The sequence below is a fragment of the Tachyglossus aculeatus genome, chromosome 11 (assembly GCF_015852505.1).
Source record: "Tachyglossus aculeatus isolate mTacAcu1 chromosome 11, mTacAcu1.pri, whole genome shotgun sequence".
NCBI classification, from domain to species: Eukaryota; Metazoa; Chordata; class Mammalia; order Monotremata; family Tachyglossidae; genus Tachyglossus; species Tachyglossus aculeatus.
This window is the reverse complement of record NC_052076.1, coordinates 49,003,120-49,074,673: the sequence shown is the minus strand read 5'-3', so window position 1 is coordinate 49,074,673 and position 71,554 is coordinate 49,003,120. Positions and strand designations below refer to the sequence as shown.

General features: G+C 47.0%; 1 protein-coding gene across 1 annotated transcript; it reads right to left on the bottom strand.

The window, feature by feature from the left end:
* Positions 1–12,430: 12,430 nt before the first annotated feature.
* Positions 12,431–63,535, bottom strand: CDH3 (cadherin 3). The gene is made up of 16 exons (XM_038753606.1): positions 63,473–63,535; positions 59,806–59,917; positions 34,610–34,821; positions 32,233–32,382; positions 31,012–31,167; positions 30,722–30,866; positions 28,477–28,652; positions 27,504–27,632; positions 26,591–26,776; positions 25,513–25,757; positions 21,231–21,376; positions 18,539–18,763; positions 15,074–15,280; positions 14,714–14,844; positions 14,127–14,273; positions 12,431–12,645 (listed from the first exon to the last, which is right to left on the bottom strand). The coding sequence occupies exons 1-16, from the start codon at positions 63,521–63,523 to the stop codon at positions 12,436–12,438; spliced, it is 2,628 nt and encodes an 875-aa protein (XP_038609534.1). The 5' UTR covers positions 63,524–63,535; the 3' UTR covers positions 12,431–12,435.
* Positions 63,536–71,554: the final 8,019 nt, after the last annotated feature.

Sequence of the window (71,554 nt, the reverse complement as noted above, 5' to 3'; positions counted from 1 at the left end):
CAGAACCAAACATACCAACAAAATAAAATAAGTAGGATAGAAATGTACGGCGCAGAAAGGCGGGGGGAACACCACCAGCTGCCACAGACAGGCCCCTCTTCCGGAATGGAAGTAGGTGAGCCCACTGTTGGGTAGGGAATGTCTCCAACCTGTACTTCCCAAGCGCTTAGTCCAGTGCTCTGCACACAGTAACTGCTCAATAAATACAATTGGTTGATTGATTGTATCCCCCCAGCACTTAGAACAGTGCTCTGCACACAGTAAGCGCTCAATAAATACGATTGATTGATTGATTGTATCCCCCCAGCACTTAGAACAGTGCTCTGCACACAGTAAGTGCTCAATAAATACGATCGATTGATTGATTGTATCCCCCCAGCACTTAGAACAGTGCTTTGCACATGATAAGCACCTACAGTGCTCTGCACACAGTAAGCACTCAATAAATACGATTGATTGATTGATTGTATCCCCCCAGCACTTAGAGCAGTGCTTTGCACATGGTAAGCGCCTACAGTGCTCTGCACACAGTAAGTGCTCAATAAATACGATTGATTGATTGTATCCCCCCAGCACTTAGAACAGTGCTCTGCACACAGTAAGCGCTCAATAAATACGATTGATTGATTGTATCCCCCCAGCACTTAGAACAGTGCTCTGCACACAGTAAGCGCTCAATAAATACGATTGATTGATTGATTGTATCCCCCCGGCACTTGGAACAGTGCTTTGCACATAGTAAGCGCCTACAGTGCTCTGCACACAGTAAGCGCTCAATAAATGCGATTGATTGATTGATTGTATCCCCCCAGCACTTAGAGCAGTGCTTTGCACATAGTAAGCGCCTACAGTGCTCTGCACACAGTAAGAGCTCAATAAATACGATTGATTGATTGATTGTATCCCCCCAGCACTTAGAACAGTGCTTTGCATATAGTAAGCGCCTACAGTGCTCTGCACACAGTAAGCGCTCAATAAATGCGATTGATTGATTGATTGTATCCCCCCAGCACTTAGAACAGTGCTTTGCACATAGTAAGCGCCTACAGTGCTCTGCACACAGTAAGCGCTAAATAAATATGATTGACTGATTGATTGTATCCCCCCAGCACTTAGAACAGTGCTCTGCACACAGTAAGCGCTCAATAAATACGATTGATTGATTGATTGTATCCCCCCAGCACTTAGAACAGTGCTTTGCACATAGTAAGCGCCTACAGTGCTCTGCACACAGTAAGCGCTCAATAAATACGATTGATTGATTGTATCCCCCCAGCACTTAGAACAGTGCTCTGCACACAGTAAGCGCTCAATAAATATGATTGATTGATTGATTGTATCCCCCCGGCACTTGGAACAGTGCTTTGCACATAGTAAGCGCCTACAGTGCTCTGTACACAGTAAGCGCTCCATAAATATGATTGATTGATTGTATCCCCCAGCACTTAGAACAGTGCTTTGCACATAGTAAGCACCTACAGTGCTCTGCACACAGTAAGCGCTCAATAAATATTGACTGATTGTATCCCCCCAGCACTTAGAACAGTGCTTTGCACATAGTAAGCGCCTACAGTGCCCTGCACACAGTAAGCGCTCAATAAATACGATTGATTGATTGATTGATTGACTTGAGTGAACTATGTGCTCCGAGGTGCTGAGAGTGGGTGGGAAAGGCTTTCCTGCTTTAGTTTGGTGGTCTTTCAGACTGTGAGCCCACTCTTTTAGACTGTGAGCCCACTGGTGGGTAGGGACCGTCTCTATATGTTGCCAACTTGTCCTTCCCAAGCGCTTAGTCCAGTGCTCTGCACACAGTAAGCGCTCAATAAATACGATTGATGATGATGTTGGGTAGGGACTGTCTCTATATGTTGCCAACTTGTCCTTCCCAAGTGCTTAGTACAGTGCTCTGCACACAGTAAGTGCTCAATAAATACGATTGATTGATTGATTGATTGATTGGTGGGAAAAGGTCCAGGTTTCAGGCACCTGGGGCCAAGCTGAAACCTTTCATTGTTCTCTCTCCCTCTTCCACCATTTTGTTCTGCTTCTTCCTCCTGGTTGGGAGATGGCATGTGTTAGGCGCTTACTATGTGCAAAGCACTGTTCTAAGTGCTGGGGGGATACAATCAATCAATCAATCGTATTTATTGAGCGCTTACTGTGTGCAGAGCACTGTAGGCGCTTACTATGTGCAAAGCACTGTTCTAAGTGCTGGGGGGATACAATCAATCAATTGCATTTATTGAGCGCTTACTGTGTGCAGAGCACTGTTCTAAGTGCTGGGGGGATACAATCAATCAATCGTATTTATTGAGCGCTTACTGTGTGCAGAGCACTGTAGGCGCTTACTATGTGCAAAGCACTGTTCTAAGTGCTGAGGGAATGCAATCAATCGCATTTATTGAGCGCTTACTATGTGCAAAGCACTGTTCTAAGTTCTGGGGGGATACAATCAATCAATCAATCATATTTATTGAGCGCTTACTGTGTGCAGAGCACTGTAGGTGCTTACTATGTGCAAAGCACTCTTCTAAGTGCTGGGGGAATGCAATCAATCGCATTTATTGAGCGCTTACTATGTGCAAAGCACTGTTCTAAGTTCTGGGGGGATACAATCAATCAATCAATCATATTTATTGAGCGCTTGCTGTGTGCAGAGCACTGTTCTAAGTGCTGGGGGGATACAATCAATCAATCAATCGTATTTATTGAGCTCTTACTGTGTGCAGAGCACTGTAGGCGCTTACTATGTGCAAAGCACTGTTCTAAGTGCTGGGGGGATACAATCAATCAATCGTATTTATTGAGTGCTTACTGTGTGCAGAGCACTGTAGGCGCTTACTATGCGCAAAGCACTGTTCTAAGTGCTGGGGGGATACAATCAATCGTATTTATTGAGCGCTTACTGTGTGCAGAGCACTGTAGGCGCTTACTATGCACAAAGCACTGTTCTAAGTGCTGGGGGGATACAATCAATCAATCAATCGTATTTATTGAGCGCTTACTGTGTGCAGAGCACTGTAGGCGCTTACTATGTGCAAAGCACTGTTCTAAGTGCTGGGGGGATACAATCAATCAATCAGTCGTATTTATTGAGCGCTTACTGTGTGCAGAGCACTGTAGGCGCTTACTATGTGCAAAGCACTGTTCTAAGTGCTGGGGGGATACAATCAATCAATCGTATTTATTGAGCACTTACTATGTGCAGAGCACTGCAGGCGCTTACTATGCGCAAAGCACTGTTCTAAGTGCCGGGGGGATACAATCAATCAATCAATCGTATTTATTGAGCGCTTACTGTGTGCAGAGCACTGGACTAAGCGCTTGGGAAGTACAAGTTGGCAACATATAGAGACGGCCCCTACCCAACAAGGTGATCAGGTTGTCCCATGTGGGGGTCACAGTCTTAACCCTCATTTTACAGATGAGGTCACTGAGGCTCAGAGAAGTGAAGTGACTTGCCCAAGGACACACAGCAGACAGGTGGCGGAGGCGGGATTCGAACCCATGACCTCTGACTCCAAAGCCCGGGCTCTTTCCACTTCATGAGGAGATGTAACGCTTCACTGCCCTCTTCTGGACAGGAGGAGAAGGAGGGGCGCTTAGTACTGAGAAAAATCAATCCTATTTACTGAGCGCCGCGGGCACAGCACTTTTCTAAGCGCTTGGGAAAGCACAACATAACAGAGCCCATGGGCAAAAATCCCTGCCCTCAACGAGTTTACAGTCTAGAGGACTGTGAGTGAAAAGGGGTGGGTTGAGTGAAAAGGGGTGAGTTGTCAGGTTTAGGAAAACTGGGTTGCCAACTTGTACTTCCCAAGCGCTTAGTGCAGTGCCCTGCACTGCACTAAGCGCTCAATAAATCATCATCATCAATCGTATTTATTGAGCGCTTACTATGTGCAGAGCACTGTACTAAGCGCTTGGGAAGTACAAATTGGCAACATATGGATATAAATACGATTGAATGAATGAATGAACGGGTGGGACTGCTCATTGCTTCTGCACAAACAGCATGGCAATCGTGGGTACAGCACGGGCTTGGGAGTCAGAAGGTCATGGGTTCTAATCCCAGCTCCGCCACTTAATAATAATAGTATTTGTTAAGCGCTTACTATGTGCAAAGCACTGTTCTAAGCGCTGGGGAGGTTACAAGGTGATCAGGTTGTCCCACGGGGGGCTCACAGTTTTAATCCCCATTTTCCAGATGAGATAACTGAAGCCCAGAGAAGTGAAGTGTACAGGGTGATCAGGTTGTCCCACGGGGGGCTCACAGTCTTAATCCCCATTTTACAGATGAGATAACTGAGGCCCAGAGAAGTGAAGTGTACAGGGTGATCAGGTTGTCCCACGGGGGGCTCACAGTTTTAATCCCCATTTTCCAGATGAGATAACTGAGGCCCAGAGAAGTTAAGTGTACAAGGTGATCAGGTTGTCCCACGGGGGGCTCACAGTTTTAATCCCCATTTTCCAGATGAGATAACTGAGGCCCAGAGAAGTTAAGTGTACAAGGTGATCAGGTTGTCCCACGGCGGGGGCTCACAGTTTTAATCCCCATTTTCCAGATGAGATAACTGAGGCCCAGAGAAGTGAAGTGACTTTGCCCAAAGTCACCCAGCTGACAATTGGCGGAGCCGGGATTTGAACCCCGACCTCTGACTCCAAAGCCCGGGCTTTTTCCACTGAGCCACGCTGCTTCCCCTTGTCTGCTGTGTGACCTTGGGCAAGTCATACCACTTCTCTGGGCCTCAGTTACCTCATCTGTAAGAGGGGGATTGAGATTAGGAGCCCCACATGGCACAGGGATTGGGTCCAACTCGATTTGCTTGTGGCAACCCCAGTGCTTAGTAGTGTCTGGCACATAGTAAGCACATAATAATAATGGTATTTGTTAAGCACTTACTGTGCTTACTTATAGTAAGTGCTTAACAAATACCATCATTATTATCATTATTATTATGATGTGCCAAACACTGCTCTGAGCTCTGGGGTAGATACAAGGTAATCAGGCTGTCCCACACGGGGCTCACAGTCTTAATCCCCATTTTACAGACGCGGTAACTGAGGCACAGAGAATTTAAGCGGTTTGCCCAAGGTCCCACAGCACACAAGTAGGGGAGCTGGGATCAGAAATAACTTAAACACACTTAAATGCCCATCATCATCATTCTGCAAACAAGGAAGCCTGGATACTTTCAGCACAGCCACGGGCTGAGACTTTCCTCATGGGGGTGGAAAGGGGGACAGGGAGTAACAAGGAAGAGGACTTTTGGACCCAGTTAGGAAGCAGGACTTCCTTGTTATAGGGTGTACAGTGGATAGGGAAAAGCAGTAGAAAAAATAACTGAGAATCTAGACAAAGGGGCTTTCCGTAGGTTGTAGGGGTTGAGCAAAAATTTTTGGGGGGCGGAGAAATTATATGACATGTAAGGTGAAAAAAAAGTGGAAAAAAAACGAAAAAAAAAATTTTTTTTGAAAAAAAAATCGAGAAAATTTGAAAAAAAAAAAAGCCGAAAAAAGTGAAAAATTCTTATGTAAACCGCCTTTTTGTGGGAGGGGAGGGACAAAAGGAGAAAACGAGGCCACTCCTCCTCCCACTGCTTTCCAGGAAGGGAACACCCCTGCCCCAGGACTGGAATGGCCTCCCTCTGCCCCTCCACCAAGCTAGCTCTCTTCCTCCCTTCAAGGCCCTGCTGAGGGCTCACCTCCTCCAGGAGGCCTTCCCAGACTGAGCCCCTTCCTTCCTCTCCCCCTCGTCCCCCTCTCCATCCCCCCCATCTTACCTCCTTCCCTTCCCCACAGCACCTGTACATATGTATATATGGTTGTACATATTTATTACTCTATTTATTTATTTATTTTACTTGTACATTTCTATCCTATTTATTTTATTTTGTTGGTATGTTTGGTTTTGTTCTCTGTCTCCCCCTTTTAGACTGTGAGCCCACTGTTGGGTAGGGACTGTCTCTATGTGTTGCCAATTTGTACTTCCCAAGCGCTTAGTACAGTGCTCTGCACATAGTAAGCGCTCAATAAATACGATTGATTGATTGATTGATTGACTGACAGGTGTTCTTGCCAAAAGGAGTGGGAAGGATTTGCTCAAAGTCATCCCACCTTTCAAAACCCCCACCCTCCTGCCTAAGAGGGCAGGGAGGGGCTGTGTGTCTGGTCATATTCTTACTTAGTAAACAGTGTCAGACTGGGCCCATCCTCATTATCAATCGTATTTATTGAGCGCTTACTGTGTGCAGGCCCATCGCAACTGCCCCATCGCAGGTGGGGCAGGGAAGACGCGCTGCTTCCAGTCACCTTCATTGGCCTTCCCTCTAACACCCCCAAAGCTTAGGTTTGATCTGCCCCTATAGAAGGGAGGCTGAACTGGGGCAGGGAAGAGCAATGTAGAGTCCAAACTGGGAAAGGGAAGGGTGGGGAGTGGGTCCTGAGGGAGAAGTGGGCCAGGGGTGGCCTGGGTTTAGCTCCGGAATTAAACAGGACTGCTAAAAGCAGCTCGCTTCCCCATGGCCAACTCCCCCAGTGGGACAGCAGTGGGCAGGGTCCTACTCCAGGTAAGGAGAGAGCATGGCTTTGAGGGTGGACTCGCCTTTTCCACTCACTTTTGTTCAGGTTCAGGCATTTAGTCATCAACGGGACCTGGGTTCTAATCCTGACGCTGCCGCTTGTCTGCTGCGCGTCCTTGAGCAAGTCTTTTAACTTCTCGTTACCTCATCTGTAAAATAGGGATTAAGCTCCTGAGCCCAGATTGGGTCCAACCTGATTAGCTTTGTATCTACCCCAGTGCTTAGTCCAGTCTTCAGAGGCACTGAACCAAGTAGCCTGAGCTGTCGTGGGGGACTTGGAGAGGAACAAGTGTCCCTCCCCAACAAGTTAATTCCTTTCTAGGCGGCCCCCCGGAACACACACAATGGCCTACTGCGTTTCAGCCCCTCTTCTCAGAGCCTTGGCAAACTTCCCACAAAACCCCTGTAGACTAAAGCTAACCTGAGGAAGTGAAGAGCGATGTAGAGTCCAAACTGGGAAAGGGAAGGGTCGGGAGTGGGTCCTGAGGGAGAAGTGGGCCAGGGGTGGCCTGGGTTTAGCTCCGGAACTAAACAGGACCACTAAAAGCAGCTCGCTTCCCCATGGCCAACTCCCCCGGTGGGACAGCAGTGGGCAGGGTCCTACTCCAGGTAAGGAGAGAGAATGGCTTTGAGGGTGGACTCGCCTTTTCCACTCACTTTTGTTCAGGTTCAGGCATTTAGTCATCAACGGGACCTGGGTTCTAATCCTCACGCTGCCACTTGTCTGCTGCGCGTCCTTGAGCAAGTCTTTTAACTTCTCCTTACCTCATCTGTAAAATAGGGATTAAGCTTCTGAGCCCCAAATGGTACACAGATTGGGTCCAACCTGATTAGCTTTGTATCTACCCCAGTGCTTAGTCCAGTCTTCAGAGGCACTGAACCAAGTAGCCTGAGCTGTCGTGGGGGACTTGGAGAGGAACAAGTGTCCCTCCAGGTGAGAAGAGAGAATGGCTTTGAGGGTGGACTCGCCTTTTCCACTCACTTTTGTTCAGGTTCAGGCATTTAGTCATCAACGGGAACTTTGTTCATTCACTTCTCTTCCAGAAACAGAGGTCCTTGAAGCGCTCTAAACCTCAGGGGTGAGAAAGAGAAGCAGTCCAGTCTTCAGAGGCACTGAACCAAGTAGCCTGAGCTGTCGTGGGGGACTTGGAGAGGAACAAGTGTCCCTCCAGGTGAGAAGAGAGAATGGCTTTGAGGGTGGACTCGCCTTTTCCACTCACTTTTGTTCAGGTTCAGGCATTTAGTCATCAACGGGAACTTTGTTCATTCACTTCTCTTCCAGAAACAGAGGTCCTTGAAGCGCTCTAAACCTCAGGGGTGAGAAAGAGAAGCAGTCCAGTCTTCAGAGGCACTGAACCAAGTAGCCTGAGCTGTCGTGGGGGACTTGGAGAGGAACAAGTGTCCCTCCCCAACAAGTTAATTCCTTTCTAGGCGGCCCCCAGGAACACACACAATGGCCTACTGCGTTTCAGCCCCTCTTCTCAGAGCCTTGGAAAACTTCCCACAAAACCCCTGTAGACTAAAGCTAACCTGAGGAAAGAAGGAATAAATTTAGTCCCGAAAGTCACTTTCCCTCCCCCCTGTCCCCATGTGGGAGCTGCCTTGTTGTGGGAGAACCAGTTGAAACAGCTTGCCTTGGCCTATCCATTTCAGCGTCGGGAACTCCAGTTACATTGCTGTGGGATTTGCCTTGGGAAGATAGGGCTCCTATCTCTATTTCGGTTTATTGGGGGTGGGAAAGAACTCCTGATAAGGAGCTGCAGGTGTCAGAGGCTGTGAAAAATGGAAATCCCCAGCAATCCCCAGGGAAGAGAGTTAATCCCCTCCTAATCTTATCAATCTCAGGAGGGAGCTTGTAGTTGAAAGGCAGGATCAGAGCAAGTGTAGAGTGGGGGCAGTTGCTACCAGGGCAGGGCTGAACTTCCTCTCCATCCCCCCCATCTTACCTCCTTCCCTTCCCCACAGCACCTGTATATATGTTTGTACATATTTATTACTCTATTTATTTATTTTACTGGTACATATCTATTCTATTTATTTTATTTTGTTAGTATGTTTGGTTCTGTTCTCTGTCTCCCCCTTTTAGACTGTGAGCCCACTGTTAGGTAGGGACTGTCTCCATATGTTGCCAACTTGTACTTCCCAAGCACTTACTACAGTGCTCTGCACATAGCAAGCGCTCAATAAATACGATTGATTGAAAGCTTGAGAGGGTTTAACAGAGTTATTATTATATATTATATAATATTATATATTATTATTATTATTACCATGCCAGTGGAGTCACTGCTCCCACTCTTTTTCTGTCCTCCTCCCCTGAAATTTGAAATAAACATATATGGAGTTCCTTTTCCCTCTAGGGCCAGTCCAGAGGAACTGCCTGACTCCTGATTCATAGGGGAATTTGAGCCTGTTCAGGGGACAGGCCAGAACCAGCATGACCTAGTGGATAGAGGATAGTGGATAGAAATGAATGAATTTATTGATTTTACTTGTACATATTTATTCTATTTATTTTATTTTGTTAATATGTTTTGTTTTGTCATCTGTCTCCCCCTTCTAGACTGTGAGCCCGCTGTTGGGTAGGGACCGTCTCTAGATGTTGCCAACTTGGACTTCCCAAGCGCTTAGTCCAGTGCTCTGCACACAGTAAGCGCTCAATAAATACGAATGAATGAATGAATGAATGAATAGAGCATGGGCTTGGGAGTCAGAAGGACGTGAGTTTTAATCCCAGCGCTGCCACTTGTCTGCTGCGTGACCGTGCGCAAGTCATTTAACTTCTCTGTGCTTCCATTACCTCACCTGCAAAATGGGGATTAAGACGGAGATACCCACGTGGGACATGGCCTGGGTCCAACTTGATTTGCTTGTATCTACCCCAGCGTTGGGTACACGCCTGCACAAAGTAACAACAACAACAACAAAATCAAAACACAGTCCCCTCCAGGGAAACTCAAGCATTCCGGTGACCAGAGAAGTAGCGTGTTCTAGAGGAAAGAGCACGGACATAGGAGTCAGAGGACGTGGGCTCAATTCCGGCTCTGGCATCCACCCCACCCCCACCCCTTCAAGGCCCTACTGAGAGCTCACCTCCTCCAGGAGGCCTTCCCAGACTGAGCCCCTTCCTTCCTCTCCTCCTCGTCCCCCTCTCCATCCCCCCGATCTTACCTCCTTCCCTTCCCCACAGCACCTGTATATATGTTTGTACGTATTTATTACTCTATTTATTTTACTTGTACATATCTATTCTATTTTATTTTGTTAGTATGTTTGGTTTTGTTCTCTGTCTCCCCCTTCTAGACTGTGAGCCCACTGTTGGGTAGGGACTGTGTCTATATGTTGCCAACTTGTACTTCCCAAGCGCTTAGTACAGTGCTCTGCACACAGTAAGCGCTCAATAAATACGATTGATTGATACGTCTGCCGAATGACCTTGGGCAAGTCACTTCACTTCTCTGAGCCTCAGTTACCCCATCTGTAAAATGGGGATTAAGACTGTGAGCCCCATGGGGCAACCTGATCACCTTGTATCCCCCCCAGCGCTTAGTACAGTGCTCTGCACACAGTAAGCGCTCAATAAATACGATTGATTGATTGATACGTCTGCCGAATGACCTTGGGCAAGTCACTTCACTTCTCTGAGCCTCAGTTACCCCACCTGTAAAATGGGGATTAAGACTGTGAGCCCCACATGGGGCAACCTGATAACCTTGTATCCCCCCCAGCGCTTAGAACAGTGCTTTGCACATAGTAAGCGCTTAACAAATGGCATCATCATCATTATTATTATTCTCTGTGCCTCAGTTCCCTCCTGCAAAATTTTGATGAAGAACGTGAGCTCCCATGCAAGATATGGTCTGTGTCCAACCTGATTACCATGTATCTTCCCCAGTACCTAGAACAGCAGCGTGGCTCAGTGGAAAGAGCCCGGGCTTTGGAGTCCGAGGTCATGGGTTCAAATCCCGGCTCAGCTGTGTGACTTTGGGCAAGTCACTTCACTTCTCTGGGCCTCAGTTCCCTCCTCTGGAAAATGGGGATGAAGACTGTGAGCCCCACGTGGGACAACCTGATCACCTTGTGTCCCCCCAGTGCTTAGAACAGTGCTTTGCACGTAGTAAGCGTTTAACAAATACCATTAAAAAAGAAAAAAAAAAACAGCGCTTGGCACATATTAAGCACCTAATCAATCAATCAATCGTATTTATTGAGCGCTTACTATGTGCAGAGCACTGTACTAAGCACTTGGGAAGTACAAATTGGCAACATATAGAGCCAGTCCCTACCCAACAGTGGGCTATCGTTGGCCTGGTCCCAAGTCCACCATGGCCTTTCTGTGCAACCAAGAGACAGTCACAATCTCAGTTTCAGTCACCTAAGTACCTCAGTTATTATTAGATGTTGAGGTGGGCCACTGCAGAAACAAGTGGACACCCCCTCTTTTTGTTTTCATCCACAGGAAGAAGCGGGAAGAGGGGCTCCCTCAAAGCTCCGCTCTGTGGTAGGGCAGGCCTCCTTGAGAAGGCGAACCTCAATGTAGTGAGTCAGCCCCTCCCGCCCAGTTCCGGCCCCTCTTTCTGGCTTCTCATCCTCCGCAGTCCAGGGAGGCAGGAACCCGATCCAAACCACAGCTAGGGAAAAAGAAACTGAATTAAAGTAGTGGGGTATGAAGGGGAATTACTCCGCCCTCCACTCCTCTTTCGGTTTTCGGTAAGGGTGCCTTTAATAAAAAGTTCCGGTTACGCTCACACGATTGTCATCCTTTAGCTTCGTACATACAAAACGATAAAAAAAAAGCAAACTATAGATAATTTGATATAAAAATGCAGTCATTGGACAAGTTGAAACGGAAACCTTCCTGGGATGAGAGAGACAGTGGCGACGCCAAGGCAGGCAGTGGAGTGACTCTAGCCTGCGTCTACCAAGGGACAGGGGCTGAGTCTCCTTGCCCTCACTACTATGGCAAAACAAGCTGTGGAGCAGGAGAGGACCAGCCTCCATCCTAGGATTCTTTGGATAGGACAGGGCCGACCCGGAGTTCTTCCCCTGGGACGAAAAGTGGCCAAGCCAATGCTCCATCAGACCGTCCAAGGTCTAAGCTATATAGCCGGTTGGTAACACTAGACATTGATCATCGGTCTAAGCATCCTTCAGGTAGATTTGGATCCACCGAAGACTCCATCCCAGCCCTCAGGGGCACACAAGTAAAACAGGCCTGCCCCTTAGTCAGAAACGACAAGAGTCGTAAAGCGAAATCATATTCGCAATCCGGTCCAAGTCTCTTCAAGAGCCGCAAGGTCACTCCCGTCCTCGGAAGCTTTGGGAGAGGAGGAAAGGTCTCTTCAAGAGCCGCAAGGTCACTCCCATCCTCGGAAGCTTTGGGAGAAGAGGGAAGGTCTCTTCAAGAGCCGCAAGGTCACTCCCATCCTCGGAAGCTTTGGGAGAGGAGGAAAGGTCTCTTCAAGAGCCGCAAGGTCACTCCCGTCCTCGGAAGCTTTGGGAGAGGAGAGCAGGTCTCTTCAAGAGCCGCAAGGTCACTCCCATCCTCGGAAGCTTTGGGAGAGGAGGGAAGACTAAGTCCATGGGTCTGGGCCTCCGGAAGATTGTGCTCCGAAGTGCTCCGATAGATTGGTCCGTGGGTCTGCAAGCCAGTTTTCCCAGGCCAAACGACACGAGGTATCTTGGTGGGACCGAGTCGGATTCATCTCGGGGGTACAGCTCCGAGCCTCTTGTTGGCTCCTCCAAGCCGGAGGGAGTGTGAAGGTCAACAGGGACGATACCCGTCCCCGGCAACATGGGAGGCGGCGGTGGGGTGGGGTGGGCGGGGGGGGGACGTCAGACGAGGGGGCCCCGCCTAGTCATCCTCCCCACCGCCGAACATGTCTGCCAGCTTCTGGAAGCGATTGCCCCACTCATTCAGATAGTCGTAGTCCTGGTCTCGGTCCACATCGGAGGTGGTCAGGGAGCTCAGGGACCCCGGGTCCGAGCCGCTGCCCTCGTAGTCAAACACCAGCAGGGAGTCATAGGGTGGGGCGGTGGGGTCGCCGTTGGCAGCCTTCAGGTTCTGCAGAGGGGGACACATTCGTTCGTTCAATCAATCGCATTTACTGAGCGCTTACTGTGCGCAAAGCACTGTACTAAGCGCTTGGAAGAGTACAACCATAACAATAATAATTATGGTACTTGTTAAACACTACGTGCCAAGCACTTTTCTAAGCACTGGTGAAGATACAAATTAATCAGGTTGGACAAAGTCCCCGTCCCACATGGGGCTCACACTCTTCATCTCCATTTTACAGATGAGGTAACAGAGGCCCAGAGAAGTTAAGTGACTTGCCCAAGGGCACACAGCAGACACGTGGCAGAGCCGGGATGAGAACTCCAGTCTTTCTGAATCCCAGGCCCATGCTCTATCCACTAAGCCGTGCCTGTTTCTGAAAACAGACACATTCCCTGCCCACAACGAGCTTCCAGTCTAGTTCACACGTAGAACCTTATTACCAACTTGGGCCGAAGGCTTTGGTCTCGGTGAACTAGGAGAAACTTCTGCTCCTCTGCCCCGCCCCGCCTCCGTGCTTTTGTTTCTGGATCTGCTGCCTTTTCCAGCTGTAGGATTAGGGATGCAGATACACTTGACTTGTGGGGAGAGGGGTAGCACATTAACACAAGTCGTACCGAAACTGTCTCGGGCAAGAAGCCATTAAGGCCTCTTTAACCCGCTGGCAAAAATATTTTCATAAAGGTATGTTTTCCTTGCTAGATTAACTGGGCTGTGCTCACTTCAGAGACCATACGATCATTAGGAACCAAACCGGTTCTACTTCAAAGAGTTGAGGCTAAACCACCGAAAGAAACGTTTTCTTTCAGGAGTAAACAGTGTGTGAAAGTGCTCTGGTAAGAGTCCTAAAATCGCAACCCAAACAAAAGCCCCATTGTCTCAGGAAAGAGCTTAAAATCCTTTACAGGTATTTTCTCATCTTCCTCCTGCAATGCCGGAGACAGGTAAGGGCCAGGGCTTATTCACTATGTTTAGCATAAGAGTAACCTTGCTGAAGCGGGGAACAGGTCTACCAACTCTTATATTGTGTTCTCCCAAATGTTGGGTACAGTGCTCTGCACACGGTAAGTGCTCAATAAATACCACTGATTGATCGACTGATTGGAGACAACCTTGGTTGGACAGCCCTTTGTGATAAAATGGGTGGCTAGTTCAGCCAACAGGCCTCTGGACAAGAACAAGGAAGAGTTCATTTCAAAAGCAAGAGAAATCTGGCATTCTGACCGATTCCTTCATCCACCACGCAGGTTTGAATAGACTCAGATTTTCTTCCCATAGACCCCTTGAGGGCTCCTAAAACCACTTATCTTCTGCTTATTATCCACATTACCTCTTTTACCAAAGTGAAAGAGCCACACTTCATCACTGCCATCCTTCCCTCCCCGTTATTTGTTCAACACCCTCAAACGTTTTCTTCACCCCCAACAAGGGCCCTGCCCCAAGCCCGACAGACACCATAATCCCTGGGGTGGAATCCCCCTCCTCACCTCAATGATGAAATTGCCGATCTCGTCGGGATTGGCTGGACGTGGCCGGTATAGGGGAGGAGGTGTGAAAGTGGGTACCACATCATTCCGGAAGATCACCTCCGGCCGGGAGTCCAGGCCTCGGTGCAACTGAGTGATGTCGTAATCCTGAAAAGGGAATTGTGATGAAGAAAGTATATGAGAAGTCCAAACAAATTTGGAAATCGGGCAGACGGGATGAATAGCTTGGTAGCTTAGCCATGGCTTTTATGCCTGGGTCTGAGTTAGAGTAGAATCTGAATTACAGTAGAACAAGAGACTGAAATGACTGAGTCAAGAGGCTGTGGGAGGGGAAACTGGCTTTCAGTGGAATGAACCTCTTGTTTGGAAGCGACCAGAGGTGTGGTGTTCAAACAGTCAACCTCCCACCTACATCCCCAGCTGCTCCAACTTCAGGCCGCCACATTCAAACCACTTGGGAACTGGGGTTCAGTTCCCCTGCTTTTCAGCAAATGGCTTCATTTATTTTCCCCTCCCCTCCAAGCAGACTCCCCACCTGGTTCTTTTCACCTCATCACCTCCTCCCAACCAAGTGTCAGACTCCTTACCTGGTCCTCTTCGCCGCCTCCCTCCTCTCCATAGTAAAACACGTTGTCCCTGGTGTCATCTTCCGGAAGCAGAAGGGGCTCCTTGACACTCCTCTTCCTTCGCACCAGCAAGAGGAGGGCAAGCAGGAAGACTGGAAGGGAGAGGCAAAGCAAAAAAAAGTTAACGAAGCTCAGCTAGCAAGGGGGCTTCTCCCATGCCTAAAGGGGAAAGTAAGAAAGAGGTCTAGACAGCAAACTAGTGAAACAGACTTATTTTCCAAGCTGCCCCAGAACTGCAGGGCAGGGATTTGGTCATGGTTACTTCACCAGGTCTGACTTCTAACCCTGTCGCCCTCCCCGAATTAGTACTCAACTACATACTTAGCAGGGCCAGGACGACTCCTAAGATGGGCAGGAGAAAGCCGGCCTTCCAGGGCTCCGGACACTCTTCGACGTGGCCCTCGCAGTCACACACGGTTGCCTTGATCACAGTCAGCTGGTCCTTGTCTTGGTTGTCGTGCAGAGTCAGGTAGACATTGTAGGTGTCCTTAGTCAAGGCCTTCTTCAGGGACAAGGCCACCGCATCACCTGGAGGGACGGATTACTGTGTAAACTAACAGCATGGAATCAGTGGGCCAACACCCCAGGGACTGAGTTTCCAGACTTGGATTTTTCTGACTGACTGACTGACAGGCAAGCTGTCCGCTCCTCCGCCACTAATCTCCTCACCGTACCTCGTTCTCGCCTGTCCCGCCATCGACCCCCGGCCCACGTCATCCCCCGGGCCTGGAATGTCCTCCCTCTGCCCATCCGCCAAGCTAGCTCTCTTCCTCCCTTCAAGGCCCTACTGAGAGCTCACCTCCTCCAGTAGGCCTTCCCAGACTGAGCCCTTTCCTTCCTCTCCCCCTCGTCCCCCTCTCCATCCCCCCCATCTTACCTCCTTCCCTTCCCCACAGCACCTGCATATATGTATATATGTTTGTACATATTTGTTACTCTATTTATTTATTTATTTTACTTGTACATATCTAGTCTATTTTATTTTGTTAGTATGTTTGGTTTTGTTCTCTGTCTCCCCCTTTTAGACTGTGAGCCCACTGTTGGGTAGGGACTGTCTCTAGATGTTGCCAACTTGTACTTCCCAAGCGCTTAGTACAGTACTCTGCACACAGTAAGCGCTCAATAAATACGATTGATGATGATGATGATGTCCCCTCCTCAGTTTCTTTGCCTGTAAAGTGCATCACTAGATGTGAGAATGAGAAATATCCAAAGAGCTTTGAGCTCCTGTGAATCAGTCAAGTGCATTTATTGAGCACTTACTGTGTGCAGAATACTGAACTAAGTGCATGGGTGTGTACAACACAACAGAATTGACAGACATTCCCTGCCTACAACGAGCTTACAGTCTAGAGGGGGAAAACAAGAAAATTAATAGAAATAAATGCAATAATAATAATGATGATGACATTTATTAAGCACTTACTATGTGCAAAACACTGGTCTAAGCGCTGGGGAGGTTACAAAGTGATCAGGTTGTCCCACGGGGGGCTCACAGTCTTAATCCCCATTTTACAGGTGAGGTAACTGAGGCACAGAGAAGTTAAGTGACTTGCCCAAAGTCACACAGCTGACAGCTGTACATAGTTCCATGAAGCTGAGGGATGAATAAAGGGTGCAAGTCCAAGTGAAAGGGTGATGCACTGTCCAGACGGCAGAGTTGCTTGAAAAGAAATTATTTTCCATCAGATTGAAAGGTCTCTGTAATCAGAGACAGGGGTTTTGCTTCGGTTGTACTCTCCCAAGTGCTTATAGTACAGTGCTTTGCCCACAGTAAGTGCTCAATAAATACAACTGAATGAGTACTATTATTACTAATTCTTTTCACTAGGTTTTACAATTATTGGTCAATCTATTGATCATGTTAGTTTGATTATAAAGTAACAGTGGTATTTATTATTGAGCACTTTTTCTCTGGGCAGAACACTGGACTTAATACTTTTGAGAGTACAACAGAATTAGTAGACATCACCCCTGCCCTCCGGGAGTTTACAATCTAGCAGGGGTTACAAATACTAAAAGAAATTACTTGAGTTTTCCTTCCCAAATGCCTAAATTCCATCATCGCTGGCTTGACATGGACTACTTTCCATGTGATAGAAGGACAGGGAAGCTTGACAGGCTTTCTAGAGTGAGGCCCCTTCTGCTGTCCACATCTGGTATCCTGCTTCCACCAGGCAGAGAGAGCCCGGGCTTGGGAGCCAGAGGGCATGGGTTCTAATCCCAGCTCCGCCACATGTCTGCTGTGTGACCTTGGGCAAGTCACTTAACTTCTCTGAGCCTCAGTTACCTCAGTTGTAAAATGGGGACTGAGACTGTGAGCCCCACGTGGGGCAACCTGATCACCTTGTATCCCCCCCAGCGCTTAGAATGGTGCTTTGCACATAGTAAGCGCTTAACAAATAGTATTATTATTATAATATGCAGAGAGATATAGTAACAATTCCTGCCTGCCAGGAGGTGCTGTGAATGAAGTTAATTTTCCCTAATGCAGATTACTACCACCACCCTAAGCCAGGCAGATACATAAAAGGACACTTCAACACCCCAATTTTGTGTTGGGTAGGGGAGAGGAAGAAGGCTGGGGCATGACAGGACCCGCCAAAAGTGAGGGCCATTTCCAATTTCACCTACTTCATTCCCCGTGTAGCCCATCCCGGGACAAGGCTGGGCAGATTTCTGGTTTCAATTCAGACATTCCCATTTTTCACCCTAGCAAAGCAGAGAGGGGGGCTTGCAGTGTCAGCAACCTGAAACTCAATGAGCTCCTACCCTACCCTGCAGAAGCCCTCCCCCATTCAGATTTGGGTTTCACCGGGATTTTGTTGGATCATGTTCTTAGTCTATGGATCTTCTGTTCCTTTTCTCACTCATCACATGATAAATTACATTTTTATGTGCGCTGAAGATATTTCAAAGAAAACAATTGAAAACGTGGGGAAATCCAGGGTGGAAGAGATGCCAAATAACTCAGTTCCACTTCCACTTCTAAGCCTAAATCACTTTGGGTTTAATCCTCCCTCTTTCGCTTTCCTCCCGCCCCCGCTCTTCCACCCACCGCCAAAAACAGTCACCATTTGGACTCTCATCATGTAAACAGGACTAAAGCATTACCTTGTTATCATCATCATCATCATCAATCGTATTTATTGAGCGCTTACTATGTGCAGAGCACTGTACTAAGCGCTTGGGAAGTACAAATTGGCAACAAATTGTTATGTATTACCTGAATGTTTTCTCTGAAATATTCTATCTGAAAAACCTCGTTCCTACAAAATTCACCTCACCATTTCTCCAGAGCCCGGTTGCTTTTTATCCGAAATAGCTTGCTATTCTCTGCCTTGGCTTCCCTGCTCCGTCTCAGTAAAGTGGCCGCCCCTTCAATCAATCAATGGTATTTACTGAGGGCTTACAGGGTAGACCATTGTACTAAGTGCTCAATACAGGGTTGATAGACACAGTTTCCTTTTCCTAACCTTTGATGACCAAGAGCATGAACTGCTGGGCAGAGACAGCAGAGATGGGAAGAGGGGTAAGACCGGCCACGTCCAACAAAGCCCATACGGCGTTACAAGGATGGACTGTCCTAACGGTCTTTCTGGCCCTTCTGTTAATCCTGCAGGGCTGACATTCTGACCCTGCCTGGAAAGAAGGTTCTGGCTCTGGTTTCTTCACAGGAAGACGGAAGAGTCCTGATGCTGTGGCCGTGTGATCCCCCATGAGCTCAGTCCTGACTTAGCTTCTCCTTCCCGACTCGACACCAGGTGAGCCTATCGAGTCGGTTACCTCTCTCGTTGATCTCGGCGGTCCAGTGGATATCGGAGTCGTGTGTAAGCCGAGCCCTGAAGGGAGTGGTATTCGGGGGCTGGTCCTGGTCTGTGATGTTGAGCACCTGGGGTACGGCGTTGTGATTGCAGATGGTGATCTGTTGTGGTTGTGGGACGGGGCCATGGTCATTCACATCCAGGAGGGTCACGAGGAAAGTCCCTGTGCCGGTGGCGGGAGGGCTTCCTGTTGGGGATTAAACACAAGACACATCTCTTTTAGGCTCTGATCTCCCATTCTCTCTGATCTCCCATCCTCGTGTCTCTCTCCACTTCAATCCATACTTCATGCTGCTGCCCGGATTATCTTTGTCCAGAAACGCTCTGGGCATATTACTCCCCTCCTCAGAAATCACCAATGGCTACCAATCAATCTGCACATCAGGCAGAAACTCCTCACCCTGGGCTTCAAGGCTGTCCATCCCCTCGCCCCCTCCTACCTCACCTCCCTTCTCTCCTTCTACTGCCCAGCCCGCACCCTCCGCTCCTCCACCGCTAATCTCCTCACCGTACCTCGCTCTCGCCTGTCCCGCCATCGACCCCCGGCCCACGTCATCCCCCGGGCCCGGAATGCCCTCCCTCTGCCCATCCGCCAAGCTAGCTCTCTTCCTCCCTTCAAGGCCCTGCTGAGAGCTCACCTCCTCCAGGAGGCCTTCCCAGACTGAGCCCCTTCCTTCCTCTCCCCCTCGTCCCCCTCTCCATCCCCCCCATCTTACCTCCTTCCCTTCCCCACAGCACCTGTATATATGTTTGTACATATTTATTACCCTATTTATTTATTTATTTTACTTGTACATATCTATTTATTTTATTTTGTTAGTATGTTTGGTTTTATTCTCTGTCTACCCCTTTTAGACTGTGAGCCCACTGTTGGGTAGGGACTGTCTCTAGATGTTGCCAATTTGTACTTCCCAAGCGCTTAGTACAGTGCTCTGCACATAGTAAGCGCTCAATAAATACAATTGATGATGATTATGATCTCTTTTAGGCCGTGTTGCTTTTGGGCTCCCTTCCACCCCACAGAACCTTTGGATTTATTTCTGGTTTGGGCCCAGAGGTGAGAATTTCCAAAACTCAGATTTTGAGTACGTATCACGTCCGCATTCCAGCTGTAGTGCTTCCGGAAAGTGGCCAAAAAAAAAAAAAACCAACCCAGGAGTCTCCCTCAGCGATGGGGTTTCAGGCATATGTGAACTGCAGCACCTGGTCGCCTTCCTCAATCAATCACTGGTATTTATTGAGCATTTACTGTGTGCAGAGCACCATACGAAGTGCTTGGTAGACTACAACATTCTAGAAGCAGTGTGGCCTAGGGGAAAGAGTCGGGACTTGGGTTCTAATCCCAGTTCTGCCAAATAATAATAGTAATGAGGGTATTTGTTAAGCACTTACTATGTGCCAAGCACCATTCTAAGCTCTGGAGGAGATACAAGGTAATCAGGTTGTCCCGTGTGGGGTTCACAGTCTTCATCCCCATTTTACAGATGAGGTAACTAAGGCACAGAGAAATTAAGTGACTTGCCCAAAGTCACACAGCTGAGAAGTGGAATAGCAGGGATTAGAACCCACAACCTCTGATTCCCAAGCCAGTGCTCTTTCCACTGAGCCAAGCTGCTTCTGGGGCACCTTGGGCAAGTCACAGACATCTCCGTGGCTCGGTTTCCTCAACTGTAAAATAGGGATTAAAAATACCTGTTCTCCCTCCTGCTTAGATTGCGAGCCCCCCATGGGAGAGGGCCTGTGTCCCACCTAATTAACTTCATCATCATCATCAATCGTATTTATTGAGCACTTACTGTGTGCAGAGCACTGTACTAAGTGCTTGGGAAGTGCAAATTGGCAACATATACAGTCCCTACCCAACAGTGGGCTCACAGTCTAAAAGGGGGAGACAAAACCAAACATACTAACAAAATAAATAGAATAGATACATACAAGTAAAATAAATAGAGTAATAAATATGTACAAACATATATACATATATACTTCTACCTACCCTAGCGTTTACAACAGTGTTTGACAAATAGTAAGCACTTAAATACCATTAGAGAAACAAAATAAAACAAATAAAGGATTGGAAGACATGATCCCTGCTCAGGAGAAGCTTTTAGCCTCATTACAAATTGGGGAAATAAATGGCAGGGTATAAGGATGTGTACATAAGTGCTGTGGAACTGAGGGAGGGGTGGATATCAACTGCTTAGAGGGTTCAGACTGCAGACTGTAAGCGTCTTGAGAGAAGAGATCGGTTCTACCGCCTCTACTGCGTTATACTTTCCTCCGTGGGCAGCACACAGCACGAAGAGCACGGAAAACAAAGCCAAAAAGCATGACCTGGTTTGCTCATCACTGTTAGTTATTTGCTAACTAGGAAGGCATTTTTCCAGACTCGCTACGAGACCGTCGCTTCCGTTAATCCCGCGGAGCGGATGTTCTGCAGGATTGATGCTCCCCCTTTTAGACTGTGAGCCCACTGTGGGGTAGGGACTGTCTCTATATGTTGCCAACTTGCACTTCCCAAGCGCTTAGTACAGTGCTCTGCACACAGTAAGCGCTCAATAAATACGATTGATGATGATGATGGTGATGATGCTTGACACCAAACGGGAAGAGAGAAGCAGCGCCATGCCCGCCTGCCAGGACGGTGCTCTCACCATCATCGACGGCCACAACGATGGCCTTGTAGGCGTTGTTTCTGACAAACTGGATGTCTTCTCTGTCCAAGAGGGCCCTCGTGGTGATGTCACCGCTCTCCGGGTGGATTGCCAGCCACCCCGCAGGGTCGCTCACAAGATGATAGCTGGAGGACAGAGAGTAGAGTTTTATTGGGTGCAAAGTATATAATAATAATAATAATAATGATGGCATTTATTAAGCGCTTACTATGTGCAAAGCACTGTTCTAAGCGCTGAGCGCTGTTCTAAGTATTTTATTAAGAGTGCAGTATACAACGTAATAATAGTAGAGAAGCAGTTATAGTTGAAAGGCAATTATTATTGCTTCTCAATAATAACTGAGAAGCAGCGTGGCTCAGTGGAAAGAGCACGGGCTTTGGTGTCAGAGGTCACGGGTTCAAATCCCAGCTCCCCACTTGTCAGCTGTGTGACTTTGGGCAAGTCACTTCACTTCTCTGGGCCTCAGTGACTTCATCTGGAAAATGGGGATTAAGACTGTGAGCCCCCCGTGGGACAACCTGATCACCTTGTAACCTCCCCAGCGCTTAGAACAGCGCTTTGCACAATAGTAAGTGCTTAATAAATGCCATCATTATTAGTAGTAGTAGTAGTATTTGTTAAGCACTTGTCAGCTGTGTGACTTTGGGCAAGTCACTTCACTTCTCTGTGCCTCAGTTACCTCATCTGTAAAATGGGGATTAAGACTGTGAGCCCCCTGTGGGACAACCTGATCACCTTGGAACCTCCCCAGTGCTTAGAACAGTGCTTTGCACAATAGTAAGCGCTTAATAAATGCCATCATTATTATTATTAGTAATTTGTTAAGCATTTGTCAGCTGTGTACCTTTGGGCAAGTCACTTCACTTCTCTGTGCCTCAGTTACCTCATCTGTAAAATGGTGATTAAGACTGTGAGCCCCACGTAGGACAACCTGTTCACCTTGTATCCTCCCCAGCGCTTAGAACAGTGCCTTGCACATAGTAAGCGCTTAACAAATGCCATTATTATTATTATGTGCCAGGCACTGTACTAAGTGCCGGGATGGATCAAGCAAATCAGGTTGGGCACAGTCCCTGTCCCATGTGGGGCTCACAGTCTCAATCCCCATTTTGCAGATGAGGTAACTGAGGCATAGAGAAGTGACGTGCCTTGCCCAAGGCCACTCAGCGGACAAGTGGCTGAGCCGGGAATAGAATCCACGACCTTCTGATTCCCGGCTCAGGCTCCGTCCACTAAGTCATACTGCTTCCCCATAACAATAAGCAGACACAGTCCCTGCTTAAAATGAGCTTACAGTCTAGAGGGGGAGATGGACACTAATAAAAATAAATTACAGATATGTACACAACTGGTGTGGGTCTGGGAGGGGGGAAAATGAATAAAGTGAATAAGTCAAGGTGACTTATAAGTCAGTAAGAGAAGCAGCGTGGCTCGGTGGAAACAGCACGGGCTTTGGAGTCAGTGGTCATGGGTTCAAATCCCGGCTCCCCCACTTGTCAGCTGTGTGACTTTGGGCAAGTCACTTAATTTCTTTGCACCTCAATTACCTCATCTATAAAATGGGGATTGACTGTGAGCCCCCTGTGGGACAACCTGATCACCTTGTAACCTCCCCAGTGCTTAGAACAGTACTTTGCACACAGTAAGCGCTTAATAAATGCCATCATCATTATTATTAAGGTGCCGCAGATGGGTCGGAGAAGAGGAAAAGAGGGTTTAGTCGGGGAAGGCCTCTTGGAAGAGATGTGCCTTCAGTAAGGCTTTGAAGGTGGGAGCGAGTAATTATCTGTCGGATGTGAGGAGAGAGGGGCGTTCCAGGACAGAGGCAGGAAGTGAGACAGAGATCATCATCATCATCAATCGTATTTATTGAGCGCTTACTGTGTGCAGAGCACTGTACTCAGCGCTTGGGAAGTACAAGTTGGCAACATATAGAGACAGTCCCTACCCAATAGTGGGCTCACAGTCTAAAAGGGGGAGACAGAGAACAAAACCAAACATACCAAGAAAATAAAATAAATAGAATAGATATGTACAAGTAAAATAAATAAATAAATAGAGAAATAAATATGTACAAACATATATACATATATACAGGTGCTGTGGGGAAGGGAAGGAGGTAAGATGGGGGGGATGGAGAGGGGAACGAGGGGGAGAGGAAGGAAGGGGCTCAGTCTGGGAAGGCCTCCTGGAGGAGGTGAGCTCTCAGTAGGGCCTTGAAGCTAGCTTGGCGGATGGGCAGAGGGAGGGCATTCCAGGCCCGAGGGATGACGTGGGCCGGGGGTCGATGGTGGGACAGGTGAGAACGAGGTACACTGAGGAGATTAGAGATCATGCCTGGGAATCAGAAACGCTCTAACGCTCAGGGCCCACGGCCCCAGTGCAATCCAGTAGCGTTGCTGGGCCTCACTCCTTCTCCCCTTCTGTCGATCGGCTAGGCTGAGGTGGGCAGATGAAGGGATGGGTCTCAACTGACCCCTGCCTGATTTCCACTTTGCCAAACCTAATGAGGAGCCCCGGGGGGGGGGGGGGAAATCACTCCAGGTCACCATGAAATGCCTTCGTTTTCTACAGAGTTCAAAAGGGGGTGTTAATCTGTTTCTGGATGGCCCATCCCTTCCTTTCCGATGGCCTTTTTGGCCAGACTACTGGCCCAACTCTCAGACCCAAGCTGAAGCACGTGACCACCAAACAGGTCCCACCACCACATATCTTTCTGAAGCCTGACAGGATCATTAAATTAGTGGTTAATGATCAAAAGCGCACTCAGATTCTCCCAAAACATGTGCTTTCCCTGTAAGAGAAACAGGGTGGACTAGTGGATGGGCCACTTAATGATGGTATTTTGTTAAGCGCTTATTATGTGCCAAGCGCTGCTCTAAGCACAGGGTAATCAGGTTGTCCCACGTGGGGCTCACAGTCTTCATCCCCACTTTACATTTACCTCCTTCCCTTCCCCACAGCACCTGTATATATGTATATGTTTGTACAACCCACTGTTGGGTAGGGACTGTCTCTATGTTCTCAACTTGTACTTCCCAAGCGCTTAGTCCAGTGCTCTGCACACAGTAAGCGCTCAATAAATACGATTGAATGAATGAATGAATCAATCAATCAATCGTATTTATTGAGCGCTTACTGTGTGCAGAGCACTGGACTAAGCGCTTGGGAAGTACAAGTTGGCAACATATAGAGACAGTCCCTACCCAACAGTGGGCTCACAGTCTAAAAGAGTGCGCTCACTGTACATATTTATTACTCTATTTATTTATTTATTTTACTTGTACCTATCTATTCTATTTATTTTATTTTGTTAGTATGTTTGGTTTTGTTCTCTGTCTCCCCCTTCTAGACTGTGAGCCCACTGTTGGGTAGGGACTGTCTCTATATGTTGCCAGCTTGGACTTCCCAAGCACTTAGTACAGTGCTCTTCACACAGTAAGCGCTCAATAAATTGAGCGCTTGATTGATTGATTGATTTACAGATGAGGTGACTGAGGCAGAGAGAAGGGAAGTGGCTTACCCAAAGCCACACAGCTGAGAAGTGGCATAGCGGGGATTAGAACCCACAACCTCCGACTCCCAAGCCAGTGCTCTTGCCACTGAGCCAAGCTGCTCCTTGGGCAAGTCACTTCATTTCCCTGTGCCTCATTTCCCTCATCTGTAAAACAGGGTTTAAGACGGTGAGTCTCACGTGGGGTCGGGACTGTGTCCGGCCCAATTACCACGTATCTACCCCAGCTCTTAGTACAGTGCCTTGCCCATAAAAAGCGCTTAACAAATACCACAATTACTACTACTACTACTACTAATAATAATGATGAGGATTAAAAAAAGTCACAGGGGGTAACCTGAAGGCAGGCCAGACGGTCATAGCTCTCCCCCTGTGTGGGAGCACAGACGTCGGGGCTGGCCCCCGGGGGAATAGTTGGGGTGAAGGGACTGCCTGGCATTGGGGTGCTTCGCTCTGTAAGCTGATTTGTTGTGGGCACAGAACGTGTCTACCAGCTCTGTTATACTGTACTCCCCCAAACACTAAGCACAGTGCTTCGCGCACAGTTAGGGCTCCATAAATACCACTGATTTTTAGACTGTGAGCCCACTGTTGGGTAGGGACTGTCTCTATATGTTGCCAATTTGTACTTCCCAAGTGCTTAGTACAGTGCTCTGCACACAATAGGCGCTCAATAAATACGATTGATGATGATGATTGATTGAGGCCACGGCCATGGCTGCCCAGTCCTAGGGAGCCTTGCTTTACCTGAGCTTCTGATTCTTCTGCCTGTCTGGGTCCTGAGCAGGGTAGGAGCCGATTCTGGTTCCCACGGGCACATCCTCTGGGATGGCCGCGGCCATGGTGGCTGGGAGGAAGACAGGAGGCTCATTCACATCCTGCACCACGACGGTCACGGTGGCGGTGGAGGTCGGGAGCTTCACCACGAAGGGAATCTCGTTGGTCGCTTCGATGTGGAGCGTGAACTGGTTCTTGGTTTCAAAGTCTAAAGCCTGGTGGGAAGAGTAGAAGGAACCCTGAATTGGGTGAGGTGTTCCAGGCCCATGAGAGGCTCCGATTGCCCTGGCTTCTTCCTGGTTCTGATGAGGGGCTGGTGAGCAGCCAGAGTTCTAACTGTGGTTGGGCTCACTATGTGTCAAGCACTGTACTAAGCACTGGGGCAGATATAAAATCATCAAGTCCCACATGGGGTTTGCAGTCTAAGCAGGAGGGAGAAGGCAGCGTGCCCTAGTAGATGAACCACGGGCCTAGGAATCAGAAGGACCTGGATTCTAACCCCAGCTTTGCGGTTTGTTTGCTGTGTGACCTTGGACCGGTCACTCTGCTTCTCTGTGCTTCAGTTATCTCACCTGTAAAATGGGGATTAAGACCGTGAGCCCCATGAGGGACAGACTGTGTCCAACCTGATTAGCTTGTATGTACCCCAGCGTTTAGTATAGCGCCTGGCACATAGTAAGCACTTAATACCATTAAAAAAAAATCCCCAATTTGGACACGAGGGGATTGAGACCCAGAGAAGTGACTTGCACAAGGTCACACAAAAGATAAGGGGCAGAGTCAGAATTAGAACCCAAGTCCTCCTTCCACTAAACCACTTTACAACTGTGTCTGGATTCTGTTTGAGGGGTTCAACTGACCCATCCGCTCCCACCGCCCTCTTCTGCTATTAGCGGGGGGAAGGAGGGGAGAAGAACGTCTCTCGCCCAAACTTGGAGTGCACCCCAGCAGCACCACAACACACAATGGGGTTCACAAATTGTAGCAGGTGCGACTCTTTTGAGATCACCAACGTTATCGCACGCAAACCTACCCAGCGCACACCTACCTTCTTAGTTGTTACGATGCCATCGTTGCTTTTCGGATCAGTAGTTACAGTAAAGCGGCCTCCTTCGTCCCCTCCCACGATCCGATATACGGCGCTCCAAGCCGGGGTGCCAGGGGCGTCGGCATCTGTCACGCTGAGTCGCTCAACTTCATACCCCGCTTGGTTCTCCGGCACCTCTGTGCTGTACTGCAGTGGCAGACCAAGAAAAGTGCATTTTCAGGCCCCAAGACTGACCCTTTCAGGGGCCCGCGGGCTCCGATTCCAGGGAAGCCACTTCGGGGGACAGCCGGCCGATCCGGCATCCCACCAAGCTCCGAGCTGGAGGGAAAGGTGAGCGTGGGACAGGGGCACCGGGCCTAATGGGGATAGGGAGCTTGGGAGGGGCAGCAACCCAAGGGGTAGCTACGGGAGCTGAGTTAGATTAAGTTGCTTTGCTGGGGTTCAGAGAGGGCTTTAGGCTCCTTCGAAGCACTTGCCAACTGGGAGGGGCCAGTGGGAGACAACCACCCCAAGTCTCCAGGCGGCTGCATGACAACGGTAGCTCCCAATAACATCTCTCTACCAGGGCTACAAAAGATCATTCTAAATCATTCGTATTTACGGAGCACTTACTGTGTGTACGGCACTGTACTAAGCGCTCAGGAGAGTACAGTATAAGAGTCAGCAAATGCATTCCTAACCCACAAGGAGCTTACAAGACCCTAAACTGATCCCGATTTACCTTTAAATCCCATTACGGAGATGAGGAGATGATCTCCAGGCAAATGTCACCCTCTAACGCATTCCCCCACTTGCACCTCGCCCAAACCAAAGGCCGCAGCCTTTTCAGCGCTTAGGACAGTGCTTGGCACATAGTAAGCACTTAAATGCCATCATTATCATTACCAGTCACTGAAGGTGAAAAAGCTATTACCGTTTGAGGGTCAAAATTGGGAGCGTTGTCATTGGCATCGGTGATTTCTATCATGGCCGATGCCGTGGTGCTTAACCCTGTTCCATTCATGTCGGCAGCCTGGATGGTCAGGTTATACACTGCTACTTTCTGATGGGGGAGAGAAAGGGAGGAAGGTCTCAACAGCTGATGAGGTCTAGGGCTATGGCAACACAATGGGATAAAATAAAGGAGGCTCAGAGATTGAGCTGTAGGAATGCTGTGTAACTTGCTTTTCCTACCTCTTAGATTGTGAGCCTCAAATGGGCAGGGGCTGTATCTAATCTGAAGCAGCGTAGCCCAGTGAATAGAGCCCAGGCCCGCGAGTCAGGAGGACCTGGGTTCTAATCCCGGCTCCACCATTTATCTACTGTGTGACCTTAGGCAAGTCACTTCGCTGGGCTTCAGTTACCTCATCTGTAAAATGGGGACTACAACCTCGTTCATTCAATCAAAGTTATCGGGCACTTACTATGTGCAGAGTGCTTTGAAAAGTACAGTACAACAATTGACAGACACAACGAGCTTACAGTCTAGAGGCAGGGAGACAGACATTAATATAAATAAGTAAATTACAGATACTACATAAGTGCTGTGGGGCTGGGAGGGGGGAAGAATAAAGGGAACAAGTCAGGGTGACGCAGAGGGGAGTGGGAGAAGAGGGAAGGGGTGGGTTTAGTCAGGGAAGGCCTCTTGGAGGAGATGTGTCTTCAACGAGACTTTGAAGCAGGGGAGAGTAGTTGTCTGTCAGATTTGAGGGAGGGCATTCCAGGCCAGAGGCAGGTTGTGGGTGAGGGGTAGGCGGCGGGATAGATGACATCGAGGCACAGTGAGAAGGTTAGCACTAGAAGAGTGAACTGTGTGGGCTGGGTCGTAGTAGGAGACTAGTGAGGTGAGGTAGGAGGGGGCAAAGTGCCCCTGACATAGAGGCTTAGCAGGAAATTGCGTCCCTCACCTCTCTGTCCAGCCCGCTCACAATCAAACGGATGGTTCCAGTCCCTGGGTCCACAGTAAACATGTTGTCGTGGGGCTCCTTGGGTTCCTGGTTAAGGATGGAGTAAGCAATCACCCCGTTGTACGTGCTGATCTCATCGTCTGCGTCGGTGGCGGACACTCGCATCACGGAGGTGCCTGGTGGAGAAATGCAACGTTAAGAAGCGCTTACCAAAACCACCATCGCTTAGCGAGGGAATGACTTCCCAGCTTGACCATTATTCCTTCAGATGCAATTGCTTCTGTCGACTTCCCAGATCGGAGTCGACTCACCTGGTGTCGGTGGGGAGTGAGGGTGGGTCCTGAGCTGCCTTTTAATCCCCTCTAGATGGTAAGCTCATTGTCGGCAGGGAACCTGTCTACCAACTCTGTTATACTGTACTCTCCCAAGTACTTAGTTCAATGAACTGCACACAACAAGCGTACAATATAATTGGTTGATTTAAATTAGTGGGGACCCAACAAGAGAGAGAAATCAAAAGGGCTCATCCATCGCCAAAAAGAAGTTTAAGAATAGGGGTAGGGCAGGGGAAGCCAGGCCCAATGTTTTATCTTTCAAATGAGTTAAAGGAATCTGGAACTCTAAGGAATCGAAGTTAACATTAACTGATCAACAAAACAAAGTTAACATCATATAAACAAAATTAATCATACAAAAGTTAATATTATCATAGAAACACAACAGTGATTATCAAACAAAACAAAGTTACTGTCGTACAAAACAAAGTTAATATTATCATATAAACAACGCTAAAGGACAAGCGATAAAAAAGAACCCAAATTAAGTTAGCGGGCAGTGCCTGCTTAGTAGAAGAGTTCAGGGGAAGGGACAGTGTCTTTGGCATATTCTAGACTGTGAGCCCACTGTTGGGTAGGGCCCGTCTCTATATGTTGCCAGCTTGTACTTCCCAAGCCCTTAGTACAGTGTTCTGCACATAGTAAGCGCTCAATAAATACGATTGAATGAATGAATGAATATTCTGTTGTACAATACTCAGAACGTTGTGGACGTGCAACGAATATTAGTGGATGAGGATAGTGAGACCGATTGCCTTACTGTACCTATGACAGGCCTCCGCTAGACTCTTGGGTCTCAAAGGCAGGCATGAGGACAGCATGCTGCTCACTTTTTACTGGCAAGTAAGAAATGAGCCCCGGTAAGTAAGAAACAGACTCGGGCATCTACTGGCTCCGTCGGTGGGGCTTCCTGCTTGTAATTCTGCTCCTGTGGCCCTCATTGGCTCATTCCCACCCCCATCATCATCATCAATCGTATTTATTGAGCGCTTACTATGTGCAGAGCACCGTACTAAGCGCTTGGGAAGTACAAATTGGCAACATATAGAGCCAGTCCCTACCCCACAGTGGGCTCACAGTCTTTAGGCAGATGTAGGAGGAGGCTAACTCCAGCCTCATAGCTTCCTCTCCTTGGCTTCATTTTTCATTTTTTCATTTAATCGTACTTATTGAGCGCTTACTGTGTACAGAGCACCGTACTAAGCCCTCGGGAAGTACAATTTGGCAACATATAGAGACGGTCCCTACCCAACAGTGGGCTCACAGTCTAGAAGGGGGAGAAGAGAACAAAACATATTAACAAAATAAAATAAATAGACTATGTACGAGTAAAATAAATAAATAAATAGAGTAATAAATACGTACAAACATATACAGGTGCTGTGGGGAGGGGAATCAATCAATCAATCAATCGCATTTACTGAGTGCTTACTATGTGCAGAGCACTGTACTAAGCGCTTGGGAAGTACAAATTGGCAACATATAGAGACAGTCCCTACCCAACAGTGGGCTCACAGTCTAAAAGGGGAAGGAGGTAAGGCAGGGGGGGATGGGGAGTCTTTCATTCATTCGTATTTATTGAGCGCTTACTGTGTGCAGAGCACTGTACTAAGCGCTTGGGAAGTACAAGTAGAGAAGCAGCGTGGCTCAGTGGAAAGAGCACGGGCTTTGAAGTCAGAGGTCATGGGTTCAAATCCTGCCTCTGCCAACTGTCAGCTGGGTGACTTCGGGCAAGTCACTTCTCCGGGCCTCAGCTACCTCATCTGTAAAATGGCCCTTGCCCAACATTCCTCTCGCCGTGGCTCCCTGTGACCACTTGAGAACTTATGGAAATCAATTCAGGAGGAGACGGCCTTTCCAGTTTGCCCTCAAGAGGTTAGCCCAACTGAGCTGCTGGGCCACCCGCTCACCTGGCAACGATCCCTCGATGACTGCCCCTCTGAAAAGGTCCTGAGTGAACTGGGGCCTGTTGTCGTTCTGGTCAGTCACGGTGACAAATATATCCATCGGTGCCTCTACGGCCTTGCCATTCTCAGACACGGCGTGCCCGTAGAACTGCACGAGAAGAAAGTGCCACGGCTTTAACCACTTGCTTCCCAGCAGCTATTCGAGGCCTTTCTCTGGTGGTTGAACTCCGGGGAACTGGGTTAAAGCAGCTGCTCCCAAACCAGGATCCGCGCAGATCCATAAAGCAACTTACGTGATAACGGTCTCTCTCCTCTCTGTCCAACGGCTGCATCACCATCAACCAACCAGTTTCCTTCATGATGGTAAAGATCCCCTCGGGGGGCCTGTCTGCACCTGGCCCTGTGATGCTGTAGAAGATCTTGGAGGACTTGTCCATGTTGGATTTGAGCTGGAAACAGTTGCGGTGATAAAAAAAATCACAATCTTTCTGAAAAAATTCAATAAGTGACTTGTCTGAAGCAGCTTTATGGCTGTCTCCCCCTTCTAGACTGTGAGCCCGTTGCTGGGTAGGGACCGCCTCTGTATGTTGCCAACTTGTACTTCCCAAGCGCTTAGTCCAGTGCTCTGCACGCAGTCAGCGCTCAATAAATACGATTGAATGAATGAAATTGATTTAGAAGATTTGGTCACTTAAACCAGTTTTTATTTTGAGTACAGGATCTATTTCCCTTCCCAATCTTCTGGAGAGTTGAGTTTTCGTAGTCTTATTTACCTCAACTTTAAAATGGGGATTAAGAGTGTGAGCCCCATGTGGGACCAGGGACTGAGTCCAACCTGCTTCACTTGTATCCGCCCCAGCTCTCAGAACAGTGCTTGGCACATAGTAAGCGCTTAACAAGTACTGTTGTTATTATAATATGTATTATTATTAAAATCGACACTTAGGTTTCCCATCTGTTGTCAAGGGCATGACCGCTGTTGCTCCGGGTCTGAGTCTATCACTACTGGGAAGCTGTTTAGCAAGGTCTGGGGGCCGTTTCAAAATAGGATTGGGGAGATACTTGAATATGTGAGGCTAAAAGCCAAGGGCTGGGTGACTGCTTCAAGTTCTGTTTGATCGCATATTAGTAACTCAGTCTTTGAGGTTACCATTTAGAGAAATTTAAGCATTTCTGACTGATATACATATTATTTCATAAAGCAGTGTGAGAGAAAGAGGAAAAAGAGCTTCCAGACTGTGAGCCCACTCTTCTAGACTGTGAGCCCATTGCTGGGTAGGGACCGTGTCTCTATATGTTGCCAACTTGTACTTCCCAAGCGCTTAGTCCAGTGCTCTGCACACAGTAAGTGCTCAATAAGTACGATTGAATGAATGAATGAATGGAAGCAGCAGCCTGTGTTCGGCCTGGTGGGGCCTGAGAACAAATCGGCTTTGGCTCCAGGAAGCCACCTGGCCCTTCCCAGAGCCACACTGCAGCCCCTGACATCTCCCAAGCAGGAGATGGTGCCCTACCTGAGTCAGCTTCAAGGGATAGGGTCCCTTTCCATTTTCAGGAATCGACAATGGAGGTACAACCCATTCCCTCTTCTGCCTCTTCAAACCGTGCCTGGGTGGGGAGAATCTCAGCAATTTGGGGCCCCAGCTTCTTGGGGTCCAGTTGTCCTGCAGGAAGAGGAGAAGCCCCATTAATAAAGACATGGAAACAGACAGTCACTGCCTCTGGCAGAACACCACAATCAATCACTGACATTTACTGAGCACTTACTGAATTAAGTTAAATGCTTGGAAGAGTACTTAGAAGCAGCATGGCATAGTGGATACAGCATAGGCCTGGGCGTCAGGAGGTCATGGGTTCTAATCCCAGCTCCGCCACTTGTCCGCTGTGTGACCTTGGGCAAGTCCCTTCACCTCTGTGTGCCTCAGTTACCTCACTTGTAAAATGGGGATTGAGACTGTAAGCCCCATGTGGGACAGGAACTGTGACCAACCCGATTTGCTTGTATCCACCCCAGTACTTAGTATAGTGTCTGGCACACAGTAAGCAGTTGATACCAAGATTATTATTATTCATCTATTCAATCATATTTATCGAGCGCTTACTGTGCAGAACACTGTACTAAGCACTTGGGAAAGTACTATACACGAATAGAGAGACAATCCTTGCCCACAGTGAGCTCACAGTCTAGAGTAATAATAATAATAATTATTATTATAATACAGTAGAGTTGGTAGACACGGTCTCTGCCCTCAAGAAGGGACACCAGACCAGGCCCAGCCATGACATAACCCCTCACACGTTTGGAGTTGACCAGGCTCTCTGATTTGGAGTGGGCAAGTAACAGTGGGGGAATGCAGCATTGCCCACTGGTCCTCTTGTGCTGCAGAGACTCACAGTGTGCAATAAGGTCATAGGCCTCACTGCAGTACAAGCAGAGTAGAGTTTGGGCCACGCTGGGTGTTTCTTTTGACCTTTTGTGGGCACAGGTTCAGGTGTGTCCATGCCACAAGTCACATCACGAGGGTGGGTTCTCTAGCCAAGGAAAAGCTTTGCAAAGGTGCTTGGGCCCCGAAAGGAAGAGTCAGTTTGTCTGTTTCCACTACCCCACTAGCTCCTTGTGACTCTTCTTAATAATAACAATAATGGCATTTGTTAAGCACTTACTATGTGTCAAACACTATTCTAAGCGCTGGGGTAGACACAAGGTAATCAGGTTGCCCCACGTGGGGCTCACGGTCTTAATCCCCATTTTACGGATGAGGTAGCTGAGGCACAGAGAAGATGAGTGGCAGAGCCGGGATTAGGACCCACGACCTCTGAGTCCCAAGCCTGTGCCCTTTCCACTAAGCCACGCTGCTTCTTGGCCTCATAAATGTGGTTTGGGGTTGGAGTCAAGGGAAAGGAGTTCAGGCAGATTCTCTTCCTTTAGCTTAGAGAAATGGCTCAATGGAAAGAGCACGGGCTCTGGAGTCAGAGGTCATGAGTTCAAATCCCAGCTCTGCCAATTGTCAGCTGTGTGATTTTGGGCAAGTCACTTAACTTGTCTGTGCCTCAGTTCCCCCATCTGTAAAATGGGGATTAAGACTGTGAGCCCCCCGTGGGACAACCTGATCACCTTGTAACCTCCCCAGTGCTTAGAACAGTGCTTTGCACATAGTAAGTGCTTAATAAATGCCATTATTTAGCGCTTAGAACAGTGCCTTGCACATAGTAAGCGCTTAATAAATGCTATTATTATTATTATTAGAGTAGGCCTCAACTTGGCAGGCACATAAAATGGCCGATGTAAGCGACAGTTCATAGAGGGATCATTAGCCTGACCAGGGCCATTTATTTATCATCATCATCATCATCAATCATATTTATTGAGTGCTTACTGTGTGCAGAGCACTGTACTAAGCGCTTGGGAAGTACAAGTTGGCAACATATAGAGACAGTCCCTACCCAATAGTGGGCTCACAGTCTAAAAGGGGGAGACAGAGAGCGAAACCAAACATACCAAGAAAATAAAATAAATAGAATAGATATGTACAAGTAAAATAAATAAATATAGAAATAAATATGTACAAACATATAAACATATATACAGGTGCTGTGGGGAAGGGAAGGAGGTAAGATGTGGGGGGATGGAGAGGGGGGCGAGGGGGAGAGGAAGGAAGGGGCTCAGTCTGGGAAGGCCTCCTGGAGGAGGTGAGCTCTCAGTAGGGCCTTGAAGGGAGGAAGAGAGCTAGCTTGGCGTCATTCATTCAATTGTATTTATTAAGCGTTTACTGTGTGCAGAGTACCGTACAGCCAAAGAACTCGCTATTCTGCAAGAATCTAATCAGAAGTCAGGCAGAGCTTCCCATAGATCACTGAGATTTGTGTAGCAAATTTTCCAAGGGTCAGTACCTTCTCCAATGAGGCCTCCTGGCTCTTTAGAGTGACCACAGTTGAGGATTCCTGGCCGGCAGCATCCCGAGCATACACCGAGAAAGTCCTCTCATGGCCTCCCATGTCCACCCGGTGTCTCACGAGGACCGTCCCGCTGCTGGTCACGATGAAGTGATTGTCATCTGTGCTCATGTGCACTGCCGCTTGTCCTGGACAACTGACCGGAACCACTGGGAAGATTAAGAGAGGAGAGGATTTGAAAGTCCAAGGATTTGGGGCTGAAAGGACCAGAGGAAAAGCAACACATGACCATTCATTCATTCAATCGTATTTATTGAGCGCTTACTGCGTGCAGAACACTGTACTAAGCGCTTAACACATTCAAGAGCCACTCCCAGAATCAACGAATGAGCTAAGCAATGGCCACTGCCTAGTCATGTGACTTAATTTTGTTAGTATGTTTGGTTTTGTTCTCGGTCTCCCCCTTTTAGACTGTGAGCCCACTGTGGGGTAGGGACTGTCTCTATGTTGCCAATTTGTACTTCCCAAGCACTTAGTACAGTGCTCTGCACATAGTAAGCGCTCAATAAATACGATTGATGATGACTGTGAGCCCACTGTCGGGTAGGGACTGTCTCTATATGTTGCCAATTTGTACTTCCCAAGCACTTAGTACAGTGTTCTGCACATAGTAAGCGCTCAATAAATACGATTGATGATGATGATGATGATAAATGCCAATAACTTCCAGTTCCAACCACTAAATCCTCCCAGGTTTGCTCTTCCTTTCTACTATTCTGGGATACTATAATGCGCCAAACCAGGCTCAAGGTCATGGGCTCTAAACCTGACACCGCTACTTGTCTGCTGTGTGACCTTGGGCAAGTCACTTAACGTGCCTCAGTTAACATCTATAAAATGGGAAATGAGACTGTGAGCCCCACCCAACCCGATTTGCTTGTATCCACTCCAGCTCTGAGTACAGTACCTGGCACAAAGTAAGTGCTTAACACCGTAATTACTATAATTTAAAGCAAGAGCAAAGCAAAAGCAACTGCTCTAAGATTTTCCCCATGCAGGAGCCGGGAAAGATAGGATGGTCACACAAATATACGTATGAAATTTGTAAATGACCACAAATATGATGCATATGTTAAAATATTAGCTTCCACAAAGGTGCTGTAGGTTGCTGTGAGAGAAGCAGCATGGCGAGTGGAAAGAACACAGGATGGGGAAAGGTGGAGGGATAAAGAGAACTGGGTTCTAATCCTGATCTGCCTCTTGCCTGCTGTGTGATACTGGGCAAGTCACTGAGACAGGGACTCCGATCTGATTTATTGTACCTACTCCAGCACTTAGCACACAATAAGTGCCTAATAAATATCACTTATTATTCTTGAGTTTTCTGCAGAGTTCGTGAAAGTCAGAAATAACTGGAACAAGGGATCTAGTAATTTCTTTTTTGGGAGGTAGGGCAGAATGAACATTTGGTGTAAATTTTTGGAAGCCCAGAGTTTTTCTCCACTGTGACTGCTCCATACTTTACAATGAGGGAAGGTGGGGGAATAGATGGGAATGCCAAGTGCAGACGTACAATGTGATCAAGGAGGCTCTTTAAAAAGCCTCTCCCTTCCTTTATCTATCTCTACTCTGGTGTCTGCCCTCCAGCAGCAGGGACCATTGATGTTTACTGAGCACCTGCTAAGTAGGTTTCTCCTCCCCCCCAGTATAGCTGTCTCATCTTCCGGAGGTGAGAAGGTGAGTTTTGGCAGGGCGTGAGCATTGATAGGAGAGATGGCTGGGCTGAGCTGGGGAAGGTGTGGGTAATACTTTCTGAAGAGGGCAGGCAGGATGCCTGTTTGAGGCAAAGAGCTGGCCAGAATTAGTTTAAAATGGTGAGATAAGTGATGGACTCAGGGCAGCAATTGTAGCTACATTCCTTTTGACCCTCCAAAGATGGCTAAAGTGAGCTTCAAAATGGCACCAATAATAATAATAATAATAATAATGGCATTTATTAAGTGCTTACTATGTGCAAAGCACTGTGCTAAGCGCTGGGAAGGTTACAAGGTGATCAAGTTGTCCCACTTGGGCTATACCACAGACCCTCATCAAGATGGTCACCAATGCCCTCCCTCTTACCATACAAGCAAAAGCCATTTTTAGTTTTTTACGGGGGCTCCTCTCCTTCCCCATTTTCCCCCTAACAATGCTCCCATCACACCCCAAAAGTAATCAACTAAATAGGTTGGTTGGATTTAAGTGCTGAGGAGCCATGGGAAGTAGAGTAAGGGAGAGAAATGGGGTGATAATTTGGGGGAGGGCCCAGAATGTTTCCATCTTTGATGAGGCCTTCCCAGACTGAGCGCCTTCCTTCCTCTCCCCCTCGTCCCCCTCTCCATCCCCCCACATCTTACCTCCTTCCCTTCCCCACAGCACCTGTATATATGTATATATGTTTGTACAGATTTATTACTCTATTTATTTTACTTGTACACATCTATTCTATTTATTTTATTTTGTTAGTATGTTTGGTTTTGTCTCCCCCTTTTAGACTGTGAGCCCACTGTTGGGTAGGGATTGTCTCTATATGTTGCCAATTTGTATTTCCCAAGCGCTTAGTACAGTGCTCTGCACACAGTAAGCGCTCAATAAATACAATTGATGAAGATGATGATGATGAGAAGTGTTCTCCAGCTTTCATGAGCCCCGAGACTGGGACAGAGGCAGATCCAGGAATGATAGGGTCAGCCTCTCTGGAGAAAAACTCTGGGTTCAGACAGGCTACCATTCAACACCATACACCACACCGGGTATCCCCAATACAGCGTGCCTTAATGACATCACACTGAACAGAAGTGGCACGGGGGAGGGCGAATGACCCATCCTTCTCTGTCTTGCTGAACTCCCTGCCTCTCCCCACCCCAGTCCTTACTTCACTCTGCTGTCTGGATCATTTTTCTATAAAAAAAATTCAGTTCATGTTTCCCCACTCCTCAAGAATCTCCGGTGGCTGTCCATCCACTTCCACAAACAGAAGCTCCTTATCACTGGCTTAGGGACTGTCTCTATATGTTGCCAATTTGTACTTCCCAAGCGCTTAGTACAGTGCTCTGCACATAGTAAGCGCTCAATAAATGCGATTGATTGACTGATTTAAAGCAGTCAATCACCTTGCCCCCTCCGACCTCACCTTGCTGCTCTCCTACTACAACCCAGATCGCACACTTTACTCCTCTTCTGCCAACCTACTCATTGTACTTCAATCTCATCTCTCTTGCCGCCAACCTCTTGCCCCAGCCTGGCACCCTCCCTCTTCATCTATAATAGTAATAATAATAATAATGGCATTTATTAAGCGCTTATTATGTGCAAAGCACTTTTCTAAGAGCTGGGGAGGTTACAAGGAGATCAGGCTGTCCCATGGGGGGCTCACAGTCTTAACCCCCATTTTACAGATGAGGGAACTGAGGCACAGAGAAGTTAAGTGACTGTGAGCCCACTGTTGGGTAGGGACTGTCTCTATATGTTGCCAACTTGTACTTCCCAAGCGCTTAGTACAGTGCTCTGCACACAGTAAGCGCTCAATAAATACGATCGATTGATTGATTAAGTGACTTACCCAAAGTCAGACAGCTGACAAGTGGCAGAGGAGGGAAGCAGCGTGGCTCAGTGGAAAGAGCCCGGGCTTTGGAGTCGGAGGTCATGGGTTCAAATCCCGCCTCTGCCAATTGTCAGCTGTGTGACCCCGGGCAAGTCACTTTAGCTTCTCTGTGCCTCAGTGACCTCATCTGTAAAATGGGGATTAAGACTGTGAGCCCCACACGGAACAATCTGATCACCTTGTATCCTCCCCAGCGCTTAGAACAGTGCTTTGCACATAGTGAGCGCTTAACAAATGCCATCATCATCATTATTATTATTATTATGTCCCACAGACAATTATTCTCCCCAGCTTCAAAGCCTTATTGAAGGCACTTCCCACTCCCTTCTGCATTGCCCGGATTTGCTCCCTTTATTCACCCCTCTCTCAGCCCCACGGCACTTATATACATATCCGTTTTTTATTTATATTAAAGTCTGTCTCCTCCTCTAGACTATAAGCTTGCTGGGGACACGGAGTGTGCCTACCAAGTCTATTACATGTTATATTGTAGTCTCTCAAGCGTTTAGTACAAGTGCTCTGCAGACAGAAAGCATTCAATACGATCGATGGGTCTCTGTCTCAGCACAGTCAAGTATCAGAAGCTGGCCCTGGCCTAATAATTTTTCCACCACCAAACTATATATTGAAATAGCCACCACAGCTAAGGCCCAAGGTTGGGGTGTGTGTGCGAGATAAGGTGAACCCCCAAATTGGAGAGGTAAAGAGGCCCCTCCCTTTCAAGGGAGCTTCTGTTCTCTGCCAGCAAGCGGAAGGCTGGGGAGGGGCTGGGACTCCTAGCCTCTGTCTCCAGCTCCTGCCTCATTTATCAATCAATCAATGGTATTTATTGAGCGCTTACTAGGTGCAAAGCACTGTACTAAGTACTTGGGAGAGTATTCATTCATTCAATCATATTTATTGAGCACTTACTGTGTGCAGAGCCCTGTACCAAGTACTTGGGGGAGTATTCATTCATTCAATCGTATTTATTGAGCACTTACTGCATGCAGAGCACTGTACTAAGTACTTGGGAGAGTATTCATTCATTCAATCGTATTTATTGAGCAGTTACTGTGTGCAGAGCACTGTACTAAAGGCTTGCAAAGTACAATCTGGCAACAGGTAGAGACAATCCGTACCCAACAATACAGCAGTATTAGCAGACACAAACAGCGTGGCTCAGTGGAAAGAGCCCGGGCTTTGGAGTCAGAGGTCGTGGGTTCAAATCCCAGCTCCGCCACTTGTCAGCTGTGTGACTTTGGGCAAGTCACTTCACTTCTCTGCGCCTCAGTTACCTCATCTGTAAAATGGGGATTAAGACTGTGAGCCCCACTTGGGACAACCTGATTACCTTGTATCCTCCCCAGCGCTTAGAACAGTGCTTTGCATATAGTAAGCGCTTAACAAATACCATCATTATAATTATTATTATTATAATGAGCTTACAGTCTAGTAGGGGAGGCAGACATGAGTATAGTTGAGTGCTCACCCCCACTGCCCCTTTCCTAATATTAATTTTGCTCCTGGGACAATCCAGCCCAACCTGGGACATCACTAAATTACGTTGTGTTATATTATGAGAAGCTGCATGGCCTAGTAGCAACAGCACAGGCTTGGGAGTCAAAGGATGTGGGTTCTAATCCCAGCTCCGCCATTTGTCTGCTGTGCAACCTTGGGCAAATCACTTTAACTTCTCTGTGCCTCAGTTCCCTCATCTGTAAAATGGGGATTAAGACTGTGAGCCCCACGTGGGACAGGGACTGTGCCCAACCTGATTACCCTGTATCTACCCCAGCTCTTAGAACAGTGCTTAGCACATAGGGAGCACTTAAATACAATTATGATTATTATTATTGTCAGGTTATAAACCTGGTGTAATCAATCAATGGTATTTGAGTGCTTACCAGGCGGAGCACTATCCTAAGCACTTGGGAGAGTAGAATAAGATGTGATGTCATAAGTCTACAGGTAAGAAGTTTTTTGTTTTGTTTTTAAGTTTTATTCTTTCTCATCCACCCACTATAACTGATCCAAATTCCCTAGATTCGAAACAAGCGGAAACCGATCACTTAATACTTCAGTCATCTTTGAAAGGAGAGCTAGAAGCAAGCCAGCAGCAACTTGAAGTCTATAAAGTAAGGTTTTCGCGGGGGGGCTGAAGAGATACATACCTTGTACTTCCCAAGCGCTTAGTACAGTGCTCTGCACACAGTAAGCGCTCAATAAATACGATTGATTGATTGATATATGTATATATGTTTGTATGTATTTATTACTCTATTTCATTTGTACATATTTATTCTATTTATTTTATTTTGTTAATATGTTTTGTTTTGTTGTCTGTCTCCCCCTTCTAGCCTGTGAGCCCACTGTTGGGTAGGGACTGTCTCTATATGTTGCCAACTTGTACTTCCCAAGCACTAAGTACAGTGCTCTGCACATAGTAAGCGCTCAATAAATACGATTGATTGATTGATTGATATATGTATAGATGTTTGTATGTATTTATTACTCTATTTTATTTGTACATATTTATTCTATTTACTTTATTTTGTTAATATGTTTTGTTCTCTGTCTCCCCCTTCTAGACTGTGAGCCTACTGTTGGGTAGGGACCGTCTCTATATGTTGCCAACTTGTACTTCCCAAGCGCTTAGTACAGTGCTCTGCACACAGTAAGCGCTCAATAAATACGATTGATTGATTGATAGAGCAAAGAGGATTAGAAGTATGACAACAAGGAGTGGTAGGGGGATAGCCAAGGCCACCAGAAATTCCTGCAGAGTCAATGCTGGATGCTGGCTCAGTTTGGAAAGCCCCAGGTAGGGACACAGACCTGTGTGAAGGGGAAAGTTCGAATGTGCCTTTCATTCATTCATTCATTCATTCAATTGTATTTATTGAGCGCTTCCTATGTACAGAGCACTGTACTAAGCACTTGGGAAGCACAGGTTGACAACACACAGAGACGGTCCCTACCCAACAACAGGCTCACAGTCTGGAAGGGGGAGACAGACAACAAAACAAAACATGGAGACAGGTGTCAAAGTCGTCAGAACAATTAGAATTAAAGTTATATGCACATCATTAACAAAATAAATAGAATAGTAAATATGTACAAGTAAAATAAGTAGAGTAATAAATCTGTACAAATATATATACAAGTGCTGTGGGGAGTGGAAGGAGGTAGGGTGGGGGGATGGGGAGGAGGAGAGGACAAAAGGGGGCTCAGCTTGGGAAGGCCTCTTGGAGGAGGTGAGCTCTCAGTAGGGCTTTGAAGAGAGGAAGAGAGCTAGTTTGGCGGATGTGTGGAGGGAGGGCATTCCAGGTCAAGGGAAGGATGTGGGCAGGGGGTCGACAGCGGGACAGGTGAGAGCGAGGCCCAGTGAGGAGGTTAGTGGAGGCAGAGGAGCGGAGGGTGCGGGCTGGGCTGGAGAAGGAGAGAAGAGAGTTGAGGAGGGGGCGAGGTGATGGAGAGCATGCTGTGGTGATGCAGCCTAAGGGAGGGGAAAGCCTAGAGAGTGGACGGCTAATCAGGGCTCCGCCACTTGTCAGCTGTGTGACTTTGGGCAAATCACTTAACTTCTCTGTGCCAGTTACCACATCTTTAAAACGGGGATTAAGACTGTGAGCCCCATGTGGGACAACCTGATTACCTTGTAGTAATAATAATAATAATGGTATTTGTTGAGCGCTTACTATGTGCCAAGGACTGATCTAAGCGCTGGGGTAGATACAAAGTAATCAGGTTGTCCCAAGTGGGGCTCACAGTATTAAACCCCATTTTGCACATGAGATAACTGAGGCACAGAGAAGCTAAGTGACTTGCCCGAAGTCATACAGCTGACAAGCTGGCAAATTATGTTGCCAATTTGTACTTCCCAAGCGCTTAGTACAGTGCTCTGCACATAGTAAGCGCTCAATAAATACGATTGATGATGATGATGACAAGCGGCGGAGCCGGGACTAGAACCCACAACCTCTGACTCCCAAGCCTGTGATCTTTCTGCTGAGCCACGCTGCTTCTCATGTATATACCCCAGCGCTTAGAACAGTGCTAGGAGCATAGTAAGAGCTTAACAAATACCATTATTATTACTAAATGGAAATCTAGTTCAAATAATTATCATCTTTGAGCACTTGAGTGTGGTGTTTTGAGTACTTGGGAGAGTAGTATAATCCAGCAGAGTTGGTAGACATGTTCCCTGTCACAAGGAGCTTACAGCACTACCCAAACATCCTTATTTTAGGGTAGAGGGAGGAAGAGAGGATGCCCCCCTTCCACATGGAAGTTTCATTGTACTTTGCCAGGCAGGGCTCCAGGCCAAGAGTCCTTAGATTTAAAAAAGTACCCACACCTCCCTGCCCTACAATACAATCTCTGTTCCTCCCTACACACATAAAACTAACATTTGGAGAATAACAATAATAACAATGATGGTATTTGTTAAGCGCCTACTATGTGCCAAGCACTGTTCTAAGCACTGGGATAGATACAAAGTTATCAGGTTGTCCCACAGGGACTGTGTCCAACTCAATTACACTGTATCTACCCCAGCACTTACAACAGTGCCTGGCACAGAGTAAGCGCTAACAAATACCATTTAAAAAAAGACCAAAAAATGTGTAAAGAGGAAGTAATCCAGAAAGCAGAAATGAAGACTAGGAAATTTAGGAGTTACCACAACAGAATGCTGGTAGAGACCTCACTCCACACCCTATCCTCTGGTGAACCTACCTCCCTGTTCCAGCCGATTGATTAGCCCTTGGTGAATTTACCCAACTTTAAAACATCTTAGAGAAAGGGTCCTACCCAAAAGTGGACAGACCCTATTTCTTCAGAATTCTTAGAGACAGATATGATCATTTTTAGATCACCTTTAGCTCACCTTTAAGACTGTGCGCCCACTGTTGGGTAGGGACTGTCTCTATATGTTGCCAACTTGTACTTCCCAAGAGCTTAGTACAGTGCTCTGCACACTGGAAGCGCTCAATAAATACGACTGATTGATTGATTGATTGATCATTGAATCTCTGCTGCAGAACCTTATCGGTCCAAATGCTTGCACCGTGTGAGAAGGGGGTCACTAAAACAAACAGTAGTCAGGAAGTTACATTTTATCATAGTCTATTGCAACAGTTATCTAGCAGAGATGATCATAAACAGTTCCAGGAATCCACATCAGTGAAGCAGTCGTCACTGTGTTCCACTAGTTAGGAGCGATCTCACCCTCTCCTGAGCAGGGCCAGCATTCCAAATCCACCAAGTTTGAACCTCGGACATCCTTCCAGTCATTTCCAGGTTCTACATTCTGCTGAATAATGCCTTCTATAATATATTCCAGACATTTCAAGGGCTTAACACTGACACACACACACCCCACTTCCCAGGAGATAGAGAATACTCCTCTTTTCCAGACACAAGGCCTGAGAAAGGGACTGACTGCCTTTAGGATGACTGGTGTGGGAAGCAGATGTAGGAATTTTGAACGTTTGCTCTTGGTGGTGTTTTTAATTCCTCCGTGAAGTCGGCTGCAGAGGAGAGGGATCAATCAGTGGTGTTTAGTGAGAGCATACTGTGTGCAGAGCACTGTACTAAGTGCTTAGGAAACTACAGTTCAACAGAGCTACCTGCCCACAATGAGCTTGGCAAGGAGGGAAGTGGAGGAGGAAGAAAAGGAGAATATAGAGGACTGTTTGGTGCAGTTAGAACTTTCCCATCATCAAAAATAAATACTACTACTAATAATAATAATATTGATGGTATTTATTAAGCACTGGAGTAGATAATAATAATGGCATTTATTAAGCGCTTATTATGTGCAAAGCACTGTTCTAAGCACTGGAGAGGTTACAAGGTGATCAGGTTGTCCCACGTGGGGCTCACAGTCTTAATCCCCATTTTACAGATGAGGTAACTGAGGCCCAGAGAAGTGACTTGCCAAAGTCACACAGCTGACAAGTGGTGGAGCCGGGATTTGAACCCATGACCTCTGACTCCCAAGCCCTTGCTCTTTTCCACTGTAGGATCCTGAGGGAAATAATACACAAAAAAGACAAATCCCTGCCCCTGAAGAATGTAAAAATCAAACAAATTTATAATTAGATCAAAGCGCAAGATCACTTCAGGACCCTACATATAAATGCTAAAGTAACTGGAGAGGATTCTATCACCAGGGCAATGGGGAAGGGGAGGAGAGAATGAAAAAGAATCAGAAAAAGCCTCCTGAAGGAGGTGACTTTTCTACAGAGCTTGGGAAGTGGGGGAAGAATGTCACCCGGTGAATGACATGAGCACTGGAGGCAAGAGAGCAAATGAAGGGGATTGTGTGAAGGTTTGTTTGAGTGAAGAAAAAAGTTCAGGCTGGATAATAATAATAATAATGGCATTTGTTAAGTGCTTACTATGTGCAAAGCACTGTTCTAAGCGCTGGGGGGGATACAAGGTGATCAGGTTGTCCCACGTGGGGCTCTCAGTCTTAATCCCCATTTTACAGATGAGGTAACTGAGGCTCAGAGAAGTTAAGTGACTTGCCCAAGGTCACACAGCAGACATGTGGCAGAGCTGGGATTAGAACCCATGACCTCTGGCTCCCAAGCCCATGCTCTTTCCACTGAGCCACGCTGCTTCTAATGTAGTGGATGTAATGGATGTAGTGAGAACATCAGCAACTGTGAATTACGTTGCCAGGCCTTGAAGCTCAAGGTTAAATTCTTCATTTGGCTTCATTGAGCAAGTGTGGGAAGCCACTCCAGGTTTCTGAAGTGGCGAAATGTAACCGGATGATGAAAGATGAGTTTTGGGGCTGCTAGTAGGATAGACTCAATTGCGGAAAGCCTGGAGGTGGAGGCCCAGCGAGTAAGCAGAAGCTGAATGGCTTGTACAAGATCTGTGGCAGAAGTAGAGGGGAAGGGGGCAGAGATCCAAGAAATATTCCAAGGGAGAATTCCAAAAGTGAATGAGAGCGAGAATTAAAAGAATACATCCGGGGGAGGGGCAGGAGGGCCTGGAGAGTTAGGAGGCAAAAGGAGTCATTCAATCTCTGACATTAAGTTTTACGTGCCTAGCCCAAGGGAGACCAAGTGCGGGTGTCCTGGAGACAAGAGGAAATGAGACTGAATAAAACCTTGCTCATGCAGCTTGTAGGGGCATGAGAGGCTTCACCAAACTGAGTCAGCAGTGAGGAAAAGCTACTGGTAAATTGAAGCCCTACAGCAGCTTTCTCCAACTAATACCAGTTCCATTTGTTCTCCCATTGCATCATTGGGAGCAAAGACGATGGAACCAGCCAACCTGTAAAAACCACTTTCTTGAAACTGAACACTCTTTTTCCTCCTGCTCTTCCTTATGCCCCCAAATTGTTAATAACATACAGTACTTAAGTAATCCTAATTTCTGTTTTCAGCTCCTCCTTTGCAACTGAAAGCCCCAAATCGTTCATCCAAACAAAGGCGGAAGAGCTTTGGGACTGAGTGGATATGTTACTCAGACAGTTCCTTGGTATTCACGCTGAGCTGAGACTGGGCCTGTTGAGACAAATGCCTACAGAACTTCAAAATCAGGGCTTTGTGAGTGCAGATTGGATTTAAGGTCTGTAAAGCTCGAGATCTCTGGCCAAGGTGTAAAAATCGCCTTCTAAATAATGCAGAACTCAAGACATTGTCAAATTTGGCCTCATGCTCTCAACAAAAGCCATAAACATGCCTCCTTCTGCACGAGGATTAGAGTCCCCTAAGGGAACTGTTAGAAAAAGAAGTCATGGAGGCCAGTTCATATCTCCAGCCAAGGTAAGCAGGTAGGGGTGGCATCAGAATGAGGCAGCAACATCTGGGGTTAGAATCAAGTCAATCAATGCTACTTATTGAGCACTGTGTGCAGAGCATTGTACTAAACGCTTAGGAAAGTACAAATACAACAGAGCTGGTAGATAATAATGGTATTTGCACTGTTCTAAGAGCTGGGGTAGCTACAAGTTAATCAGGTTGGACAGTCCCTTGTCCCACAAGGGGCTCAATCTTAATCCCCATTTTATAGCCCCACAGCAGACATGTGGTGGAGCTGGGATTAGAACCCAGGTCCTTTGGACTCCAAGGCCCATGCTCTTGTAATCATCATCATCATCAATCGCATTTATTGAGCGCTTACTATGTGCAGAGCACTGTACTAAGCGCTTGGGAAGTACAAATTGGCAACATATAGAGACAGTCCCTACCCAACAGTGGGCTCACAGTCTAAAAGGTGGGCTCACAGTCTAAAAGTCTAAATCACTGCCCACAAGGAATTTAAGGTCTACAGGGGGGAACAAATATTAAAATGGATTATGGATAGGAGAACTAGTAGAGTACAAAAATATTTACCTAAATACTGTGGGGACAATCCAAGATGTATCATCTTGGGCAAGTCACTTCCCTTCGCTGGGCTAGGAACAAGTGAAACTATGAACTAGCGGTACTACAAAATGACCACTCTCCTTCCTTCCCTTCGAGGGAAGTCCGTAGCACTTGAGCAAAGGGCTACAGGTGTCGTCAGGTGACCAAACTCATCGTACTCATTGGCACCTGGAATATCAGGTGCAGCAGCTTTAGTTTGGCATTTTAGAGGAAAAGAAAAATACAGTCTCATGTCAGAAGTCTGGTGTTTTGTTTTTTTTCCCCCCACTCTAAACAGCAGAAGATACTCCATGTGCACCTGGGAGGTGGCATTCAGGCTTTTGGCAGGTAGGGAAGAGACCTGCCCTACATTAAGGAAATTAAAAGGTTTTTTTTCTTTTTTGTTGTTTCTTAATATCCATTCCTTCACAGTGTGCCTGTATCACGTTATTTTCTGCTTTTACTTGGGAGAATTGAAAAGAGACATAGCTTAAAGGCTTACCCTGACCACTTTGGGACAGAACAGGGCTTGGTGTTCACAGGCTCCCCTTACTGTCAGGTCACTACCCATCAGAGGGGCTAATCACCTCGCATCTCCCACCCACCCGGTATCTTTGTTGACATTTATTCAGTTTATATATTAAAATACTTTTGTTGTAAATGAGACTGCTCTCTTCATTGGGCCAGGCAAAATGTGATTAATACCAATTTTCATGGCCAGGGGAGGGGTTACCTTACAAAACTGGAATTTTGTCCTGCATCTGCAACCAAGCAATTTGTGAGATTACATCAGATTCTTGTAAAGCCTGCCCTGTCCATTTTTCTCCAGTGCCTACAGATTCCCAAGTCCTCTTCACTCCCTGTTATCACTTAGCAGTGAGAGTTCAAAAAATGCTATGGATGATGATCATTTATTAATTACTCAGTGCTCAAAGACTATTTTGGTACTAGAAAAATCCTGCCCAACTAATAACTTGAGAAAATGAAGTCAGACAACACATTTTTACAATACAAAACTTTAGCTTTAAAATACCATCATAGAAAAACTTTAATGAAAATGTAATGTTTTCATTGTGCATTTTGAATAGAACAATCAATTGTATTTATTAAGCACTTCCTGGGGGAGAGTTCACTATAACATAGTTGGAATACATGTTCCCTGCCCACAACGAGCTTAAAATAACACATTAATATAAATAAATTTCAGAGATGTACATAAGTGCTATGGGGCTGAGGGAGGGTTGGGTAAAGGGAGCAAATCTAAGTGTGAGGGTAAGGCAGAAGGGAATGATGGAAAAACACCTAGGGAATAAGGGAGAAGTCTTCTGATAGATGTGGCCCTTTTGTGAACAAACACCATGGTCTTGAAAGGTTGGAGAGTACTAAAGCGTGAGTTTTCTTTAACGGAATATTCCAACACCACTGCTCTGGTATATTAGGAGTGTGGACCACCTTTATATCACCTCTACTACAGGTAGAGAGGCTAGTTCCTGCCCCTGGGACTCTTCTGGGATTTCCCGGGGCCCCACCAGGAACGCAGCTTTGGAATGAAAGCCCTCAGACATGGGTCAGAGGTGAATCAAGTCAATCCAAACACAAGCGTCTGGTTGAAGAAAGAGCTTGCCTGACAAAATAAATGCGTGAATAATCTTACAGCAACAATTCGTCACACCAGTGTTTGCCATAAAACTGTTTGGGCCCACAGCTCTGCAGGGTCTTAGAAGGGCTACTTTTCCCTTAAAGGTTTTTTGTGGTAGAGAGCTTGACGATGCTCCCTCCCCAGAAAGAAGCACCATGGCCTAGTGGAAAGAACGAGGGCCTGGGAGTTGAAAGACCTGGGTTCTGCCAATTGCCTGCTGTTTGATCATAGGCAAGTCACTTTCCCGTGCCTCACCTGTAAAACGGGGATTAAATACCTAGTTCTCCATCCTACTTGGACATACCCCAGCACTTAGAGAAGTGATCAACCCATAGTTAATCACTTAAATACCATAAAAAGGAGGCACAGTGAGCACCTAACAGTGTCCAACTCAGATTGGTTTCCATCATCATCAATGGTATGACTTACTGTGTGCAGAGCACTGTACTAAGCTCTTGGGACAGAATAACACAGAATTCCCTGCCCACAAGGAGCTTACAGTCTAGAGGAACAGTATACCTTTCTCTCAGCCATGTCCACAGCAAGACAATACATTTTCTCCAAATTTCTCCAAGAAAGTAGCTTTACTTGATGTAGTTGTAAGGTGGGGAGGAACTTTAGAGACTTCCCTTAACTACTCTCCTGGTACTAGGCTGGATATTGACAATGCAGAGAACTGCAAGTTTAAAAGGCTATCAAACTTGGCATCCCTGGGTGCTCTTAACTCCCAGATCCAAAAAGCTGAGCTTCTCCTGCAGCCTGCCTCCAGCCGGCTTCTGAAGTCCGGTCTGAGGCCCAGGCTAATGGGATCTGACCTGTATGTACACTTGGCAGCAATCTGATCCTTCCTTCTGATGGGCTCCCAAGATAAGATAAGATGGCTGAGGGGCCCCTCTTACTTGGGCAAACCCCTCCGGCTCAAACCCACCCTGAAGGAAAGTTTCAGTAGACCTTGTTGATTAGCCTGGGTCTGGAGGGAGCTGGAATGCAGAGGTTTTCAAACCTCCTGTTAGTGATGTGAGGGGGTGGGAGCCACAGAGGGCTTTTATTTCAAGCCAGAAGTTAACCATTTCCAACCTCTCACAGGTGCAAGGCTGTCTCACTGTTCATTCATTCAGTAGTATTTATTGAGCGCTTACTGTGTGCAGAGCACTGTACTAAGTGCTTGAGAAGTACAAGTCGGCAACAAAGACGGTCCCTACCCAACAACGGGCTCACGGTCTAGAAGGGGGAGACAGACAACAAAACAAAAACTTTGTGGTTGTTGTGCAGGTGACTCGGGAGTGTCTTGGACATTAACACTGGTAACATGTTCAATCTTTTGAGAGTACAGCAACCATTAAGAGGCAGTCAATCAATAGGATTTACTGAATTGTCAACTGCGTGCAGATCACTCTAACAACCCACAGGAGAGTACAATTCAGTTAGAACTGATCTCCGCCCTCAAAAAAATATAGTCTAGTGGCAGCCCCAAATCCTTTTTTTAATGGTATTTGTTAAGCACTTACTAGGTGCCAGGTGCTGTACTAAGCACTGGGCAGATACAAGCTGATCAGAGTGGACACAGTCTGTGTCCTACATGGGGCTCACAATCTTACTCCAGATGAGGTAGCTGAGGCACTGAGAAGTGATTTGTGTAAGGTCACCCAACAGATAAGTGAAAGAGGCAGGATTAGAACCCAGGTCCTTCTGACTTCCAAATCCATGCTCTATCCACTAGACTACACTGCTTCTTACCATCCTTGGTTTAGGAGCGCCATCCAACTAATTGTAACCACCCGCCGCCCCCCTCACATGGTAAGCTTCTTGAGGTGAAGGAATGTGTCTACCAAGTCTATTGTACTGCACTCTTTAAAGCGCTTAGTACAGTGCTCTGCCCACAGTAAGCACTCATAAATAACACTGACTAGTTGAACTGATACTGGACAAAGTACACCGCCGCCAGAAGTGTGTGTGTATTGCCTAGAGAAATAGGTGCTCTGAACCCAGGCAAATAACCCTGCTTTTCTCAAGGGCAAAGTAATCTCAGGTGACTTGACTCAACTCTCCTGTGCAGGAGAGAGAAACAACAGGGGTGCAGGTATTGGTTGCTATGATGAAAAGTTTGCCCACAATCCCACAGTTGGCAAGGACCGTGGCTAGAAGCACAACAATTACAGTTTGGGCTCAGTCTCAACTGAGTAGCCAGGGAGGAAGTATCATTCCCTCTAGAATGTAAACGCATGGTGGGCAGGGAACGTATCTACCAACTATTTTTTTATATATGGTATTTGTTAAGCTAGTCAGGTTGGACACAGTCCATGTCCCAGAGGGGGCTCACACTCTTAATCCCCATTTTACAGATGAGGTAACAGAGGCAAGCAGAAGTAACGTGATTTGTGCAAGATCACACGGCAGACAAGTGGCAGATCTGGGATTACTGACGTACTGTATTCTACCAAACGCTTAGTAAAGCACTCTGCACACAGTAAGCAATCAATACGACTGATTGATTGCTTACAACTCGGCTGAGCCGAACCCAAGCCCAGCTAGAGGAAGAGCCTGAGAGGGAGGCAGTTGGGACACTAGGTGTTCTTTACTTGGCATTTTCAGAAAGGTCTGTGGGGAAAAGGGGGCATCACCACCCCCACTGCACCTCTCACCAGGACAGGTGAAGGCAGACTACAGCCCAGGCCGACTATTCTCAAAATTGAGATTCAGTCCTGCTAAAGAGTAAAGATAGCTTCACGTGGGACAGGGGTAGGTCTTGAGCCAGCTCAAATTGGGGAAGAAAAGATGCTTCAGTAAAGTTGTGCACCCTAGTATAAAAACAATTTTGGCTTAGTAAACACACCTTATTACACCAGCCCATTTTCAGATGGGAGGGAAAGTTCAGAGAGGCTCAAAGGCCAGAGCGGCAAATCCAGGAACTTTTATCTTCCTAGTCCATCCCTGACTCAGCGAATGGGAGACGGAAAAACAATGCTGCCTTTCCCCTGACCAGGTTGAGAGGCAGAGCGTCTATTGAGCAAGCCTCACCAATCTTCCCCCACAAAGCATTTCTCATGTAGAGAAATGATTTCTCCCCCCACCCCCGAAAAAATTATTTTTCCACAAGGCTATTTTATTTGTTTGTCTGGAAAAAGCATTGTAACCATTAGCACTAGTCACAAGTGCCAAGTGATGGGAAAGTCTCCATCCCAAGACAATACAGAACTGCAGAGTAAACAAGAATGCAAATCAGACCACCTAGCTGTTTAGGGAAGGGTAGAAAGCAGTTAGAAGTAAAAGGGATGGCTATTGTAGGTTTGTGGACGCCTACATTTTCCTCCAGAATACCAGGAAACTGCAGTCATTGCGGATTCAAAAAACCTGAATCCATGAGCCAGAAAATGAAGGGGAGCTATCGAAAATTAGTCCTTTGCTGTTTTGACTCCAGATCTGCGAATGGAGACAACCCCTTCTTGGTGCTTTGGGCCACAGTGATCAGAGAAATCCACTAACCCCACGATCCCCTTGCATACTCTCTGTTATATACATATAAACAAATATATATATTATTATATATATATTATATATATATATATTATTATATATATTATAATATATATATATTCCCATTTTACAGATGAGGGAGCTGAAACCCAATGTCACATGGCAGAGCTGGGATTAGAACCCAGGCCCTCTGACTCTCAAGCCCACGTTCTTTCCACTGGGCCATTCTGCATGATCACTGAAAATTTAATCTTTCATGAATTTTTTTTTTAATCAGGCCACCAAATTTAGTAGTTTTTTTTTTAATGTTGTGACCATAAAAATGGGAGCAACCCCCAGAAAAGTATTCTGAGAAACACTGATGTTAGACAACGATTTGTACTCTGTGGAGCACTGAATTCCAGTGACCCATTAGTGGAAGAAAAGATTGCTGAGCCATCATTTCTTTTGCTGAAAACATACTATACAAGGAACAGTGAAACAGCCACTTAAGGTTCACAGGAAAACTTTAAAAAGTGTTCCACAACCTTAGGGGTGAAACTTCTGTTCATTCGTGGTAGTTCATTCGTACTAGAATTTCTCTAGGATTTCTCCCATTCATTCATTCAGTCGTATTTATTGAGCACTTACTGTGTGCAGAGCACTGTACTAAGTGCTTGGGAAGTATGAGTTGGCAACATATAGAGATGGTCCCTACCCAACAAAGGGCACACAGTCTAGAAGGGGGAGACAGACAACAAAACAAAATATGTAGACGGGTGTTAAGTCGTCAGAACAAATAGAATTAAAGCTAAATGCACATCATTAACAAAATAAATAGAATAGCAAATATGTACAAGTAAAATGGAGTGAAATCTGTACAAACATATATACAGGTGCTGTGGGGATGGGAAGGAGGCAGGGCTGGGGGATGGGGAGGAGGAGAGGAAAAAGGGGGCTCAGTCTGGGAAGGCCTCCTGGAGGAGGTGAGCTCTCAAAAGGGCTTTGAAGGGAGGAAGAGTGCTAGTTTGGCGGATGTGGGGAGGGAGGGCATTCCAGGCCAGGGCGAGGATGTGGGCTGGGGGTCGACGGCGGGACAGGCAAGAACAAGGTACGGTGAGAAGGTTAGCGGCGGCAGAGGAGCGGAGGGTGCGGGCTGGGCTGGAGAAGGAGAGAAGGGAGGTGAGGTAGGAGGGGGCGAGGTGATGGACAGCCTTGAAGCCCAGGGTGAGGAGTTTCTGCCTGATGCGCAGATTGATTGGTAGCCACTGGAGATTTTTGAGGAGGGGAGTAACATGCCCAGAGCGTTTCTGGACAAAGACAATCCGGGCAGCGGCGTAAAGTATGGATTGAAGTGGGGAGAGACAGGAGGATGGGAGATCAGAGAGGAGGCTGATGCAGTAGTCCAGTCGGGATAAGATAGAGACTGAACCAGCAAGGTAGTGGTTTGGATGGAGAGGAAAGTGTGGGTCTTGGCGATGTTGTGGAGGTGAGACCGGCAGGTTTTGGTGACGGACTGGATGTGAGGGGGAGAGAGCGGAGTCGAGGATGACACCAAGGTTGCGAGCCTGTGAGACGGCAAGGATGGTAGTGCCATCTACAGTGACAGGAAATTCAGGAAGAGGGCAGGGTTTGGGAGGGAAGATAAGGAGTTCAGTCTTGGACATATTGAGTTTTAGATGGCGGGCAGACATCCAGATGGAGATGTCTTGAAGGCAGGAGGAGACATGAGCCTGAAGGAAGGGAGGGAGAGAGAGCAGGGGCAGAGATGTAGATTTGGGTGTCATCAGCGTAGAGATGATAGTTGAAGCCGTGGGAACGAACGAGTTCACCAACAGAGTGAGTGTAGATAGAGAACAGAAGGGGACTAATTGTGCTTATTCCCCCTCTAGACAGTAGGCATGGAATGTGTTCCTACTCTGTTATATTGTACTCTCCCAAGTGCTTAGTACAGTGCACTGCACACAGTTAGCACTCAATACAACCGACTGATTATTCTTTCACTAGTTCTTCTGTATCACTAGGCCAGTGAACAAGCATCATTCGCCTAGAGTCAAGTAATCCCATTTAACCACTAATTCCAATTCCCATAAAAATTTAACAGAAACAACGGAAGAGCTTCAGGCACTGAGCACAGGCTGATTTGCATAGCTTATTCAGCAAATTGCAAAGTGGGTCATATCTCCCCATTCTCTCTGGCTGCTCAGAAAATCTTTTATATCCCCACAGGTAAGAAGAGATCCTTTCCTCGCCAATGAAGCAGAGTCAATAAGAACATTACTCAGGAAGTGCCCTTCTCAAGTAAAGAACCTGTCCTTTCAGTTTGAAACAATCATATTTATTGAGCATTTACTGTGTGCAGAGCACTGTACTAAGCTCTTGGGAGAGCACAATATAATAGGGTTGACAGACATGAACCCTGAATGCTCCAGTAAGTTTTCCCACTCCTTCCCCTGTCTACCATGCTAGTTCTTTCCCCACCAGCACTTGGGAGGATAAATGGAGGACCATCCAGAAGCCTCTCATTACAACTTGCAGGCAAGTATAAAATACACCAGCCCACCTTTCACCCAATTTACAGAGCCTGCACAATGCAGGATTAAATTCTGGTTTTCCTTACCGCTAATTTCTTGGAAAGGTATACCGTCTTTAGGCTGGTTTGCACATGCCCAACTGCAAGGCTGCATTAGCCTTGAGTCTGACTTCCGTTTTCATATCTACAATCAGAGCATTGTATAATCCTACTACACTCCCTTGGTTACCTCTGGCCATACTGAAGGATTTGTACCTACCTGAGAAGCAGTGTGGCCTAGTGGCGCCTTCAGAAAATGGACCCCAGGTTTTTTGTTTTTATGGCATTTATTAAGCGCTTACTATGTGCAAAGCACTGTTCTAAGTGCTGGTTGGCTAAGAGCTCAGCCATCCTGGGAATGTCTGCCGAGTTGTAAAAATGAGGAGTCATTCTAACTTCATTCATCTTGGAAGATGCCTTCCTGGGGCAATAAATGCTTTAATTCCAAAGGCAAAAACAGCCATATGGCCCAGGGATGTTAGTGTTGTTTTCGAGGAGGGGTAGCTAATGGCTGCAATAGTACCAACATGATTCCGGTGAGGAATGCACCGATTTTACCAAGTAAAAAGCCACTCTCTTCCCACCTTTGCTCATCATTAAAAAAAGAAAAAGAAAGGCAACATCAGTCCATGTCTCCCCATTTCTCAAGAACCTCTGGTGGTTGCCCATCCACCTCTGCAAACAGAAACTTCTTACCATCAGCTTTAAAGCACTCAATCAGTTTGCCCTCTTACCTTACACCCTGATAATTTCCTACTACAATCCAGCCCACACACTGGGCTCCTCTAATGTCAGCCTACTCACGGTACCTTGATCTCATCTACCTCATTCACTCAATCGTATTTATTGAGCGCTTACTGTGTGCAGAGCACTGTACTAAGCACTTGGGAAGTACAAGTTGGCAACCCATAGAGATGGTCCTTACCCAACAACGGGCTCACAGTCTTGCCTACATCCTCCCTCTGGCCTGGTACTCCCTCCCCCTTGACATATATGACCAACCACGACTCTCCCCACCTCAAAAGACTTATTTGGAGGGAAAAAAAAAATCTCCTCCTCCAAGATGTCTTCCTTGACTGTACTCTTTTCCCCTAATCCCTCTCCCTTCTGCATCACCCATGCACTTAGATATCTGTACCTTCAAAACACTTGATATTCAACCCACCCTCAGCCCCCCAGCACTTATGAACATACCTATAGCTTATTTTAATATCCATCTCCCCCTCTAGACTGAAAACTCCTGATGGGCAGGGCACATGCCTACCAACCCTGTTGTAGTATAAGCATATATGTATACTGGCAATCAGCATGGCGTAGTGGCTAGAGCATGGGCCTGGAATTCAGAAAGTCATGGGTTCTAATCCCGCCTCTGCCACTTGTCTGCTATGTGGCCTTGTCTGTGCCTCATTTATCTCATCTGTAAAATGAGGATTAAGACAGCGAGCCCCATGCGCAACAGGGACGATTTCCTGCATCCATCCCAGCACTTAGTACAGTGCCTGGCACATAGTAAGTGCTTAACAAATACCAGAATTATCATTACTCTTCCAAGCACTCAGTACAGTACTAATAACGTTGATTGATTAGTGGTGGAAGGGTGTGGTATTAATTCACGCTACATGCCTGAGAAGCCTTAGAGGATCCGTGTTGGCTTGTTAAATGTCAGTACGGCCTTAGTTTTGTCAAGGTCACTACATTGAAACAAGTAAAGGGGAAATACTACCTCAAAGTTATAAAATGCTTGCTGGGATTTGCAGAGCGTTCCCCGGCGCTATCTTCTAAGTGTGGAATGCCTAAGTCAGCAGTGTGGTTATCCTCACCTCTCTTCCCTCAATACTAAATCAAGGTCAGATCCTGCCCAGAGAACAACCAGAAACCGGGTTAATTGACGTAAATCAAATCCCGTCTGATAGGGCAGAGGGAGTCTACATACCTTTAACTTCTAGTCACTGCCCACCTTGCCTGCTCTGAGCAAATTCACAGTCACAGACGCAGAGATTGATAGAGTCATTCCGGAGTGCTGAGAGAGGGAAGGGATTTGGCAGAACCTTGCGCTGGTTAGTAATGCAGCTTCCACTGTGCAGAGCAGGAATTTAGTTGGGGCCATGCCCAAGTTAACATTTTACAGGCTGGCCTGGTTACAGTTTGTTATAAGGCCCAGTAATGAGCCTTTGCCAAAGAATTCAGAATTTATGAGGCCTGGCCTCTTAATGCCTTTCCCTGGTTACCAGCTCCAAGGCATTTCTAGCATGGGTGTTAATTGTTCTGACAATCTGCTAAGAAGTTATGTGCAAAATGCTCCCGAAGACTTAAAGACCTCTTGAAAACCCCTTTTTAAATGACAATGGATTTATTCATTCGGACCAGGCACTGGCTTTTCCGGACCAAAGTGTCAAGAGAATTATGTGCAAGTTTGGATCAGAGAACCTGTTAAAGCCGGGGGGGGGGGGGGGGGGGGGGGGGAGCCTGCAGCAGAAAGGTGTAATAAAAGTTTAAATTTGGTCATTGCCCCAAATACCAGTAACTTGGAAGGAAGATTGGGGGGGGAACCAGTATGGAGGTGTTTTGCATTAGTTCCTGGGTTCCCCACAAGCAGGAAGGAGGGAAAATAAGGGACATTTTTGTTCATCTCAGGCCTGGGGCGGTCTGTACCAGTCGAGGCTTGGGACGGGGCTGCAGTTGAGAGATCAAAGAGCTTTGATCTCCAACTTCCCGGCTAATTTACCTCTCTTACCCTTGCCAGTATCTTGCCCCTCTCTCCCCCCCAGCTCCAACCGTCTTCTCGCTACTATGGTTGGGCATCACAGCCCAACGTGGGCCGCCTGGGGCACAAGAAGTAAGCAGAGAAGAAGTGTGGCTCAGTGGAAAGAGCCCGGGCTTGGGAGTCGGAGGTCACAGGTTCATTCACTCATTCAATTGTATTTATTGAGCGCTTACTGTGTGCGGAGCACTGTACTAAGCACTTGGGAAGTACAAGTCGGCAACGTATAGAGATGGTCCCTACCCAACAGCGGGCTCACAGTCTAGAAGGGGGAGACAGACAAAACAAAACATATTAACAAAATAAAATAAATAAAATAAATATGTACAAGTAAAAGAAATAGAGTAATAATAATAATAATAATAATAATGGCATTTATTAAGCGCTAACTATGTGCAAAGCACTGTTCTAAACGCTGGGGAGGTTGAGCCCACTGTTGGGTAGGGACTGTCTCCACATGTTGCCAAGTGCTTAGTACAGTGCTCTGCACACAGTAAGCGCTCAATAAATACGATTGACTAATTGATTGATCAGGTTGTCCCACCGGGGGCTCACAGTCTTCATCCCCATTTTACAGATGAGGTAACTGAGGCACAGGGAAGTGAAGTGACTTGCCCAAAGACACACAGCTAATTGGCGGAGCCGGGATTTGAACCCATGACCTCTGACTCCAAAGCCCGGGCTCTTTCCACTGGGCCATGCTGCTTCTCTCATAATATAATAATAGTAATAAATATAATATAATATAATAGTAATAAATATGTACAAACATATATACATGTATACAGGTAATGCCTCCATCCTTCCCTGCTCCCTCTCAATCAATCGTATTTATTGAGCGCTTACTGTGTGCAGAGCACTGTACTAAGCGCTTGGGAAGTACAAGTCGGCAACACATAAAGACGGTCCCTACGCAACAGCGGGCTCACAGTCTAGAAGGGGAGTCTAGGGGTCTCTCAAAGCCCCAGAGAAGAGGAATTTTTCCCCGGCCTTCCCACCTTCTCCCAAACAGTCAGGCAACCACCCGGAGAAAAGAGAGTTTATTACGGGGGGGGGGCAGGGTGGGAAGGTGGACCGCTCCACGATTTGTCAGCTGTGTGACTTTGGGCAAGTCACAACTTCTCTGAGCCTCAGTTCCCTCATCTGTAAAATGGGGATGAAGACGGTGAGCCCACGTGGGACAACATGACCATCTTGTATCCCTCTCAGCGCTTAGAACACAGTAAGCGCTTCACAAATGCCATCATCATTATTATTATTATTAAGTAAGGGTCCAGTCCAAGTGCAGTGTCGCGAAGCTTTCGAGATGGGTCTGGGGGAGAAATCTCTCCAGCGGAGGTGGGGTTAAAGGTGCATTCCAGCTGCCAGGAGGGCAGGGGGAGGCTGAGAGGGGAAACAGATCTCCTCTGTTGGGAACACAATGCACATTTTCACAAAGCCCCCGCCATTTGTGGCAATTAGGAACCTATCCATCTCCGCTGGCCCCGCTCCCTTCATCCTCACCACCACCACACCTGCACTAGAGCCTCTCATTCATTCAATCGTATTTATTGAGCGCTTACTGTGTGCAGAGCACCGGATTAAGCGCTTGGGAAGTACAAGTTGGCAACATGCAGAGACGGTCCCTACCCAGCAACGGGCTCACAATCAATCAATCAATCGTATTTATTGAGCGCTTACTGTGCGCAGAGCACCGTACTGAGCGCTTAGGAAGTACAAGTTGGCAACATATAGAGACAGTCCCTACCCAACAGTGGCTCACAGTGTGCTCAACGCAGGGATGGGAGCTGGACAAAGCGCTGCATTAAACACCGAGAAACGGCGTGGCCTAATGACCACAGCGCAGGCTTGGGAGCCAGAGGTCGTGGGTTCTGATCCCGGCTCTGCCACTTGTCCGCTGTGTGACCTTGGGCAAGTCACTTCGCTTCCTGTGCCTCAGTTCCCTCATCCGTAAAATGGGGATTAAGACTGTGAGCCCCACGTGGGACAGCCTGATCACCTTGTATCTACCCCAGTGCTCAGAACAATAAATCAATCAATCGTATTTATTGAGCGCTTGCTGTGTGCAGAGCACTGTACTAAGCGCTTGGGAAGTACAAGTTGGCAACATATAGAGACGGTCCCTATACCCTACTCAGAACAGTGCTCGGCACACATTTAGTGCTTAATACCATAATTATTATTCCTGTGCCCCAGTTACCTCATCTTTAAAATGGGGATTAAGACTGTGAGCCCCCCGTGGGACAACCTGATCACCTTGTACCTACCCCAGTGCTCAGCATATAGTAAGCGCTTATATACCATAATTATTCTCTGTGCATCAGTTACCTCACCTGTAATATGCAAACCCTACATGGGACAACCTAATGACCTTGAATCTACCCCAGGGCTCTGAACGGTGCTCGGCACACGGTTAGCGCTTAATAACATAATTATTTTCTGTGCCTCAGTTACCTCATCTGTAGAATGGGGACAACCTGATTAACTTGTATCTACCCCAGCGCTCAGACAGTGTTTGGGTACATAGGAAGCGCTTAACAAATACCATAATAATAATAATAATAATATACAGGGCGGGGGCTACACTGGCTAGATGGCTGCAGGAATGGGAGAGAGGGTGTCTCAAGTCCCAAATTCTGCCCCCTTGGATACCTGGGCTGGGTGAGACCCCTCCTGCCCTCCACCACCATCATCAATCGTATTTATTGAGCGCTTACTATGTGCAGAGCACTGTACTAAGCGCTTGGGAAGTACAAATTGGCAACATATCCTACCTCGGCCCAACTCCTGGCCCGGCTCCAGCTGGCTCCGGGGCACGGCCCAAGTCACATCGGTCCTCCTGAAGGCCGCTGGGCACGGCTCCTGCCCCGCACGCTCACCGCTCACCTGCATCAGGGGATGAAAAATAATAATGATAATGATGATGGCGACATTTGTTAAGTGCTTACTTTGTGCCAAACACTGTGCTAAGCGCTGGGGGGAATACAAGGGCATCAGGTTGTCCCAAAGGGATCACAGTCTTCATCCCCATTTTACAGCTGAGGGAACTGGGGCACAGAGAATAATAATAATAATGGTATTTGTTAAGCGCTTATTATGTGCCGAGCGCTGTTCTGAGCGCTGGGGTAGATACAGTGTGATCAGATTGTCAATCAATCAATCAATCGTATTTATTGAGCGCTTACTGTGTGCAGAGCACTGTACTAAGCGCTTGGGAAGTACAAGTCGGCAACACATAGAGACAGTCCCTACCCAACAGCGGGCTCACAGTCTAGAAGGGGGAGACAGAGAACAAAACCAAACATACTAACAAAATAAAATAAATAGAATAGATATGTACAAGTAAAATAGAGTAATAAATATGTACAAACATATATACATATATACAGGTGCTGTGGGGAAGGGAAAGTGGTAAGATGGGGGGGATAGAGAGGGGGAGAGGAAGGTGGGGCTCACAGTCTTAATCCCCATTTTACAGAAGAGGTAACTGAGGCACAGAGAAGTCAAGTGACCTGCCCAAGGTCACAAAGCAGACAAGTGATGGAGTCGGGATTAGAACACATGACCTCTGACTCCCAAGCCCCTGCTTTTTCCCCTGAGCAGCGCTGCTCCATCAATCCTTACTGTATACAGAGCACTGTACTAAGCGCTTGGGAACGCACACCACAATAAAGAGTGACAGTCCCTGACCACAACGGGCCCACAATCTAGAGGAGAAGTACCATGGTGGAATGGATAGAGCCCGGGCTTGGGAGTCAAAAGGTGTTGAGTTCTAATGCCGCACCACCGCTTGTCTGCTGTGTGACCTTAGACAAGTCACTTCACTTCTCTGGGCCCGAGTGACCTATCTGAGAATTGAGACTGTGAGCCCCACGTGGGACAGGGACTGTGTCCGACCCGATTTGCTTGTATCCACCCGGGCGCTTAGTACAGTGCCCGGCACATAGGAAGCCCCTTACAAATGCCATAATTAGAAGCAGCGCGGCTCAGTGGAAAGATCATGGGCTTGGGAGTCGGAGGTCCCGGGTTCAATTCCCAACTCCGCCAATTGTCAGCTGTGTGACTTTGGGCGAGTCACTTCACTTCTCTGTGCCTCAGTTCCCTCATCTGCAAAATGGGGATGAAGACTGTGAGCCCCACGTGGGACAACCTGATTACCTTGTATCTCCCCCAGCGCTTAGAACAGTGCTTGGCACATAGTAAGCATTTAACATATACCATCATTATTATCACTTGGGCCTCAGTTACCTCATCTGTCAAATGGGGATGAAGACTGTGAGCCCCACATGGGACAACCTGATCACCTTGTATCTCCCCCAGCTCTTAGAACAGTGCTTGGCACATAGTAAGCGCTTAACAAATGCCAAAATTATTATTACTTGGGCCTCAGTTACCTCATCTGACAAATGGGGATGCAGACTATGAGCCCCACGTGGGACAACCTGATTCCCTTGTATCTCCCCCAGCGCTTTGAACAGTGCTCGGCACATAGTAAGTGCTTAACAAATACCAAAATTATTATTCTCTGGGCCTCAGTTACCTCATCTGTCAAACGGGGATGAAGACTGTGAGCCCCACGTGGGACAACCTGATCACCTTGTATTCCCCCCCCCCCCAGCACTTAGAACAGTGCTTTGCACATAGTAAGCGCTTAACAAATGCCATTATTATGAGAAGCAGCGTGGCTCAGTGGAAAGAGCCCGGGCTTTGGAGTCAGAGGTCACGGGTTCAAATCCCAGCTCCGCCAACTGTCAGCTGGGGGACTTTGGGCAAGTCACTTCACTTCTCTGGGCCTCAGTTCCCTCATCTGTCAAACGGGGATGAAGACTGTGAGCCCCCCGTGGGACCACCAATCAATCAATCGTATTTATTGAGCGCTTACTGTGTGCAGAGCACTGTACTAAGTGCTTGGGAAGTACAAGTTGGCAATATATAGAGACAGTCCCTACCCAGCAGTGGGCTTGCAGTCTAAAACAGCCAGATCACCTTGGAACCTCCCCAGCGCTTAGCACATAGTAAGCGCTTAACAAATACCAAAATTATTATTCTCTGGGCCTCAGTGACCTCATCCGTCCAACGGGGATGAAGACTGTGAGCCCCACGTGGGATAACCTGATCACCTTGGAACCTCCCCAGCGTTTACCTCAGCTGGAAAATGGGGATGAAGACTGTGAGCCCCCCATGGGACCACCTGATCACCTTGGAACAGTGCTTTGCACATAGTAAGCGCTTAACAAATACCATCATTATTAGTAGTACTAAGTGCTTACTAAATGGCATCATTATTATCAATAATAATCATTAATGATTAATAATTATTGAGAAGCAGCGTGGCTCAGTGGAAAGAGCCCGGGCTTTGGAGTTAGAGGTCATGGGTTCAAATCCCGGCTCCGCCAACTGTCAGCTGTGTGACTTTGGGCAAGTCACTTCACTTTTCTGTTCCTCAGTTACCTCAGCTGGAAAATGGGGATGAAAACTGTGAGCCCCCCGTGGGACCACCAGATCACCCTGGAACCTCCCCAGCGCTTAAAACAGTGCTTTGCACATAGTAAGCGCTTAACAAATACCATCATTATTAGTAGTAGTAGTAAGCGCTTAACAAATACCATCATTATTATTAGTAGTATTAAGCGCTTAACAAATACCATCATTACTACTAGTAGTAGTAAGCGCTTACCAAATGGCATCATTATTATTAATAATAATCATTAATGATTAATAATTATTGAGAAGCAGCGTGGCTCAGTGGAAAGAGCCCTGGCTTTGGAGTCAGAGGTCATGGGTTCAAATCCCGGCTCCGCCAACTGTCAACTGGGGGACTTTGGGCAAGTCACTTCACTGGGCCTCAGTGACCTCATCTGTCAAACGGGGATGAAGACTGTGAGCCCCCCGTGGGACCACCAGATCACCTTGGAACCTCCCCAGCGCTTAGCACATAGTAAGCGCTTAACAACTACCCAAATTATTATTCTCTGGGCCTCAGAGACCTCATCCGTCCAACGGGGATGACGACTGTGAGCCCCACGTGGGCTAACCTGATCACCTTGGAACCTCCCCATCATCATCATCAATCGTATTTATTGAGCGCTTACTGTGTGCAGAGCACCGTACTAAGCGCTTGGGAAGTACAAATTGGCAACATCTAGAGACAGTCCCTACCCACCAGTGGGCTCACAGTCTAGAAGGGGGAGACAGAGAACAAAACCAAACGTACTGACAAAATAAAATGAATAGAATAGATAGGTACAAGTAAAATAAATAGATAAATAAAGCGTTTACCTCGGCTGGCAAATGGGGTTGAAAACTGTAAGCCACCTGGGGGTCCACCTGATCACCTTGGAGCCTCCCCAGCGCTTAGAACAGTGCTTTGCACATAGTAAGCGCTTACTAAATGGCATCATTATTATTAATGAATAGTGTCCGGGTGGGCAGAAGGTTTACCTGAAGGAGGAGGAGGAGGAGGAAGAAGAAGAAAAAGGCTGTCGAGCCCATGGCGCGCAGCAAGGCCAAACACGTCCTCGCGCCAGCAGGTCTCGCGCCGACTGTCCAACCAGCCACGCGCCGCCCGCCGCCTCTTTCGCCCGCGGAGACCAGGTGAGTCCGCTTCGCGCGCGCTGATTGGTCCGGACCCTCACGGCCCCGCCCCTGGTGACGTCATCCGGCAGGTAGGCACCGCCCCGCGCCGGGCAGCGCGCGCTGATTGGTCCGGACCCGCCCCCCATGACATCACCCGGCAGGTGGGACCCGCCCCCTGCCCCGCCCCCGCGCCGGGGGGCGCGCGCTGATTGGTCCGGGACCGCCGGGCCCCGCCCCCGATGACGTCCATCAATCAATCAATCGTATGGATTGAGCGCTCACACTAAGCGCTTGGGAAGTCAGCATCATCAGTCGTGTTAATTGGGCGCTTACTAGGTGCAGAGCACTGGACTAAGCGCTTGGGAAGTACAAATTGGCAACATCTAGAGACAGTCCCTACCCAACAGTGGGCTCACAGTCTAGAAGGGGAGACAGAGAACCAAACCAAACATACTAACAAAATAAAATAAATAGAATAGATATGTACAAATAAAATAAATAAATAGAGTTAAAAAAAATCCAAGTTGGCAACATCTAGAGACGGTCCCTACCCAACAGTGGGCTCACAGTCTAGGAGATAAATAATGATGGCGTTTATTAAGTGCAAACCACTGTTCTAAGCGCTGGGGAGGTTACAAGGTGATCAGCTTGGCCCACTGGGGGCTCACAGTCTTCATCCCCATTTTCCAGAAGAGGGAACTGAGGCCCAGAGAAGTGAACTGGCTTGCCCCGTCAGGGCCGGAGGGTGGGGAGAAGCAGCAGCAGGAGAAATTGAGTCATGCCCCGCTCCCTCCCTCCTGTCTGGGGCTCCTTTATTAATAATAATAATAATTATTATGGTATTTGTTAAGCGCTTGCTATGTGCCAAGCACTGTTCTAACTGCTGGGGTAATAATAATAATAATGGCATTTGTTAAGCGCTTACTATGTGCAAAGCACAGTTCTCAGCACTGGGAGATATACAAGGTAATCAAGTTGTCCCACATGGGGCTCACAGTCTTAACCTCAGTGGAAAGAGCACGCGTTTGGGAATCAGAGGTCGTGGATTCAAATCCCAGCTCGCCACTTGTCAGCTGTGTGACTTTGGGCAAGTCACTTAACTTCTCTATGCCTCAGTTCCCTCATCTGTAAAATGGGTATTAAGATTGGGACAACCTGATCACCTTGTATCCTCCCCAGCGCTTAGAACAGTGCTTTGCACATAGTAAGCGCTTAACAAAGGCCATTATTATTATTGTTAATAATAATAATCTCCATTTTACAGATGAGATAACTGAGGCACAGAGAAGTTAAGTGACTGGCCCTAGGTGATCAGGTTGTCCCAGGTGGGTTGTCCCAGTCTTCATCCCCATTTTCCAGATGAGATCACTGAGGCCTAGAGAAGTGAATTGGCTTGCCCAAGGTCACACAGCAGACGAGTGGCGGAGCTGGGATTAGAACCCACATTATTATTATTATTATGGTATTTGTTAAGTGCTTACTTTGTACCAAGCACTGTTCTAAGCGCTGGGGTACACACAAGCTGATCAGGTTGTCCCACGTGGGGCTCCCAGTCTTCATCCCCATTTTCCAGAAGAGGGAACTGAGGCCCAGAGAAGTGAACTGGCTTGCCCAAGGTCACACAGCAGACGAGTGGCGGAGCCAGGATTAGAACCCATGTCCTCTGACTCCCAAGCCTGGGCTCTTTCTGCTAAACCATGCTGCTTCTCAATGATAGTATTTGTTAAGCGCCAAGCACTGTTCTAAGCACTTCAGGGTAATCAAGTTGTCCCAAGTGGGGCTTACACTTTTAATTCCTATTTTATAGATTAGGTAACTGAAGCACAGAGAAGTTAAGTGATTTGCCCAAGGTCACACGGCAGAGGAGTGGCAGAGGTGGGATTAAAACCCATGTCCTCTGACTCCCAAGTCAGTGGTACTTGTTAAATGCTTACTATGTGCCAAGCACCGTTCTAAGCCCCGGAGTAGATTCAGGATCATTCATTCAATCGTACTTATTGAGCGCTTACTGTGTGCAGAGCACTGTACTAAGCACTTGGGAAGTACAAGTTGGCAACATATAGCGACAGTCCCTGCCCAACAACGGGCTCACAGTCTAGAAGGGGAAATCAAGTTGTTCCAAGTGGGGCTCACACTTTGAATCCCCATTTTACAGATGAGGTAACTGAGGCACACAGAAGTTAAGTGACTTGCTCAACGTTACGCAGCAGACAAGGGGCAGAGCCGGGATCAGAACCCACGTCTTATGACTCCCAAGCCTGTGCTCTTTCCTGTAAACCATGCTACACAAGGTTGTCCCACGGGGCGTTCACAATCTTTACCCCCATTTTCGAGATGAGGTCACTGAGGCCCAGAGAAGCGAAGTGGCTTGCCCAAAGTCACACAGCTGACAAGTGACGGAGGCGGGATAAATGCTTAGTATAGTGCTCTGCACATAGTAAGCGCTCAATAAATACGATTGATGATTAAAACCCACGACCTCCGACTCCCAAGCCAGGGCTCTTTCCACTGAGCCCTCTCATCCCCCTCTCCATCCCCCCGCCCTTACCTCCTTCCCTTCCCGACCTGTATATATGTATATATGTTTGTGCATATTTACTACTCTATTTATTTTACTTGTACCTATCTATTCTATTTATTTAATTTTGTTAATATGTTTGGTTTTGTTCTCTGTCTCCCCCTTCTAGACTGTAAGCCCACCGTTGGGTAGGGACCGTCTCTAAATGTTGCCAACTTGTACTTCCCAAGGCTTAGTACAGTGCTCTGCACACAGTAAGCGCTCAATAAGAATAAGAGAAGCAGCATGGCCCAGTGGAAAGAGCACGGGCTTTGGATTCAGAGGTCATGGGTTCGAATCCCGACTCCACCACAAGTCTTCTGTGTGACCTTGGGCAAGTCACTTTACTTCTCTGAGCCTCAGTTACCTCACCTGTAAAAATGGGGATTAAGACTGCGAGCCCCACATGGGACAACTTGATCACATTGTATCCCCCCCAGTGCTTAGAACAGTGCTTTGCACATAGTAAGCGCTTAACAAATGCCATTATTATTATTATTAATAAATACGATTGATTGATTCTCTAAGTTCTGCTTCTTTAAGAGTCTCATCCCAGGGTTGTGTGGCCTCCTCCTCCTCTGCATGGAAAGAGGGGAGCGGTCCAAGCTCCCACCCCCTCACAGCTGCGGAGCTATTTCTAGGCCAGGGGGCAAGTACGGGCAGAAACCCACGGAGGAGGCCCCTTTCATTCTCAGCGGGCATCCTCTGATGCCTCTCTCATCCTCCTCATCAAAGGCATTGGAAGGGTTTACTTGAGCCCGGGCACTGAACAAAGTTCACTCAACAGCTCTTGGTTCGGGGCTAGGCCTGCCCCTCTCCCCCCAACATCTGTGGAGTGGGAATATCACAGGATCAAGCCCCTTAGCCCTGCCCGGCTCTTAAATCATCAGACAGTTCTGAGTACGTGCCTAGCAGCATGGGTTTGCCCCAGTTTGGGCTAGCCAGCCCTATATCTTTTTTTTTTTTTAATGGTATTTAAGTGCTTACTGTGTGCCAGGCTCTGTACTAAACGCTGGGGTGGGCCCAAGTTCATCAGGTTGGACACAACCCTTATCCCACATGGGGCTCACAGTCTTCATCCTCTTTTTACTTCAGTAAAGTTTACTGAGGTAACTGAAGCACAGAGATGTTAAGTGACTTGCTCACGGCCACATAGCAGACAAATGGCATTCAATCAATCAATCAATCAATCGATCGCATTTATTGAGCGCTTACTGTGTGCAGAGCACTGTACTAAGCGCTTGGGAAGTACAAGTTGGCCACATACAGAGACAGTCCCTACCCAACAGTGGGCTCACAGTCTAAAAGGGGGAGACAGAGAACAAAACCAAACATACTAACAAAATAAAATAAATAGAATAGATATGTACAAGTAATTCATAGATATGTACAAGTAATAGATATGTACAAGTCATTCATTCATTCATTCATTCGTATTTATTGAGCGCTTACTGTGTGCAGAGTGCAATCCCCCATCTTACCTCCTTCCCTTCCCCACAGCACCAGTATATATGTATATATGTCTGTACATATTTATTACTCTATTTATTTATTTATTTTACTTGTACATATCTATTCTATTTATTTTATTCTGTTAGGATGTTTGGTTTTGTTCTCTGTCTCCCCCTTTTAGACTGTGAGCCCACTGTTGGGTAGGGACTGTCTCTATATGTTGCCAATTTGTACTTCCCAAGCGCTTAGTACAGTGCTCTGCACACAGTAAGCGCTCAATAAATACGATTGACTGATCGATTGATTAATCCTCATTTTACTTCAGTAAAGTTTACTGAGGTAACTGAAGCACAGAGATGTTAAGTGACTTGCTCAAGGCCACAAAGCAGACAAATGGCAGAGCAGGGATTATTGTAATAATAATGGTGTTTGTTAAGCACTTATTATGTTCATTCATTCAATTTATTGAGCGCTTACTGTGTGCAGAGCTAGGCACTGTAGATAGATAGATGATGGCATTTGTTAAGCGCTTACTATGTACCAAGCACTGTTCTAAGCGCTGGAGGGGGGAGGTAACAAGATCATCAGGTTGTCCCACATGGGGCTCACAATCTTCATCCCCATTTTACAGATGAGGTAACTGAGGCAGAGAAGTGACTTGCCCAAAGTCACACAACTGACAAGTGGCAGAGCCAGGACTAGAACCCATGACCTCTGACACCCAAGCCCATGCTCTTTCCACCGAGCCAAGCCCTTAGTACTGTGTTTTGCACCCAGGAGGATATTCAATAAATAAAAATTGAGTCGCATGATGGGGTGGATACAAGCAAATCGGATTGGACGCAGTCCCTGTCCCATGTGGAGCTCACAGTCTCAATGCCCGTGTTACAGATGAGGTAACTGAGGCACAGAGAAGCAAAGTGCCTTGCCCAATGTCACACAGCGGACGAGTGGCAGAGCTGGGATTAGAACCGATGTCCTCTGACTTTCAGGCCTGTGCTCTATCCACTATGCTTTGCTGCTTCTCTTTTAGTAGCAGATAGTGTAGACAATGACAGTTGATGGAGATCTATGTGTATTTACCGAATTAAGGGAAGAATTTATTTTGGCATTTGTGCCCCAATTCTCCCTAAACTCTGTATCACCCTCACTCCCTTTCCTCAACAAAATAACTCACATTTGCAGAGCACTTTTTTTTCCAAAGCATTTTCACATCAATCCCCGTTCAATACTCAGAGCGTCGCTATGGGTAGGAATTGTTCCCATTTTACAGATAAGGAAACAAAGGCCCCAAAGAGGTAGACCACGATGCAGAGCTGAATCCAGGTCTCCTGCCCTGCAGCTCCATGATCTTTCCCTAGACTTTGCTGTGTCCGTCCCCTACCACATACAGCCATACCCTTCAGTTCCCATTCTCTAAATTCTTTCCCTCCTTCCTGCCCTTCAGCAAAATGAAGCTTCTGAGGGAAAACTGTGAGGCAGCCCAAGGAAAATGAAATGTGAGTCACATAAACAGTGAAACTTGAAGTCAAACAAATCAATCCCTAATCCCACCGCACTGCTTTTTCAAACACTGCCGCTCGCTAAATGGACACTACTGTCAATAAATCTCTGGCTTTGTCCAGGCCAGGCCTAAGGAATAGCCAAAGGGTATTAACATCCTCCCTCAAAATCTTGACTGTGGTAATATCTTCACTGAAGCCCTTTGGGAATTTCTCACAGGAGGTGATTCCATAACCTGGCCCCAGGTGCTGTGTGACCTTGGGCAAGTCATTTGACTTCTCTATGCCTCAGTTTTCTCATCTGCAAAATGGGGATTCAATATCTGTCCTCCCGCTTAGACTGTGAGCCCCATGTGGGACCTGATTATCCTGTATCTACCCCAGTGTTTAGTACAGTGCTTGGCATATAGTAGTAAGTGCTTAACAAATGCTACCAAACTTATTATTATTAATAATAATAATAATAATTCCATACTATCGTATCATGAATAATTGAGTTGGCGTAACTACATGGCAACTCCCACATGGGAAAGACAGAGGATCCCAGGGGTCCCTGAAGCAGCTTCCATAGGGCCTCCATCTAATAATAATAATAATATTGGTATTTATTAAGAGCTTACTATGTGCCAAGCACTGTTCTAAGCACTGGGCTAGATACAAGGTAATTAGGTTGTCCCACGTGGGGCTCACAGTCTTCACCCCCATTTTACAGATGAGGGAACTGAGGCACAAAGGAGTTAAGTGACTTGCCTAAAGTCACACAGCTGACAATTGGCGGAGTCGGGATTTGAACCCACAACCACTGATTCCACAGCCCGTGCTCTTTCCACTAAGCCCAGTAAGTGGCCTTACAGCTTCCCTTCTGTAAACTGAGTTAAATTCCTGAATCCTGTGAGCAGCTGGGAGAAAGGTAAGCTAACATCTGTGGTGTAAATCAATTCATCAATCATAGTTATTGAGCACTTACTGTGTGCAGAGTACTGTACTAAGTGTTTGGGAGGGTACAATATAACAGATCTGATAGACTTGTTCCCTGCACACAAGGAGTCTACCATCTAGAGGAAATATATCATCATCAATCGTATTTATTGAGCGCTTACTGTGTGCAGAGCACTGTACTAAGCGCTTGGGAAGTACAAGTTGGTAACATATAGAGACAGTCCCTACCCAGCAGTGGGCTCACAGTCTAAAAGGGGGAGACAGAGAAAATATATCTAAATATACAGAGAATATATCTATAATATATCTAATTATATATAATATAATATACCTAATATACAGAGAAATATATCTAAATAAACCTAGAGTAGCATTATTCACCTCATCTTCACTTAGACTAACTCCCTTTCCCACCTCCCACCAGGATGAGAGCAGGCCTTATGCCATTATTTTCCTTCAATGCTTCCTTCCTCTAGCATGATTCTGGATGAAACCATTAGCCACGTAGCTCGACACAAACAAGTCGCAATGAAACAAGTGTAATTAAGTTTCATCATTTGCACGCTATTGCACGAGGGAAGTTCGGCTCAGAATTTCTCCCAGCGAACTGAGAGCTCAGTATCCCCAAACGCTTAGCCTCCTTCTAGTTACCAAACAGGAAACCTTTTAGTGAAGACTAGTTGCTTTTTTTTTCCTCATAGTATTTTGGTCACATCAGTTCCCTCCGTTGTTCTTTTTTTTTTTTGCTGGTTTGTTTTTAATGGTATTTGTGGAGTGCTTATTATGTGCCAGGCCCCGTACTAGGAATGGGGTAGATACAAACTAATCAAGTTGGACAAAGTCCAGGTCCCACATGGGGCTCACAGTCTTAATCCTCATTTTATAGATGAGGAAACTGAGGCTCCAAGAAGTAAAATGGCTTGCCCCCCTCTTCCCTCCCCCACCAAGGCTGTGAGCCCATTGTGGGCAGGGATTGTCTCTCTTTATTGCTGTATTGTCCTTTCCAAGTGCTTTTTACAGTGCTCTGCATGCAGCAAGTGCTCAATAAATGATTAAGCAGTTGATATTCACCCCACCCTCAGCACTTATGCTCATATCTTACACTCTTGCCAATTCTTCTCTCTGTAATCTATTTTAATGTCTGTACTAGACTGCAAACTCCTGCAGGAATTGTGTCTACCAGGCTTACTCTACACACAGTGAGCACTCAGTAAATGCCCACCACTGATTGTTTGGAGGATTTTGAGAAAAAAATTTTTTTTTTCAGAAAATTGTCCAGGTAGCAGAATGAAATCTGGACTAGTTAGGAATAAAATAGGAGGCGAGGAGGTTCATTCATTCATTCAATCATATTTAGTAAGCGCTTACTGTGTGCAGAGCACTGTACTAAGCGCTTGAGCACTGTACTAAGCACTTGTCAGCAAGGAGGCTAATGCATTAGTCAAGACAGTAAATAAATGTTTGGTTCAGAATAGTAGCAAGTTGGATGGAGAGAAA

Coding starts and splice junctions, on each gene's coding strand:
- CDH3 (XM_038753606.1), bottom strand. CDS start 63,523: ATGGGCTCGACAGCCTTTTTCTTCTTCTTCCTCCTCCTCCTCCTCCTT. Junction 34,822..59,805: donor GGGCCAGGAGTTGGGCCGAG/GTAGGATATGTT, acceptor TAATCTTCCCAG/TGGTTCCGGTCAGTTGTCCA. Junction 18,764..21,230: donor CGTTGTGGCCGTCGATGATG/GTGAGAGCACCG, acceptor AATCCCCAACAG/GAAGCCCTCCCGCCACCGGC.